At 45.8% G+C, this 72,089-nt stretch overlaps 2 protein-coding genes, 3 non-coding genes and 1 pseudogene across 5 annotated transcripts; 1 reads left to right on the top strand and 5 right to left on the bottom strand.

Annotated features, from left to right (window-relative positions):
• Positions 1-10,461: 10,461 nt before the first annotated feature.
• Positions 10,462-12,502, bottom strand: LOC124656206 (annotated as a pseudogene).
• Positions 12,503-32,358: 19,856 nt separating this feature from the next.
• TRNAK-UUU lies at positions 32,359-32,430 on the bottom strand. The gene has a single exon. It is a non-coding gene; the product is annotated as a tRNA-Lys (tRNA).
• A 4,868-nt stretch (positions 32,431-37,298) lies between these two features.
• Positions 37,299-37,405, bottom strand: LOC124658523. The gene has a single exon (XR_006989252.1). It is a non-coding gene; the product is annotated as a small nucleolar RNA Z279/snoR105/snoR108 (small nucleolar RNA).
• A 268-nt stretch (positions 37,406-37,673) lies between these two features.
• Positions 37,674-37,746, top strand: TRNAA-UGC. The gene has a single exon. It is a non-coding gene; the product is annotated as a tRNA-Ala (tRNA).
• Positions 37,747-47,213: 9,467 nt separating this feature from the next.
• LOC124651294 (syntaxin-related protein KNOLLE-like) lies at positions 47,214-48,518 on the bottom strand. Its single transcript, XM_047190396.1, has one exon. The coding sequence runs from the start codon at positions 48,442-48,444 to the stop codon at positions 47,542-47,544; it is 903 nt and encodes a 300-aa protein (XP_047046352.1). The 5' UTR covers positions 48,445-48,518; the 3' UTR covers positions 47,214-47,541.
• A 158-nt stretch (positions 48,519-48,676) lies between these two features.
• LOC124656204 (probable thiamine biosynthetic bifunctional enzyme, chloroplastic) lies at positions 48,677-53,517 on the bottom strand. The gene is made up of 9 exons (XM_047194990.1): positions 53,239-53,517; positions 53,050-53,124; positions 52,416-52,491; positions 52,252-52,327; positions 51,995-52,129; positions 50,398-50,462; positions 50,190-50,317; positions 49,465-49,721; positions 48,677-49,378 (listed from the first exon to the last, which is right to left on the bottom strand). The coding sequence occupies exons 1-9, from the start codon at positions 53,515-53,517 to the stop codon at positions 48,850-48,852; spliced, it is 1,620 nt and encodes a 539-aa protein (XP_047050946.1). The 3' UTR covers positions 48,677-48,849.
• Positions 53,518-72,089: the final 18,572 nt, after the last annotated feature.

Below are 72,089 nucleotides of genomic sequence, written 5' to 3'. Positions count from 1 at the left end.
GGCATGGGTTACTACTATCGTTCCCCCACGTAAAGTATGGTTATGGGTGTATCTAACTTAGTGCAACTAATCCCATGTTTGATGATGAATTGTTGAGAAATGAATGATGTAGTTGCACCAGCATCAAAAAGTACTTTGCCAGGATGAGTGAGTATCCGGAGCGTACCTATCACCGCCCGGTCGAGTTGACCACCTCCTCCAGACCGGTACAATTCAGCTTGCCGAAGGGCTTCTTATTCTTCCAGCTTCCCTCCGTGTTTCCTCGATTTCCTCCTCCTCCGCATTGACCTCCTCCACGTGTTTCTCTTTGGGCAGTCCTTCAAGCATGTGCCCCTCCCCGGCGACAACCAAAGCAAATAATCTTTGGCTTCTTACAGATCCTTGGCAACATGCCCCGTGAATCCACAGACTTCCGCAAACTATTTGATTTGCGACCTGAATGCTCGATTCTTCCTACTGCCGTAGTAGTTGCTGTTGTTGTTGTTGTTGTTGTATCTGGGCTTGAAACTCAAGCTGGTATTAGGCTTGTTACTAACAAACCTCTTAGGCTCATACTTGGCCTTCTTCCTCTTCTCTTCTTGCAGTTGTTTGAAGTCATCTTCAAGAGTGATGGCCGCATCCACCAACTCTTGGAATTCCGTTGCTCTCATCATCCGCAGCTGTACCTTGAACTGGGGACTTAACCCCCTCAGAAATCTCTTTTTCTTCTTGTCCTCGGTATTGACTTCCTCAACCGCGTACCGGGACAGCTTTGAAAACTCCCTGACATAGGTCAGGATTGCCTTGTCCTTCTGCTCGAGACTCTCGAACTCTCGACGCTTCAGTTCCACAATACTTTCAGGGACATTGGATTCCCCGAACTTCCTTGCGAACTCCTCCCGTGTAAATACCTTTCCCGCCGGATACACGGCTACAATGTTGTCCCACCATGATGCGGCAGGTCCACATAACAGTATGGGTAGCATATCTAACCTTCTCTTGGTCATTGCATCCAACGTTGTTGAGCTTGCGCTCGCATCCATCAGCCAATCTTCCGCGTCCATAGGCTCTGGCGCGTATGCGAAAGATATCGGCTTGGTGTTTTGGAAGTCTCGCTAATGTGACTCCCCGGTTCTCGTGTCTCTCCACCCTATTCTCGCCGCATCGGATCCCGAAGGAATTTGTTCTCGCAGCTCCAGTGTTACACGCCGCCTCTCTTCCGCCGCCTGCATGTACCGGATAAAGTTCTCGCCGAGTCATGGGTGGTGGTGGTGGTGGAAATCGATCTCCGGCTGCACCCTCAGCCTCTTCCTTTTCTTTTGCTTCGCGCTCCATGCGCTCGTGCTTCGCCTCGTTTCCTAACGTTCCCGACATAATCCCCCTAGTTCTCGCAACACAAGATGATACTCATAATTACTCCATGCGCAAGTTTTCTCGAGCTCAACATTGTGCACGTAACTAGTCACGCAATGGAAATCAAGAAGCAAATCCAAATCATACAAAACATATACCATATATTTACATACATAAGTGGTCTTATTACATAACTCAAGTCGATGTGAGTATGCAAACTCACTTATTAAAGTATATGTACAAATTTATACAAATATTACAAACTATAATACACGTGGTACTTGTGTATTATAGCCACGCCTCCCTTGGTGGACTTCTAATCGTTCTTCACTCCCGGTACATTCCAGGCTTCCATCCGGCCGAACGTGTCGTCCTCCCGATAGACCCCGGAACATAAGGTCTCCCCGTTGGCTTGTAATCCGAGTCGGATGATGATCCTAAGGAGAAATCGGTGTTCACAAACCGATCGTTGAGTGCATCATAATCCACCCATCGGGTGTACTCTCCCGTAGCCCCACCATAAGGGTTACCAAAACCCATACCCGACTCAACCCGTGTCTGGATATCCTCCATCCACTCCTTCATTACTAGGATAGCTCTGGTTCCGGGTTGTTGCGTCATCATTCATCTCTCCATCATAATACTCGCAGTACTATGGGTTCCCGTATCATCTCCCCAACGCCAACCCCCGGAATTCTCGATTGGAGTCTCTGAACGCTGATTGTTTCCGGATTCCTCGCCGCCTTCGTATCCCCCATAGGAACTACCCGTATAGTTCCCGGTGTAACAGGTGTAGGTTCACGTGCAAGTGGATCAAAACCGATGTAGTCACCAGCCTGAATAAACCGGTGTGTGTACCACATTCTCCATAGGTTCTTTGCCCCTACTCTCCTCCTTGGGTTCAATGAACTCCTCAAGCATCGTATCAATAGCTCCTATCGATGATGATTCAACCGAAAGAGTAATGATATGAAGTTACGACTGTTATCCATGTATTTGGCTGCTTCGGCTGGTTTACTTTTGGCATATTTGAAATGGTTCAAGCATGGGATCATTGTCCTCCTCCATATGAGGAATGTGGGTGAATTCGGAACCCATAAGCGCTTTCGTCTTATGCTCCCGAATGTCGGTTATGGCTCTCATAACAGCTATATGGTAGGCTGTATTGGTTGTCCTCGCTTCCCCAGCTGGCATGACTACGCTCATTCCCAAAGATTCGGGAAGTCGCAGTCCTACTCTGCACTTGGCCAACACCGGACCATCATAAAACATGTACTTCTTTACTGGAATCTGGGGATCGCACCCAAATTCTAGTAACATGGCTCGTAGGATATCTGCCAGTCCTCCTTGGTACTCGTTCAGTGTGGAATCCATAACTTTCACGTTTCTTCCCGGTCGTGAACTTGCCATGTTGGCTGTAGAAATAGAAAGATTATGAGATTAGTAATAATGCATCATAATAGAGATAATAAAGAATTATCGCACTAAAAGATATGGTTGTTGTATTCTCAATTGAATATACACCATATTTTTAGAGAACTCTTTACTAATCCTATTTGACTCCTAACGTTTTAGTCCCATTTACTAGGTTCCAACCTAAGGTCAAAGCTTTTGCTCTGATACCAACTGTGGTGACCCTGCATACCACTGCATGTTGTAGTATGCCGGTCGTTGATATAACATTCGCGAAGTACCATTCCGCAAATATTACATCCCTCGTAGTAGTACAACAGTAACATAGCAGGGTCCATAACTCATTCACATATTATTACAACTAACATACACAAGTCGTCTCTGAGCTCCTCTTGGGTCCCGAGAGGATAACTCCCGGGTTCGAGGCGAACCCAACTTAGCTTACAATACCATAGTCTCATTAAACTAAACATTTATTTAATCGAGCAGCTACATGGTAAGAGTTTGTGCTGCTCGGCTACTACTACTCCTCGATATCTCTAGGCTTGTTCTCCTCCCGAAGCCTCCCCGGATCCGTAGACGATGATGTAGTCTACGCCTTCAACACCTCCCGAGAGGTCAGGTTCTTCATAGCCGATGATCTCGGCTCCTTCATTGTTGTCGTAGTCCTCCTCCGGACGATTCGCACAATCTAAGCATGGGATTTAAGAGTGGTATGAGTACGAGCGTACTCAACAAGTTCATTATAGATAAGAGGTGTTTAATGCACTAGCTACGATATTAGACCAGTAAAGTCTAATACCAATGCAAGTTTTGATAAACATTTCTTCAAGAGATTGCTTTTATTTCAAAGAGCTATGTCCGTCAGCCTTCACCGGTTTACTAGAACTTCATGGAGCTCCTTTCCGGCCGCGTTCGCAGTTCCTCAATCCCGGAACAGGGAGTGACAGGTCACAGCTCTTTACACTCTGCAGAGGTGTGTTGCTTTACCCATAAGAGATCTTAACCTTGGTGCCAACCGGGCAGCTTTCCCGTCCACACTTCCTTCGTGTGAGGCCCGGTATAAGGTCTAGCCAATCATGTTCCTCTGCTACCTCGAACACCCACCCTTTGTTGCATGCGCCGACCCCGGGTCCACGTCGGTCCCATTATTCCCGTAATTTCAGTGGTGGACCCCGACCACGACAACAAGCTGCCGGGCTCTTACCATACACTCCTACGCCGGTGGCTGCAACCCATCATAGACCGCATTACCGTGGGGAATTAGAATGGGATCCCCACCCTCCGGTTGTTCCGCAAGACACAACTCGCTACGGCAAGCAATGCTTTACCGTGGGGAATTAGAATGGGATCCCCACCCTCCGGTTGTTCCGCCGTACACAACCGCTACGGTAAGCGCATCCGTTGATGAACGAGAGGTGGAAACACTTTTGACTACTCCGTCCCACTCCGGATCTTATGGTTAACACGGGTATTACGGCACAAGAATCACTCGGCGACATTTGTTGTTTAATCCTAGATGGATATAAACCCGTGCAATGGAACCTCCACCATATCAACACAATCCATGGTTCCATTGCCCACCACTTAGTCATATTCATAGTTATGAAAGTAGTGGTTTTGATTTTTGTGCAATAGTGATAACCATAATACTTTGCAAGTAATTTGATAGAAATACTCAAATGACATGAGCAAGTGATGAACTTGCCCGAACACCGCAAAGTTTTGCAGCTTGAAGGTGTGGACTCGACCCTTGTCCTCTCGGTTCTGAAAAATAGCATCATTGTCCGATAAGGGCAATGGTTAAAGAAGCAATAATGCATGATTCCAGTTTTAGGGTTTGTTTCCCCCTTCCGATGTCGTTGTTATTTTATGAGAGGTTAGATACTAAGAACATCTTAGGGATACTTGATTTAGGGTAAATCCAACCTTGAAATGTTGTCAAGGTGTTTTGAAGTCCAAAGGCATTAATGGACTTATTTTTATTATTGAAAATTATATGTGTGATTTAAATGATTATTTAAATCCTCAAATTAAGACTCATTCTTAATTGTCTTCAAAAATTATCTTTGATATTTTATTTAGATAGAGAATTTTATGTTGATCTATTTGCATATTTTTAATTATTTTTTTAGAGCTATTAATAATTTTCTATGATTATTCAAAGTTTCTGCATTTTTTTGTAATTTAGGAAATGACCTAAATGCCCTTGGGCCCCACCCGTCAGGGTGGCCCAACGGGTTAGGTCGCACCCGAGCCACCCTTTGGGCTCTGGCCGGCCCATTCTTCCTCTCCCCTCTCCTCGCTCGACTGAACCCTAACCCTATCCTGCTCTGGCGACCCGCGTCGCCTCCGCCGTCGCCGCTCGATTCCGGCGAGATTCGCCGGACTTGGCCCCCGCCATGGAGCGCAATCAACGCGCCACACGACGGCGGTCAATGCTATCCGCGTCGATCTGACGCGGCGACCCGCTGCTCACGATCTCGTCCTCGTCTGGTGCTAGGGTTACGGGATCCGCTCGATCCCGCCGTTCCTGGCGCTCCTGGTGCTTGGACTCCGCCCTGGCTTCGCCGCCGTGGTGCGGTGATGCCGTGGTGCCGCCATGGCCTCGGCCGGGCTTGGCGCCGCCGCGCTCTGGCGTGTGCCGCCATGGCCACCATGGCCGTGCCTATCTGCTCGACCACGGTAAGTGCGCCTCCCTCTCTCTCTCTCTCTCTCTCTACCGTCCTTCTTCTCCATCCTCTAGCTCTGGCCACGGCTACTCCACCTCGTGGAGATGCCTGCCGTGCTGCTGCGCTGCTGCTGCGCCTAGCTAGCCGTGCTTGCCGTTGTGATGCTTGCCGTTGCTATGCGCTCGCTCGCGGTGCCCTTTGCTCGTTGCTATGAATTGCTAGCTACTCGTCTGCTCTTTTACTCGCTTTCTGTGCACCTTTGTTGTATGCTATTCTTGTTAATTTCTCAAGTGTATTCATATGGATTGCCCTGACTTGATTGCAGTATGCAATTCCTTGCAAGTTTGCAAGAGCCAGTGCCTTTTGGTGCAATTCAGTGTGTTACAATTCATAGACCTGCTCCCTTGAGCATGCCTGTGGGCTAAACAACACCATCCCTTGATGGTGTGCTTCTGCATATAATTATATGTTATATTTATGATTATCTGCTTTACTATAGTTCCTGTTCTGTGGCTGATTCACTTGTCTGACATGTATTGATGCTGTAATTGATGTCTAGCATGCTGTGGCATGCTCTTGCAAGCTTCTGGTGGTCATATGATCACCAGTTACTTGTAGAAACTATTATTTGTTGTCAGTGCCTCACTGTGATCTATTCTGTGTTGTGTGTGTGTCACACAGGCTTGGCCTGTGTATGCTGGTGCTTGCCCAAGCATCATTGGATGCTTGCAATGATCCATTGAATCATCTGCTAGATCCAGTGCATAGGTAACTTGATTGTTTCATTTATCTGTGCAGTTCTTGTTGTTTAAATAGATAAATGATGTGAACTGTGATACAGTGATGATCATAATGATTTAATTTGCTTGGCTAGAGGGATGCCAACACTTGTTGGGTACCCTAGCCCACTCTGAACCCATCTGGGTGATGATGCAAGTACTGGCTTGGTGGTTTAATTGTTTTGGTTGGTTGAGGTGGCCTCAGCAGCCATTCTTGGCTGCTCAGGAAGCTCCCACCATAGTTGGCTTGATGTGAATGGACAAATGCTTTCTGGGTGATCCATTTATTGGATTGCCAGTAGCTCTTGATGTTGAAATCAAAAATAGACAATGATTTTGTCTAAGTCTGATGGCTTGAATAGCTGTAGGTGCTAAGTGTGTATTTAGGCTAGCTTGTGCTCTCATCTCCGGCCGGATTCCTTCGCTTATGCATTGAGTGTCATAGCTGTTGTTCCCTTTAGATGATTCACCAATGGCCTATCTCGCTCTTGCTTGCACCATATGGTTTAATAACCAGCATGATGACACAACCTTGGGTATCATACCCCGTTGATCTTGTGTGCTAGATGCATATGCTTATATATGAACAAAACTCTCTGGTTTGTTCATGATGCTTGGTATACCTCACTCCAGCCTCCTAGGATTTGATGTTGATGTAGAGGGTTTGCTTCGTGTGGTTCTTGTGGATGATTTTCTTGCCCTGCTCCTCCTGGTGAGCTTGATGCCCCTTGGTTATGTGCTGTGGTGGTGGAATTGTGTTGAACAGCAGTGACTGTTCAAGCTGTTCTTGTGTTCTTGGTTTCCTGATGAACTTACCCAGTACAATCCTGTCGATGGATTGACTAGGTTTTACTATGGAGGTTTTATATGGTCTCCTCGCTCCTTCTCTCGGTCGACAAGCAAGCCCCGGCAACCTGTTGGTGACTCACCGACCGTGTGTGTGTGTGGTGTGCTGCATGCACACCGCCGTGTGAGCAGCCTAGCCGTGTGTGTGTGCAAATTCATGGTACCCGGCTTGTGTCTTGGTTGTGAGATGATCAGCTCGGCAGAGCTGATCCATATCTACTCAATTTCATTATTCTTCTAACCTCGCCAAGTGGTTTTACCACTTGGCATAACTTCTCTTTTGTTGTGTTTATGTGCAGGGACAATCTGTGGCTCCATTGATCATGAAGATCATCAAGTTAATGAAGTTTAGCTTGTAGTGTTTAGGATAGATCCTTGATTTGTAATTTTTCCTTTTCTTTTCTTTTTCTATTTTCATCCAATTCTTGTAATATGTTGTAATGTTCATATTTTATTCTGGATATTGTAAAAACAATGTATCTTGTGTGAATATCAATAAAGCTCCAATTTTTCTCTATTGAGCTTTATATATTAATTGTTCTATTTATATCTTGATTATTAAAGATTGTTTATTAAGTTATCTCAAGTTTGAATTATGAGATAATAACTTGATGTTTGAATTTGAAATTCAAATTCAAATTTGGTTTGAGCTTGATCAACCATCTTAACTTAGAATTCAATCATGCAACTTAAATTGGTGATTCAAACTCTCCCCTCTCAACTCAAAACCCTAATCTAGTTAAGTGAGATGCAAGTTTGTCGCACCCTCGAAACCCTAACCCTGTAAGGTGTCGAGAGAGAAATTTGCTCCCCTTCGATGCAGTTTTTGTTTAAAAGCGCGAAATTTCCCCAGAATTTGCTATGCAATGCACATCCTTTTCTAAAATCTACCCCTCGATCGTCTCTAAACCTGGGACATTACATTCACGGAGTGTTAATGCTTTGCTCCGGTACTCTATTAAAAGGAGTACCTTAATATCCAGTAGATTCCCTTGAGGCCCGGCTGCCACCGGCTGGTAGGACAAAAGATGTTGTGCAAGTTTCTCATTGCGAGCACGTACGACTAAATATGGAACACATGCCTATTGATTGATTAGTACTTGGATACCGTTTTATTATTATCTCGCAAATGCCCTCGCTTTGATTGTTACATGAGTTTCTCTCATCCATGCAACGCCCGTTAATCCGTCCATGTGCCTACGATATTTTAATCCCGTTGTTTACTATAATCACTACTCGCTGTCTTTGTTACTCGCTACTCGTTATTTCACTATCGCTATCTGCTATAAAACTGTTACTACTCGATAAACTCTTGCGAGCAAGTCCGTTTCCAGTGCAGCTGAATTGACAACTCCGCTGTTAAGGCTTACAAGTATTCTTTGTCTCCCCTTGTGTCGAATCAATAAATTGGGTTTTACTTCCCGCGAAGACTGTTGCGATCCCCTATACTTGTTGGTCATCAATAATCATCCAAGAAGAACGAACAAACATTTTTTCTTCAACACTACTTCTGTAAGAGCTTTTGTTGTCAGTTATTCTGGTTTAGATAAATTCCATTAACCGTACGAAAGTATTTTTAATTTCTGTGTTCTTCCTATGATAGGATTATCTCCTTGAGAAATGGAAAAACGAAGAAACAAGGATCATATGGAAGCAGAGATCAATCGAGTCATTCATATTGTCAAACAAAGCTAGAGCCTTACACTTGTCTCATGGCGTATTGTTTCTTTTGTCTCTACTTTCTTTTATTTTGTCTTTTCATGAAGTACTTTCGAATTAAGCATAACTCAATACTATTATTTGTTTTTTGTTTTTACAGTTGTACTTCCCCTCTTTATTTGATGAACACTGGTTTGTTTTCATGGTTGACATCAAGTACCGCAATTTCATATTCCTTGATGCTTTCTATAGTCAAGAGAGTAGTTATCAGAAGAAGGTTTCAAAGTTGCTGGTAATATGACTTATCTATTGTTGTGTTTTATGTCTTCCCCTTTTGTGAAATAATTTTTGTTGCGTTTTATAACTAAAAATTATTGTCTGTACTCAGATTAAAAACTTCAAAAACACATGGAACGAGGCGGGTCTTAGGAATATGAATTTTCAAACTTATGGGATAGCATATCCTAATGTTCCAAAACAGAAGACTGGGAATGTGTATTACACTTGTGACTATTGTCTTTCTCTTCAATTTATATTTTAAATAGATTCTAGTTTTAACAATGATTTTCTTACATTATTTTTATTTCTCTCTGTAGTAATGATTGTGGAATATTTAGCATGAAGTACCTGGAACGTTTTTGTGCTAGAAATCCTGCTCAGTGCATGTTCTCTCATTTGGATATCCCTGCATTTCGTGTTAAATACGCACATGACATTCTCATGAGTGATCACAATGTTGAGTATGAAGCAAAATTCTTAGCTTCTGGTTTTAAAAGGTACTACAGTATTAAGATCATTCAATTTTTGTAAGATGCAAACATTGTTTTGTAGCTAACATTTTTTTTTGTATTTTTGGTTTTAACAGCTCCGAAGATGATCAAAGGCTTGGATGAAAGCATTAATTTGAAATCAAGTTTGCAATGAAAATTCATCATGAAGATGACGCCAAATGAAAGACATAAACAAGGATTATAGCTAGTTGTCTTTTATTTTTTCCTTTTTATGTTTTGTAATGGCAAGTGACAGATATTGTTTGCGTATCATTTTCCCAAAGACCAAAGATTGTTGTGTGACAACAGATTATTGGATTATGTTTTGCATCTTCTTTTATTTGTTATTTGCTCTATAGTATTTTCTTCTTCTTCATACCTGTCCAAGTATAAGTTTTAAATAGGCTTCCAAGTACAGATATTTTTTCCACACCAGTGATTCCCCTTCTTTGGTCAATTTTATGCCATTTCCTTTGTCGACAGTGTATTTTGTCAACAGTATAACCACTCTACGGTTTTGTAAGGTACAGTAAATTTTTCCGGGCTTCAATTCTCTTTCCGTTTTCCTCCTTTCCTTTTAGTCAACCACAATTTTTGCTTCCTGACACGTGTTTGGATGACTTATAACTTAAAATGTTGTTTTTGTAGGCTTCAGATATCTAATAAGCTAAGTAAACAGGAAGAGTCCTTGTGTCTTATCTAAATATCAGGTACGCCCACTTATAGTTTCTGAAGAAGTTCATTTTCGTGCTTATAATTTTTTGTATAATATCTATGTTATGAAATACTTTGCAAAGTATACTCAACTCAGAATTCATAGAGCATGATAATAAAATAATCTCAGTACTGTAGATAGAAATGTTTGTATCTCACTTTAAATTACATAGTACTTTGTATAAATTACATAATGATCAAACTTATTAGTACAAGGAAGCAGTCATAGTTCATGGCACTGCTGAACAATCTTCATGACTTGGATTAAAAAAATAATCATAGGCATGGGCTTTTGTTCTTTCCCGTCTTCTTCGCTTGGCTTTTTCCCGTCTTCTTCGCTTGGCTTTTTCTCTGGTTCGGCTTCATAGCATCAGCTTTACCTGTAGGAAAATGTGAAGATCAAAGAATTAATGGAAAATGCTATTATTTTTGTAAGCACAACCTTTTATGTACACAAAGATTAATGGAATATTAAAACAATCACACATACCAACAGTATTCTTCTTCTTGTTTCTCTCTTTGTTCTCAAAACAACTCTTTGGTAGGTGTTTGGAAGTGCAGGTTGCTATGTTGTTTGCATGAGAGCCACAGTGGCTGCAAGTTATTTGGTTTGTGGACAGTAGCTCTTCAACAAATGTTTTTTGCCTTTTTGAACTTTCCGGGCGGCCTTTTGATGGTACAACATCGGGATCTTGTAGGAAGTCAGGGAAACCATCTTTATGCGGTTCAAAATGGGTTTTAGCAGGCTGTTTGCCTTGCTGTTTTTTCTGAGTTTCTTCAATGTCATCTTCTCTAGTCATCTCATCAAGTCTGTCTTCCATCTTCTTTATTTCCTCCAGCACAAATGAGTATTTTCGATCACTGATAGATCCTTCAGAAGCAATGTTGTTCAATTTTCGAGATAGAACACAATATCTTAGATGTTTGTTGCTTGTTGTTTCATCATTTGGCATGTCCTGGTTTTCCCTTCTTATTTTTCTATCTTTTGGCTTCCACCGGTTGATGTAGTATTTTTCAGGTAGCTCCGAAATGTTAAGATGCACAAGGACCCTTAGTATGTGTGCACATACTATTCCATCCTTCTCGAATTTGCAGCATATGCAGGCAAAATCTTGTTGTGGAAGGTTTACTGAAACAAGGTATCTCCTCGACCTGAATTCTTGTAGCTGAAGCATCGGTGTCTTGTAGACCTCATATCTCACAAACTTTTCAACCTCTTGAATATGCAATTTCGTCGTGAACTTGATTTGCTTTTGAAACCTATAGAAAATCTTACGGTTGTACATTCGGCCAGCTTGAAGTTCAAGCTCAGTGCCCACCCAATAGTCAGGATCTGTTGTTCTTGTTACTGAATCTTGTTCTCTTTCCAATTCTTCAATATTTTCTGATATTTTCTGGTACTCTCCCAAGAAACTGATGACACTATATGTAGATCCCACATTGTCCTTGAAGATTGCATTAGTGCCTTCGCTTCTAGCAGTGGAATGAATGAATGGTAAAAAGTTATGCTTGTAGTACACAGGCACAAATTTATCTCTATTTTTCCACATAATTCCCAAGTACTTGAGGTGACCTACATTGTATCTGTCTATCATTTCTGGCCATAACTGCTCGAATTCAGCAATTGTTAGCGAGTTTCGTAGAATATCAGAGAAATCTGCATGTAGGTTTGGTATTCTTCCAAAACTTCCTCCGCACTTTTCTTCTGATTTTCTCTTGATATGGAAAAAGCAGTTTCTGTGACAACTGTTTGGGAAAACTAAAGGTATTGCTTTTCCCATTCCAGCATCTTGATCGGTGATTATTGTCATGGGATGTTTCCCTCCCATACAAGCAAGGAATTCTCTGAATAGCCACTCAAAGGTATCAGCTTGCTCATTATTTATTATTGCACAAGCAAACAAGCAATTGTGTCCATGTCCTGTCACGCCCACAAAAGGAGCGAATGGAAGATTATACTTGTTAGTCTTGTATGTTGTGTCGAAGCTCTAACAATCACCATATAAATCATACATCCGTCGAGAAAATCCATCTGACCAAAATATGCATTTCACCTTATTTCCCTCTCCCAGGTCAAAGTTGTAGTAGAACCTAGGGTCCTCTTCTTGTCTCTTCCTGAAATAAGCAAGGACCTTCATCATATCATTTCGTTATCTTCTAGTCTCATGGCAGTCATAACATTGCTCACATACTTCTTGTTGTATGGAACATTTTTTGGCTTCCCGCCTCTTAAGTATGTCAGTATTGCCATTATCTTTCTAGTTGGTAGCTTCACAGAAGTGAAAGTGCGAATGAACAGCTTCTCTTGATCTGTCATGTGTCCGTGAGATGGTAGAAACTTGGTCTCTTCTGGAGGAGATAGCTCATGGTTATGATGCAATTCTATGTTAGTCACAAATCACTTGTCATTTTTCTTTGTAACAACCAATTTTGCTTTACATCATGTAATAGGGTTGACATTCCTTCTTCTTTTTCTTGTTCTAGGTGGAGGTCCTGATCCTGCTTTTGCAATTTTTCTCTCTTGCTTCTTCTTCTTTCTGTCCTCCAAGACGTCATCTTCTACTACTTTTCCAAATTTGTTGCATGTGAAATTTTCCTCTTGTCCTTGTAGTTTCCAGCTTTTCTCACTGAAAATCCACATATTGAAGCATATTCATTGTAGAATTTGTATGCTTCATCATCAGTATTAAAAGACATGTTTAAGTGCGGAGCATGATGGCCAATAACTTCTTGACTTGCTTTTACTGCTGCAGTAACACTCTCATTCTCAAGAAAAATGCGGATATCTTCAGGAGTGAGCTGTTCTACTCCGTCAGGCATGTCCATATCAACTGCTTCTTCACCTTCTTGTTTGCTGTAAGTACCATCATTGTCCAAGTCTGAGTTGTTATCTTTGTTTTGTTTGCTGTAAGTACCACCGTTGTCCGAGTCTGAGTTGTTATCTTGGTCTGGAACATGTTGATCTTTGCCTCCTGCTGTCTCATCTTTGTAACTGTTGTCATCAAACTGCCAATTGTAAAATTTGTCTTCGCTGTCATCATGTGCATTGTCATTATGAAAGCCTATTTGATCATCATGTTCTTCCTCAGCTGTATCACCAAACTGTACTGGATGGTCTTCTTCTTCTTCTTCGACATCCAGTAGCATTGACTGTGAACTTGCATACCTTCCCATTATCATAAATGTCTTGTTCTGCATAAAAAGTATTTTTCTGTAAATTTCACTTTTTTGCAGATCTCTGTTTTGGTAATACATCAAGCAAAATCGCTAATTTTTGTTATACCTCTGCTCCCATAGGCTCTACCATTGTATTGACATTGCTTTGTAAATAGTCCTACATTATTGCAAAATTCAGATACAAAGTCATTTTTACATCAGGCCAATCATTAATTCTATTTTTTTAAAACATTTACTTTAACTTTGACGCTGAAATACCTGAGATGTTAATGGAATTTGAGTAGACATCAACAATTCTGTAAATGACATGCCCATGCCCTGTGATAATGATATCTGCAATTTTTTGTGAAGTCATACTTACATCCTCTAAATTACAAAACTGTAATGTATGATATAAACGAGATATTTGTGTTCATTTTAGTATTGATCTTCTCTAAATTACAAAACTGTAATGTATAATTTAGAATAGTTACTTACATCCTCTCCTTGGGCATTGGGGTTTGTCATGTAGTCATATCTAACTTGATCAAGAACCTATAAACAAAGATTATGATGAGCAACACAATGTAGTATACAAGTTGCAAGACTAGTATGTACCTACTATGATGTGAAATGTGTACCTCACTCATGCAGTCACCAGTATGGTGCTTGTTGCTGCTTCCTCCATCATACAGGTACTTAGAAATCTACAGTAATAGCATTAATACAACAATCTGGATTAGTTTCATGATGTTATTAATTATCTTTGGTAAATCTGATACTAGTTTTTGCAACTGCTAGTAATACCTGGGTTCCTATTACATAATCTGGGTCTGCATTTGAATCTGATAAAAGAAACAGCAGGATCTCATCAGTAAAAACAATAAGCAGAGTGTGTCTAAGTAACAATAAGTAGTCTCAAACGGCACCGTCGCCGTTGGTCTAGCCTAGTCTAGTCTAGTGTCAACTGTCAAGAAATTGATTGATCCGAGCAAAGTGTTCTTCAAATTTTCCTGGTTTTGGGACACCATTACTTGACAAGGAACGGATTGTATGGGCCGGAAGCCATGTCCGTGATGTGTTGCAGACTTGTAGCTTAGCATGAACAGGTTGCAGTGTTGTCAAGGTAAGCAATGAAGGATACTCTTGAAAACTTGGCTTCAGGCCAGGTCCATACCCTACAATTCTATAAGTAGCTGTGCTCACACCATCTTTATTTTTCACACTTTTTTACCTATTGTGTGCTTGATGAGTGCAAATTGCTGATGTGAAAGCCATCAGCATTTTACATGTTGTGTGCTTTTTTACCTGTTGTGTGCTTGATGAGTGCAAGTTATGTTACCTCAGCCATCGAAATTACATATACTAGACCACTATTATACAGGAGATGACTTTGGAGGAATATCAGAAAGTACTAGAGGAGAAGCGGAAAGCTTTGCTCGCACTAAAGTCTGAGGAGAGGAAAGTTGAGGTGGACAAGGGGCTGCAGTCCATGAAACAAGTTTTCAGTTAAGAAGGATGATGATGAAGTATTTATCAAGCTTGTAAGTTATACATGTGGCGGTCTTCCTTCTCCATGTGGTTGTATATCGATGCTAATTTTGACCGAACCTCCTGGTACAGGGATTTGACAAGGACTCGAAGAAGAAAGAAAATTCAGAAAGAGAGGAGCGTGCCAAGAAGGTATCTCACGCACTTCTGTTTGTCTTGTTAAACTTTGATCTTATTTTGACTGTTTTGTTCTGAAATTTGACCTGAGTAACTGTTCTATCGTCTAACCATTATGTTCTGTTTTGTTCACTTCATGAATCTGTCAGCATCTTATGTGATTTACAAGGTCTGCTTTGAATTACAAAGTCAACAGGACAAAATCGTTAGGGTAGAGGGAGTTAGCATCCAGATTATACAAGGAAACGAGGGAGCTTACCATGGTAAGTGCCTTGTCCAGATTCCATTTATCCCAGAGAAGAGGAGTGGAGGGGAAGAACTATGCCTTCCTTCTTTCTCAGATCTGCATCCTCCCGAATACTCCCTTCTTCCTCGTCGCTTTGTTTTCAGGATCGAGCAAAGTTTCCACAATCTGGGGAGAGAGCAGATTTTTGCGTGGGGGCTGAGTGAGTTGTTAGGGTCAATTTCGTAATTTCTGTTCACTATCCTGGTCCCTTGTTTACGTAATGGGAGCGATTGACGTGCTGTGCAAGTTGATCTCTGTTGGTCTGTTGGGCTTAATGTAGTCAAAAGCCCAACAAGACTAGGAAGTCAAATTACAAAGCTTATACAAATAAGAGCTGCTGGATTTGGTGGGCTTCAAAAAAACGACAAGACACAACAGACAACGATCCAGCAAGGAAAAAGCAGATGACGTGAGGTGACTGGGCGCTAAGATAAATCCCAGTCGACTGGGTATTAGAGACACCCGAAAAGTTAACCGCAATGAAAACCGGATCAGTCCAAAGATCTATCGGCTTGCTATGTCAATTGTGGTGATGATCCTCGTTGCATGGAAACTTAACTCGCAATATATATATAAGTTGCTTGCACCATGGAAAGCCACAGGAAATGGTATGCATGCATTATTTGCTTAATATAATAGCCAAAGAAAGGAACCTTTTTCTTGAAGTTGGACTCCCTAGAATTTTTGCTTTGAAATTGCACGCAGAATTAGCTTTAGTTTTCTTGGTACATAATAAAGTTTCCTTTTGGTTCTTAATCCTACATATCAACCAAGCTCTCTCTAGGTCCAAAATTCCTACGGAATTTCTTTGGATCAAAGAGTTCATTAACACATTTGATAGTAAAGGAAATAATAACATTAACCCAAAAAACCCCTATTTGCCCGACCTCCCGATCTGTAAACAAGACGAACCTCCCGACCTCCCAAGTCACCTCCCCCCATGCGTCTCCGGGGGGATCCCTCCTTCCCCAACCCTAAGAGCCCCACTTCTCCTCCCTCTCCTGGCCGTCGTTGCCACTGGCACTGGCGGTGATGGCGGCGCCTATCCGTCCGGTGCGGCGGTGGGTAGGGGAGGTGGTTTTCTCGGCCGTTGTTCAGGGGAGTTGGTGGGCGGCGGTGGAGGGCCATGGGAGGCGCGGCTGGGCATGACCGGGCCTGAGCGCCTCTACCGGATCGACGACAGTGAAGGGGTTGTGCGCTGCTGCCTTGGGAAGCGATGAGAGGGGTAATTCCGTGAGGTGGGATCTAAATTATTATAGCTTGTATCATCTTGATGCGAATGATTTGACTATACTACAAATTCTTATCGAAAGAATATTGAATATAGTACTCCCTCCAATTTAAATTAATTAACTTCACTTTATCAAAATACGAATGTACCTACATGTTTTTGTTGACTAGATACATCCGTACCTCGATAAAGTGGAGTCAATTAATTTGAATCGGAGGGAATAGTAAAAGAAATAATAAGAGAATATTTCATGAAGTTCAATTCAACAAGGTTTTCCTCTAAAATTGCACGCACATTACTGCATAAAAAATTCTTTGGTTCTCAGGCCTACAAATGAAACAAGCTCTCTTTCAAAATGATATGACTTACAAATAGAAGGTTCCATTTATATGATTTTTTTGAATCAAAGATACCACTGATAGTTTTTAAAAATGGAAAATAAACATTAACCAAAAAATAAAATTATATCAAGTTTATAGACATGGTTTCGTCATTAAGTTACGGACTCGATTGGGTAGTTGTTCTCCTCGAAACAGGCTTTCACCCCGCTATATTAATATAGCACACGACCGATACAACATAGGATCTATGGCTGGGGCAAACAGCACAAGCACGCCCAAAACAAAACACAAGAGAAAGACAAGAGAAACTAATGCCGAAAAGGTTGGATCGACGAAAATGGAAAGGTCTCGCAACCGCTGCGTCCGCTGAAGAATTTCCACCACATTCCTAGCACTTGGAAGCCACGCGTACCAAGCAACACCTTCAAGAAATGATGCGACGACGACATCGCTGCTGCCCGGAGTGGTCCTAGGGTTTCCCCCGATACGCGCAAGGACATGGAAACAAGGCTTCACCCATCGCCCTTCAAGAAGGAAGGGTGGTGCCCGCGGGCGTCACCGCGTCGGTGTCGATGAAACCGACAGGGATTTCTTCCGACCCTCGTAACCCCGCTTTGGACGCTCCATCGTGCTCCACCACACTCACCGCCCACCACCTCACGCCACCACGGCCTTGCAGGCACCACCGTCGTCTCATTGTGACCAACGAACCGGGGTCATCACGAACAAGACGGGCCATCCGGGAGCGAGAGGAAGCACGTCAGCAGTCACGTCGGAGGGAACCGCCACCTACGGACACCGACCGGACGCGTTGACCAGATCACACCGGGCCCACCTGGCCCGGCCGATCCCGAGCGGGCTCGTGAAGTTCCGGTCTCCGCGCTGCAGCGTACGCGCCGCCGGCATCGCCACCCCCCACTATGGTCGCCCTTCCGTCCGCCACGAGGAACACCGCAGGGCAGGGAGCCGGCCCGCCCGGACCCAGATGGAGCCCGAAGGGCCCAGATCTGGGCCAGGCAGGCGCCGCCCCGAGCCACCGCGCCATCCCGTGGCCAAGGAGCCACGCCACCGCCTCGTCGCCACCCGCCGTCGCGCCGCCTGGGAGGAGGCGCCACCGCCGGAACACCGCCGACCTGGGAGCACCTCCGCCAGCCCCGCCTGGAGAGGAAACGCGTCGGGTAGAGAAGGGCCACCGCCGCCGGCACCGCCCGGGCTTTGCCCGGCGGCGGCAACGGGGGAGGGCGGAGGAAGGGGTGGAGGAAGGTTAGGGTTGGGCATCCTGGAGTCGCCCGCGGGGGAGCGACCCGAGGACGAAGCGGTCGAGTCGTTCGATTGGGTAGTTGTTCTGATCAAGCCATAATTTTATCTTCCAGTAAGATTATTACATGTAGATCCCCTAACTTAGTCGCGCATTAAAACAATTAAAAGAAAACCAAACATCCCCTTGTTTATAATGCCACTCTTAAATGTGTACATCAAGAAGGGATGCTCGTATCCATGGAATTTCTTTTCTTCAAAACACATACAAAAATCAAAGATAACAAAAACAGAGTATTAGGGAGGGGGGAGAGAGAACATTGTTCATGCACAAAAATGAAGTTATTGGAGCAACAATATTTGACTGATCCGCATATGATAGGGCTGATTCATGGGACAGAGATTTGGTGCACATGAGCACCAGTGATCTTACTTCGAAAAATAAATTAAAAATCATATTTCTAAGCTTCATAAAAATCTGAAAATAAATCATGATGTAGCCGGTATTGTATCCCACAATCGTGTAAATGGAAGCACACTTGAAGAGCGCAGTACAACGGGGAGTTGTATGCTGCGTTCGGGAAGGATGAATCGCTCCCGAAAAGGAGTCTATTGATTCTCTTCCAATTGGTTGGATCGTAGGGGCGATGATTTACTTCACGGGCGAGGTCTCTGGTAATTTTCAACTGAAAATAGTGTGTATTTTAGGCTGCACAAAAATAATAAATGCACAGATCTGAGTATATTGATTCAAATCTACAAAAAGAAAACAGATTTTGTCATTTTTGTATGGGTCAAAAAACAAAACATTTGAAATTGAGATTTTGTAGGTTAGTTGGGGTACATCATTAGGTACTTTTAGAATTTTGCCACATAATTTTTTAAAACATATAAATATAATTTTAGAATTTTTTAATCTGGCAAGAGCACTGGTGCCCAGGATCCAATATGACTTTTCGTGATTCATGCACATATGATCTCGGTACGTGTTTGGCATCCCTGCTTGGCAGGATTCATGAAGATCGAACCTAGCGGATCGGGAAATAAGGATTGCATTCCTCATGTGGTTATGATGACCACTTGTAAACTCACACATAATCTACCTACCCCATGTGTATAAATAATAGACTGATAGTTTTACAAAAGCTCTAACTAATACACCCACCATACGCAAGGTCGCAACAATTGAATATTAGGAAGTGTTGGCTTTTTTACAGTTTTATTTTCTTGAGATATTAGAGGAAACCAAACCACAAGTCATAACACTAGTGCTGATATACGGTGTTTCATGTATTCAAACTTCTCTTCAAGTAGACATGAGAGGTCTGTTTGTGGAAGAGTTGCGAGGTGACTATATTAGGATTCAACACAATCGTGGCCATATTCTAGTTGTCAAAGAAAACTACGAAAATATGGCACATACTATTTAAACCTGTGAGCTGTGAAGTACCCACCAAAAATTGGATCCTTCACATCATCAATGTTGGTCTCTGTTTCAGTCTTTCACTACCTTTTGCTGAGGATGGAAGAGAGTGGTGTCACTGAGACTGCATTGGCAATCTTTGACATAGAAAGACTAGGTGAGTCCAATTTAACTAGTAAAGCGTTAATGTAATATATTGGCAGAATCAGCTCCATCTTATCCTTACGTCCCAAACTTGAGGTGGTCATTGCCCGATAATTGAGAATATATTTTTTTAATTTAATAATTGAGAATAGATCATAGATGAATAGACTGCATTTATTAAAGGTAGGTTTGTTTTGGAAAGCGTTGTTTCTGCTCATGAAGTAATTCATGAAGTCCACTCGAAAAACTTATCTGGTCTTCCCAAGTTTCAAAAAAAAAAAACTTATCTGGTCTAATTTTGAAATTAGACTATGAAAAGGCATACGATAGAATTGACTGGACTTTTCTCGATCATGTGCTAGAATCTAGAGGTTTTGGCCCAATTTTCCGAGGCTGGGTGAAAGCTATCCTTCACCAAGTTTCTTTTTGCGTGAGGATTAATGATGTTAATAATAACTACTTTGTTGCGGGTAAAGATTTGAAACAGTGAGATCCTCTATCCCCAATCTTATTTAATTTTATGTCGGATGTTTTTACAAAAATCCTTTACAAAGTTATTGCTAATAACCCTATCCAAGGTCTGCTACCTCAAGTGGTTCCGGTTGTATCATCAGCCTTCAATACGCGGATGATACCATCTTATTTGTTAAATAAGACTTTGAGATGGCCAAAAATTTAAAATGGCTACTTCCTTGTTTTGAGCAAATGTCTGGAATGCGTATCAATTATCATAATTGTGATTTTCTCTCGATTAACGTTGATGAAGAAGAAGCCAATATTTTTGCACAATTTTTTTGATGTGAGTTGCGTGATTTTCCTTTTACTTACTTTGGAGTTCCCCTCCATTTTTCTAAACTTAGAAAAGAAGATTTGCAATTTATCAATGATAAAATTATCAAGAGAATATCTGGCAGGAAAAGGAAGCTTTTGTCAAAAAAAAATGTTGCTTCTATTCCTACGTATCTTCTTTCCTTTTTGAAATTTCCTAAGTGGGCTATCAAGGCAATTAACTCCCAAATGGCCCATTTTTTCTGGAACAACATTGGCAATTCGCTTAAGTATCACTTAGCTAATTGGGACTTTGTTAGTCAGAAAAAAGAGTTTGGTGGCTTGGGTATCCAGAACTTCCGAGATTTTAATCTATGTTTACTCTCTTCCTGGATCAGGAGATAACATCTTGATAATAACAAAATCTGGAAATTAATTGTGGACTATAAATATAACTTGTCTCCCAATATCTTTCAGGCAAGGCCATCACATTGCCCCCCTTTTGGAAAGCAATAATGTGGGCGGCAGCTGCGGCTAAGGTTGGTTTTAGATGGCAAGGGGTAAAGGCAAGAGGATCCTCTTTTTGGGAAAACATCTGGCTAGGCAACTGTTCCCTTACTATCATGTTCTGGGATCTCTATGTTATTGTTAATGAGCAACAATGCACCCTTGCTAATGCTTGGAACGGTCAAACTTGAAATTTACTTTTTGTAGATCTGTTAGCCCCGCTTTATTCTCTAGATGGCTTGAACTGGTTGCATTGGTTCAGACTATCTCTTTCTCCGAGAACGAAGATTTTCCTATTTGGCTTTTTAAACATAAGGCCATAGGCCCAGCTTTATATATATAAAGCCACACGGCAACCACAAGATTCAAATAGCTTACAAACCGGTTCCTGATCTCAACACGCACCAAAGTTCAGCTCCACACATCATAAGTTCACAGGGTACAAGAAGCCAACCCACACACACAACAACACGGAGCTCGGGTAGATATCTGGCTTCATCCGGCTTGTGCTCGCGTCGTCGTCTGGAGCCTCCTAACCCCTTCCATCACCACGTCCAAAGTCGCACGGTCCATCGGTCTGACCAGAACCCTCCACCGCTGCATATACGAGTGCATGTGGAAGAAAATATCAGCGGGGTTATTGATAAGCTTTTCTTCCATAGCTAGTTTGTTCCTAAAATTCCAAAGCGCCCAACTTTGGGCCGCGAAGGTGAACCAAGCTAGCCTACGCAAGGACCCCGAGAGACTCTGGACTAACGCAATGCGCTGCCCAGCCCCAGCTGGGTTCCAGTCACACTGCAGGAGCTCCCTAGCTCCTGCCCATGCCAGTTTGGCAAGATGGCATGAGAAAAAGATATGGTTACAGTCCTCCTCTTCCCCACAGAAGGCGCAAGCCCCAGTCGTCGGGCCGTTCCTCTTAGCAACCTGCACTCCAGACGGGAGCCGGCTCCTGATGAGTTGCCACAGGAAAACTCTAATCCTGGGCGGGACCCTCATCTTCCAGACCTTTCTAAAGTGCGTCACAACCGCCCCTTGCGAAAGGCGCTCGTAGATGGACCTAGTGGAGAAGCTCCTGGAAGGCTCGAGAGCCCATGACACCTCGTCCTCCCCTTCCGAGAAAGGGTGGAGATCGAAGATCCTACAGAGGTTCTCCCATTCCACGACCTCCGCGGTGCCGAAGGTCCTCCGAAACCTGATGTGCCACCCATTGGCATCCCGCACTCCAACAACTTTGGCAAAGTGGTTGTCACAGCACTGAAAGAGGCGGGGAAACAACAATCTCAGGGGACCCTTCCCCGTCCACCAATCGAGCCAGAAGTACGTGCGTCTCCCGTCCGCAACCTTGTGCCTCGCTCTCAGCTTAAAATACCATTTGATTTTCTGTATGGCATTCCAAAATTGGGATCCCTTCGTTGGCACAAGTGGGGAGAAGATATCATTCCCCCCAGGTACTTGGCTCGGATCAGGTCTGCCCAAAGACCCTCCGCGCGTAGGGGATAGCCGCCGACCGTGGGCCTCGCACCACTGGAGTCACCGCCCGCGTCTCCCTCAGTAGGTCCTTGACCACCTCCTGACCCTCGCCGACACCACCCTCAGCCTCAGTCATGCCCAGCACCACCACCTCCTCCGCCGTGTTGCCAGAAACCACCTCCCGCCTCGCCACCTTAGCCGGTGGACCCATCGGCTCCGGGCTATCCACCGACCACGATGAGAGGGGTTCCGTCACCGTGGAGATCGAAGAGCCCTCCAAGCCCACCCGGCCAGTCTCCGCCCCCACCAGCTCCACCTGCGGCACCTCCGGCCCACAAGTCAGTAGGGAAGGGAAGGAGAAGTGGGTCACTGCGCCCTTCAGGTTTGACCCATATTGGTCCAGCGTCAGGCCAGCCATCACCGTCCCCTTCCCAAGCAGGGGTGCGGACTGTGATCCCTGTCCCGCCTCAGCCGCCCCTTTGTGACTCTTGTCGGTGGCAGTCGCTGTCGTCGACTTTCCCTTCTCCGTCTCCACCTCCTTCGCCTTACCGTCGTCTTTGTTTCCTATGCAGATGCATGTTCCACTCATTGTCCGTGGAGAAGCCGTCGGACTCATCATCGTCCTCATCCTGGCGTGCCGACGGCTTGGGCGGTCCCCCTGAACCCCAGCTCCCCCACGCGGTGGAGTCTCAGCATGTACCCCCACCGTGAACCCTTCCCCATTCACGAACACTTGGCTTTTCCATCCTTCGGGTGTTTATTCTGTTAAGTATTTTTATCGTTCCAGTTCATACACCAGCTAAGTTCATATTCCTCACAGAATCCAAATTTTCCTATGGTTACTTTCGAACAATAAGATCTTAACTAGAGATAATTTGAGTAAATGTAGACAGGTGGAGGACATGACCTGTTTATTTTGCAATGAACATGAGTCTATCCACCACTTGTACGTGCATCGACTGTGTAGTTGCTCATTTCATTTGGGATGTTATCTCATCTTGCTTTAATAAGAACATTGACACTGATTTTGAATCAGTTGCTAGGTGGTGGATTAGTGAAAATAGGAACTCTGAATATATTCTCCTCTGCTACCATATGGATTATTTGGACAGTTCGTAATGAGATGTGCTTTCAGGGTATAAAATGGCTAGGTGTCAAATTGATGTTAAGCCGACTCGCATCGACCATCAGAAGCTGGAAACCGCTGTGCAAAGATTGTTATTTGAGCCTGCTGGACGAAAACTTGATGGTGTTAGACCATCGGCGTGGGGAATTGCTGCGGATCACCTGGAACTGAATGCACTGATGGGCCTGAGACTGAGCAAAGCTGCTCCTGGATGTCGGTCGGGCAACCTTTCTGTTCTTTGGCGCCAGGAAGTGGCCTGCGAGAAGCTAGTTGAGAATGTTCGCTTAGTTAAGCTGTAGCCTCTCCTGTAGCCTCTTCTTCCTGGTTCTTTTCTTTTTGACGCTTTCATGCTTTCATCTAAGCTAGGCTTGAAACTTGGACATGTACTGAAGTTGGTTGCATTTTAATGGAACCAGGGGCCTGGCCCCTTTATTTCTAAAAAAGATAAAATCTATATTTGACTAAAATGGCACTGCTTGGCGTGACTCATGAAGATCAAACCTACCAGATCTAAAGGGTCATATACTCATGATGTAAGGATTGGGCTCCTCATGTTGTTGTGATGATTACTTGTAAACTCACACTGAATCTCCCTACCCCGTGTATATATACAATGCTAGTTTCATGAAAGCTCTAACTAGTATGGCATATCCATCTCGCAACAAGTGAATATTATGTGTGCACCGTAGTCTTTCCTTCAGTTTTATTTTCTTGAGATATTCGAGGAAACCAAACCAAATGTTGTAGTACTACTTTGCGTATGCGGTGTTTCATATATTCAAGCTCTTCTTCCAGTAAATGTGAAAGGTTTGAGTCCACATTTGCGAGGGGGTTGTGAGATGAAAATATAACTAGTAACTGATCTCTTCCCAAGAGCAATGACTAAATTCCCATCATAAGGCCGTCCTGTCTTCCTCCAGGTATCACATGCATTCTTCAATTATGTGCAAGTATATGTTTGGGCCATGCGCATGGTAGAGTTTTGCGATCCTGGCAACATGCCTCTCCATCTCCTTGTCAGGTCGTAAGTGTGAAGCTTGTCGGCCCTCCGTTACTCCTCCACCACGTCCTTGTCCGCCATGGCTATAGCGCTAGAAGTTTCTTAGAGTGAAAACGAGATGTAAAGGAGCGGATGAGCTTGTGTGTTCTCATTGGTCGAAATCTTGGGTATTTATAAAATACTAGGAAATATGCCCGCGCGTTGCAGCGGATTGATTTTCACATAAAATTATTTCACGGAAACGCAACTACCATCAAAATATCTCAGAACATATTTTTGTTAATCAATCGTGTGTAATACGAAAATTGCCACCTGCTAGTATAGTTGAAGTTAGCACTGAATAAAAAACAGAAACTGCAGCCTGCTGTTATAGTTGAAGCTTGTACGTTAATTTCTCAGGCCAAGAGAAGTGGAGGGTGGCTTAAAACAAAAGGCAATACTTGGATGGCCGCCGCAGCACCATGCTGGAGCTCCCACTCCGTCTCCACTTCCTTTCTGTGGTCGCAGCAGCCGTCTCCGGCCGGAGATCTGTAATGCTCGCAAGGGCCGGCCCCCTTCTCGGAAGCCGCCCTTGCACATCCTTCTGCCACTAATCAATCAATCAAGAGTCCTAGTGCTTATTAATTCATGAGGATGTTTGCTGATATTCTTGGTGACTTCTGAACGTATATAAATTGGAGTGATTTAGTCTAATAAAACGAGGTGGGACTATTAAATACAGAATATCCTTGGCTTGGCTTTCCTGGTTACTGCAGTCCTACGACGGAAGCAGGGCCTGAGTTTGATTCCCAGCAAGCCAACATCGTCAAATCTTGTCGGCTGACTCCAGAAAGCCCACTTGCGTGGCCCACGGCCGGCCGAAAGCTGAATTACCGACGTACAGAAACATAACGAACCGGTATTCTGACTTAAGCGGTGGCAGTTGTTGTAATTTATACTGGAAAACGTGGGCAATTACAAAACGGACGAAAATAAAGGGGAGAAACCTTACTTCCTTTATTAGTAGGTAAAGATAATGCCATAATGGGACCACTCTACAGAACGTGTCTCAACTTTTTCCCGGCTGAACGTGTCCAGATATGTATTGATTTACTGAGCGTCTCTTTCAACCTACAAGCCCAACAATTTGGTAGCCGGTGCTTACCCCAAGGCACATCAGATTGTGTTGTTTTGCTCCATATGATTCGAGTGAGAGAAATTACAGCACGTCTTGGTTGATGGTTGGCTGCCATTTCATAGTGCCCATGCAACATCAGAGATGCTAATGCCCTCCTTCCTAGTATCTCCTAACCAACTCTTTGGAGTACGCAACTTTTCTGAGGTGATGCGAGGCTGTCAACACGTGTTTGTCGCAAAAATTAGAGAGGAGTACGTCTCGGTCCATGCTCTACCATGTCCCTGAATGTCAACATGTGCCGGTCAGATAGAACTTCAGTATAATCATGACATGAATATTCCTGCATTATAAAACAGTAGGTCAACACACAGCTCTTTGATAGTACTCCAAGAAACCTTAACACGATTTTCTAACTCTGGCGGTAAAACAAAGAGGAAAAATTAACCGCAATGAAAACCAGATCAGTCCAGAGATCTATCGGCTTGCTATGCCAATTGTGGTGATGATCCTCGTTGCATGGAAACTTAACTCGCAATATATATATAGGTTGCTTGCACCATGGAAAGCCACAGGAAATGGTCTGCATGGATTATTTGCTTAATATAGTAGCCAAAGAGATAACTAAAGGGACATAATAAAGTTGGACTCCCTAGAAGTTTTGCTTTGAAATTGCACGCAAAATTAGCTTTAGTTTCCTTGGTACATAATAAAGTTTCCTTTTGGTTCTTAATCCTACATATCAACCAAGCTCTCTCTAGGTCCAAAATTCCTACGGAATTTCTTTGGATCAAAGAGTTCATTAACACATTTTATAATAAATGAAATAATAACATTAACCCAAAAGACCCCTATCAAATTCAAGAGAAATGGTTTACTCATTAGATTTTTTGCATTCAATTGGGTACGTCAATTGCTCCGGTCGAGAAAATGTTCACCTTGTAAATAAAAAAAATACATGTAGATCACATAATTTAGGCGCATATGATTTTTCTACAAAATCCACGCATCTGAGTGTGAATTTTGTACACACAAGCATGAGTGTGGGTGTATTATGTACTGTTGATGAGTTTCTTGAGATCCGTGTGGCTGCTGGTCGGCTCACTGTTTCCTTTTCCAACTCTCATTTTATCTCTCTCAAAAAAAAAACTCTCATTTTATCGGTCACATCCTTCTCTGTTTTTCTCTCCTTTTCCTCCGTGCGCCCCGGCGATATCATGGGCTTTGTCCCTGTAGGCCTGTACAGACCTCGCACAGATGTTGCCCCTATCCAAGATAGAGAGCCGCTGATTTCAAAAAAAAAAAGATAGAGAGCCGCCCCGGGCGAACTCCGGCGAGCTCTCCCCCGGCTCGACCTTCTCTCGCCCCACCATATCCCCCACATCGCTGCCCTCGTTTTCCAACGCCCTTCGCCGTGACCTGTAGTCCCCCGTCTACACCGTCCTCGCTCAGGGTCGCTGCCGCCAGCGACTAGGATGGAGGCGGCGAGATGAAGAAGCTGAAGCTTTTGACCAGGCATTTCCCCTTGTCACCTCAACATCCTCGGCCCCATTTTCTCGCTCTCCTCGCCGCCGGCAAGATCCCAGCGTTTTCCTCTGCCCCCCATCTTCCGGGCTCGCGGCCCACTCCGCGCCGCCTGCCTTTCGCCACCGCTCCGGCTCCTCCGCGTTGCAGCCCCTCCACCTCCCGTGTCTCCGCCGTGCCACCAGCGCGCAGGTACATTACGTCGCTGCTGGAGCTCCTTTTCTTCTCTCTCTCTCTCTCGTGCTCACTTGACTCGCTGATGTACTGACGGCTCTTGGTCTGCGCGCAGGCAATGGCTGCTGGAACAAGTCCACGAGGGACATTTCCCTAGGGCTTGGAAGGGGCCCTATCGGCAGATGGCTTCTTCCCAATGCCTGAGTTAGTTGCCTCGCTGATTCCTCCGCCCGACGCTTCCAAATCCTTTGACCGTGGGTCAGAACGATCGATTGGCGGTGGAGGGACGGAAGGAAACGCCTTGCCCCAAGAAGGCAGCAGCGTCAACCAGGCACTGGCGTCAACGACGAAGGAGGTGCACAAGGACTTGGCGGCGGCATCGACGCCGGCATCTCACATGAAGGGGGAGCAGCTTCGACGGCCACGCTGACGAAGAATTGAGCAGCGGCATCAACGGCCGCGTCGCCCAAGAAACTCACTAAAGAATCAGTTGATTATATGCGTCTCAGTGTATTTGGGTCTTCAGAATAGTGTGACCTCTAACAAAATTTCTATATTGCAATAGGCAGTTGTATTGTTAATTATCTTGCACTCTGAATAATTTTGATCCTCTATTTCAAACAGTGGCTGCTCTAATGAAGGGCCCTTCTGCACTGAATATGTCCAATGTGTTCGTTGCGAGTCGTCCTCAAGAGGTGCGACAGCCAACGAGCAGATCGCTACTGAAAAAAACTCGAGAGACGATCAGGCAAACCGAGGTGCTTGCCTGAATTTATTCAACATGTCATCTGGTTTCGAATTCTTTACTAACTTGGGCTTCTATTGCCGTGCAGCCGGTGTTGGGTTTTGGGAATGTTTGGCTGAATATAATGAGAGTGGTCAGCATTCGGTGTTATCTCCTGAGCAGAGGGCGTTCTTTGCTACTCCGGTAGATCCAATTTTGCCTAATGGACCCCCAGTCTTACACCAAACTGTTGGTGTATCTAAGAATTAGTTAAGTGTTTGCTTCGAGAATGCTTGGCCATTGACACATACTTGTTTCGGTGTTCTACAGATTTTTCTTGATTTGAAAACTGGTCTGAACATGAATCTATACCGTTAAACCTAGCACAGGATACCATATGCATGAAAATGTACACGAAAAACTGATGTTCCGTGGAGAACAGACAAGCTGGAACTCAAAACAGAGTTGTACTGCTGTGGCAAAAAAAAACTGGAACACAAAACAGAGCTGTACTGCCGTGTAGAACTACTTTGAAATAATTTAAACAAAGAAGCACTGCTGCGGCAAAATATATAGAACTTGTACAGAAGCTGGAACCATTTCATGAAACTTATACAGAACTAAAATTACTCTAGACTGACGAAATTTCATAAAAGATGGGTTTGAACCCCAAATTCGAGCTGGGTACTGGCTGCAAGCAGTGATGTACAAAGTTGTCTCTAATCTGGAAAAGGATGGAACAAACAAGCTGGAACACAAAAACAGATTGTATACGCTGAACCATAACTAGCACACGATGGGTACATTATGTAAACATTTTATGATGCAAAGGTAGGTACCAGTGTGTTCCATTTTGGTGGTCGGTTTGATGCTCGTCAGCCATGGCGTGTTTTTTTATGGATGTATATGAGATGCCGTGTTAATTTGAGATAATTCCACTTTTGAGTACATCAGATGTATGAAAATTGTGCTTTCTATTCGAGCTAATCAATTGGCATCCTGATGTGTCGCTAATGATTCTGACTTCCTCCTATCTGGTGCGGTCGAGCTCAACATCTTGGCACGCAGAGCCGTCATATGGTACGTCCTCAACAGATGCCGCTGCGCTGCTCCTCCGTGTGAGCGGAGAGGGCGGTGTTGCCCGCAGCCACCGCGTCCTTGGCTTGAGGAACCTCCGCTTGGTGTCGGAGAGGTTGCTGAGCTCCGCGACTGAATCACCTTGTCATTGTAGGGGAACTAACACGAGCTGCAGCTGCGCTAGGGCGCCTTAACCGCCGAGACGCCTGTGAACAGGTTGGCGAGGAGGGAGACCGCGGCCGCATCGGGCGAGATGAACGGCGCCACCATGGGTCCTTCTTCTCTGCATTGTTCCCTTCACCGCCATGGCTGTGGTCTCGCGCGACGGCCATAGCCTCCCTGACCAGCGCGTGGAGGCCGAACCGCACGCAGCTCACTGTCAGCGATTAGCGTCCGCGTCGTGCACCAGCGCTAGAGAGAGCTCGCTCGTCCGGGCGATGGCGTCAACGGCGAGCTCTGCTCGGCGCGCATGCCGTGCTTAGCGGGAGGGAAATCCAGACGAGGGAGAAGATGGTGGACTAGACGCGTGCCTGTCGGGTGTGCGGAGGAGACGCAGATGCTTTGGATGCCCTGGATTCCCGGAGTCAAAAGCCGTGTCCGGAGGCTTTCTTCCACTGTTAATGGGACCACCAGCTTTGCAGAATTGAAGGAAATAGCGGAAATACATTTCTCTCACCTGTTATCAAATCCGAATCTCCAATCATCCAACGGCTGTGGAAGCACCCACACCCATGCTTGGGTGTACAAATGTATTTCCGCATCTTATATGTGTACTTCGATATTTCAGCACAAAGAAAAAATATAACAAAAATAGTGCGCAAAAAGAAATTACAGAGAGGGGGCGTGACTCATGAAGATCAAACCCCACGAGATCCAAAGGGTCATGATATAAGGATTGGTGAAAACAATAAAAGATTTTTCCCTGAAAAAGAGGTTTGGACCTCTACATCCAAGAGATGCATAGAGTATTTACTTATATTGTATTTAACAAATACTTTATAAGAGCGTATATCAACAAACTCAAAGCCACCATGCAATACCTATTAGCCCAACAATGGGTGAAGAACATGCCTTCATGACCTTATGTCCTAAAGATGCAAACTCCCCATCAGATAGGTACAGGTGGCATCATTGAGTCCCCCTATGATGACATAGGAGCACAATTCCAACTGGCACACCTTAGCGAGCACCTCAAGCGCTCACTCTAGAAATCATCGTTGTTGTCAAACCGCTAAGCCCTCATCATGGCAAATATCCGCATAGCCCTAGCCATGCCTGCCATCGATGCCGCCATGGCGCCAAGCAGTGTCCGACCCTACGAGATTCCATCATGCATCGTTGTTGTCAAACCGCTAAGCCCTCATCATGGCAAATATCCGCATAGCCCTAGCCATGCCTGCCATCGATGCCGCCATGGCGCCAAGCAGTGTCCGACCCTACGAGATTCCATCATGACACGTTCGTCATAGAGAGCCCACTACGCCACGCTACCAAGACTCGCCGCCGTCAACTGAAAATAGTAAAAAATGCAACATCAACGGCAAGGAGGGACGATGGGGTGGCTCTTGGCGGCTATGGTTTTGAACCCTGTCGCTGCCTTGGCAAAGCGAGGAGAGGGGTTGTTCCGTGAGGTGTGATCTAAATTATTAGAGCTTGTATCATCTTGATGCGAATGATTTGAGTATACTACAAATTCCTTTTATTGAAAGAATATTGAATATAGTAGTCAAATAAATAATAAGAGAATATTTCTATGAAGTTCAACTCAACAAGGTTTTCCTCTGAAATTGCACGCACATTACTGCATAAAAAAATCTTTGGTTCTCAGCCCTACAAATGAAACAAGCTCTCTTTCAAAATAATATGACATACAAATAAAAGGTTCAAAAATTTATATGATTTTTTTGAATCAAAGATACCACTGGTAGTTTTTAAAGATGGAAAATAAACATTAACCAAAAATAATATATCAAGTTTATAGACATGGTTTTCTTCATTAATTTACAGACTCGATTGGGTAGTTGTTCTGATCGAGCCATAACTTTGTCTTCCAGTAAGATTATTACATGTAGATCCCCTAACTTAGTCGTGCATTAAAACATTTAAAAGAAAATCAAACATCCCCTTGTTTATAATGCCACTCTTAAATGTGTACTTCAAGAAAGGATGCTCATATCCATAGCATTTTTTTCTTCAAAATACATACCAAAATCAAAGATAACAAAAACAGAGTATTAGGGAGCGGGGGAGAGAGAACATTGTTCATGCACAAAAATGAAGTTATTTGAGCAACAATATTTGACTGATCCGCATATGATAGGGCTGATTCATGCTCATATGATCTCGGACGTGTTTGGCATCCCTGCTTGGCAGGATTCATGAAGATCGAACCTAACTGATCGTGAAATAAGGATTGCGTTCCTCATGTGGTTATGATGACCACTTGTAAAACTCACACAGAATCTACCTACCCCATGTGTATAAATAATAGAGTGCTAGTTTCAGGGAAGCTGTAACTAATACACCCACCATACGCCAAGTCGCAACAAGTGAATATTAGGAAGCGTTGGATGTTTTAGAGTTTTATTTTCTTGAGATGTTAGAGGAAACCAAACCACAAGCAATAACACTTGTGCTGATATACGGTGTTTCATGTATTCAAACTTCTCTTCAAGTAGACATAAGAGGTCTGTTTGTGGAAGAGTTATGATGTGAAAACATTAGGATTCTGCGCAACCGTGGCCATATTCTAGTTGTCAAAGAAAACTACGAGAGTATGGCACAGTCTATCTAGACCTGTGAGCTGTGAAGTACCCACCAAAGATTGGAACCTTCGTATCCTCAATGGGGTCTCTGTTTATCAGTCTTGCACTACCATTTGCTGAGGATGGAGGAGAGTGATGTCACTGAGACTGCATTGGCAATCTTTGACATACACCAAGACAAGAGTTCAAGACTAGCTGAGTCCAATTTAACTAGTAAACCGTTAATGTAATATATTGGCAGAATCAGCTCCATCTTATCCTTACATCCCAAACTTGAGGTGATCAGTATCCGATAATTAAGAATAGATTTTATTTACTTTAATAATTGAGAATAGATGAATGCCATCCATCAGCCGTTTCTGAAGCTACTTGACTGAGGGACAGAGAAAAAAAAAATCTTGTAGTTGAAAAACGAAAGCGCCGACCGTGGGGATCGAACCCACGGCCACGTGGTTAAAAGCCACGCGCTCTACCACTGAGCTAGGTCGGCTTGATGTCTATTATTCGTATATACTTGTCCAAAACATCAATTTCTCAAAACACATTGGAGCTTCCCTTCTCCGTTAAGTTGTGGAAATGATGAAACAGTACCATCAATATGAGGAAATATTGTGGAAATGATGCTCCTAACTGATTGGACTACTTCTTCCATTTTCTCGAGGTAAACGCTATGTATCGCAGTACGATGGAAAGGAAACCATCGGACCGAGCGGAAGCCGCATATTCCCATCCCATCGTACTGCCCGCATTCAAAAAGATTTTCATGGAAAAAAGATCAGACGCAATAAACATGACGCATTACCCACCAGCTCCGCTCCCAAAAATATCATGCCATAATTGAGCCCGAAAATGGCGGCCATATTGTTCGCCTCAGATGGATCTGCTCTAGCCACATTTGCTCACCTGCTCTCTCCCCAGTGCGCCGCCATTCCTCTCCCCGCGACGCCACCACCAGCACCCCCTACCGATGTGCTCCTCGACGTACTCCGCCCTTAGTCCAGGGGATCACCACGCAGACGCGCTTCTCTCGACGTCCGACACGGGGAAATCAAGGAGAGATGTCGGCGGCCTTGTCGCGCTGACGCCAGGGTAGGTGATAGTTGCACTCAACGCGACCCCCGATCGCCGTTGGGTGGAGGTCAGGATAGCACTCAGGGCGTTGGTCGCCCGGGGTGACATATTGCACGGCGGCCACTCATTGTACTCGGCGTGCTCCATGTTGCCACCAATCACCTGGGTCAAGCCCTGCGCAAACACACTTTTGGCACTCTGTCGCGGGTAGTTGCCGTTGGGGCCTCCCTGCCCGCCGATGGATGGTGGTATAGAGCCAGAGGTGGCATAGCCGGGCCGCTCGGGCTAGACTCCGCATGAAGCAGCGGATTGGGGGAGGATGCTTCCTTGAATCAGGGAGCAGGTAATTGCAACTGACCTAAATTCTAATCAGGGTTGTTTTTGATCTTTGTAGCGTAATATAGGTACTGATCAATCTACTCAACTTTTATCAGATAGTTACACGTCCACAAAATTGATATGTTAGGTAGCACTAATATGAAATTTCTTATATTGAGATGCTTTATGTAAACTTCTATGCTTCCAATACGAATGATTTATGCTGAAATAGAACTAATCTCTTGCTACGTATTGACTCGCGCAAGATGGTGGAGTCGTCCGGCGCCGTGGCGGTATCGATGGCAGGCCTGACATGGTCAATGCGATGATCTCTTTTGAAGATGGAGTCGAGGAAGACGGCGGTAGCAACTTCTATGGTGTATGTGTTGGCGTATGCTGAGAGTCTGCTTGACTAGATGTGCTTCTCATCTGCTATTGGACGGCCTGGGAAGGCATTTGGTTTTTGGTTGATGTGAGTTGGTGAATTGTCACCCCTTCATCCCTCTGTAGGTTTAGCGAGATGGCTTCGAGTTTGATCTTTTGTATTGCTCTTGTAAGATGTTGTGAATAATCTAATAAAAAAATGCGTGTGCATCCCTTGAATGCAGAAGCTGGGGCGATATTTCCCCCATTTCGAAAAAAAAAAACGTATTGCAAGTGAAAAAAGTATAGGAAACTTCTATGCTTATAATACTGAAGATTTGTTTTGAGATAACACTATTAATCTATTGCTTCATATTATATTTTATGATTTTTTTATTTTTATTTCGATAGTTTGCTGCATAGAACCATGCTTCCTTGTTTTAGATTTGTTATTGTCATGTTCAGGTCCATTGTAGTTTCAACATTAACCTCGTGCTACTAGTTATGTTTCAGGCTTCAAAGCTTCTGCGTGGTACTAGTAGTGTTGGGGCATCATAAGTTGATGCTTCCAAAGCATGTGTCTGTTTGTTCCTGAAAGTGTGTGTAAACAGAACCATGCTACCTTTTGGCATGTTGCCCAAACTGTCAATAGCATTGCATTTTAAGTATTGCCTCGTGCTTTCTATATTTCTCATATATATGCTGCTCAAGTGCTCATGATACACATCCAGATTATTTTTTCCTCAATGGGTGATATTGGTTGGCTACAACGACATTGGCAATGTGCATGTCGAGGTTGAGATTATGCTAGTCAACATAGAGGTCAAGATTATGTGCAGCACGACTGCTGAGACATGCGACTTCTTCACGTCAACAAAAGTTGGCCAATGGGCCGCGCCTACTACCTAATGCCCTTCACATGCGGGTGTAGGCACTCCAAGATGCAGTGGAGGCATGAGGTTGTTGTTGCAGGTCAGCGACGAGTCGCAGATGTTCACGTCAACTCCCATGTGCCCTTGCCATGGGAGGTGGATGGAAGGAACATTGCCAAATGGCGAAATCCATACGACCAATTTTTATTGTATATCAAAGCAAGTTATGATCTAGATGAAAGCAAAATCTCTTTTAGTTGGAAGCAAATTATATTCTTTCTAGGAAGCATAGTTCCGCTCTTACGAAAAGGATGTTGGTAGAAACAATGTTCGTTACATTGGAAGCAAACTCTATTTTATTTGTAAGAAAAGTATATTCTCCGTCGGAAGCAATGTTAATACAAACAAATATTTGCTGCATCTTTTCTACTATGAAAGTAATAAGACCTCCAGTTGAGTTGGAAGCAATCTAGCTGGCCAACGGAAGCAAAATTATCTTGGTAGGAAGCCAAATTAATACGCACTGACAAGTATACTTTCAACAAAAACAATGCTTCACCAATGAAAAATAATGCTTCTATGGCAAAAAAGAACTTGTTGATGGGATTTGGGGAAAACTCGTACTAATTATCTTTTTTTACTATGAAAATAATAAGACCTCCAGTTGACTTGGAAGCAATCTAGTTGGCCAATGGAAGCAAAATTATCTTGGTAGGAAGCCAAATTAAGATGCACTAGCAAGTATACTTTCTACAAAAACGATGATCCACCAATGAAAAATATGATTCTATAGCAAAAAGAAAGAACTTATTGATGTGATTCGGGAAAAATGTACTAATTAATTTGCTATTTCTATTAGTGGGAAACACGATTGCTTTCCCCCGGGGGATGAGAACGCACCCGTCCTCCGCATCCTGAGCGCGCCGCGTGTCCCTTTTTCGTGGCAGAAAAGAAGCGGGCCCCACCACTACTTTCCCCATCTTCTATCATCTTCTCCATGATTCCCCACCGCCCAACCTCCTGAAAATCCCTCCGTCGCCACGCCCTTCCTCCCACCTCCGCAACGGCGCAACGATGCTGCCCTGCCCCGTGGGATTCCGCCACCACGCGGTTCCTCTCCCTCCGCAACGGCGCCGCCGCGCCCCGTTGGATTCCGCCGCCGCGCCGCGAAGTTGGGGACCGTCAACGAGCGGGTGTGCATCTCGGGGGTCCCCGACGGCGAGAAGGTGCACACGCCGACAACCGCCGCGACTCCGCAGCTGCGACCCCCGCTGCTCCGCCTTCTACGGCGTGCCGCCGGCGTTGCTGCTAGCGGCGCCCGGTGTTGCTCCGACCGGCGCTCGGTGTTGCTGCTAGCGGCGCCGGCGCCGCCGGCCGGCCGCCGCCGCCCGCGGCGACCCATGGTTGGCCACCGCGACTACCGCCGCCTTCCTCCCGCGCGGACGGCCCCAAACCTTTCGCGCGCCACCGACTCCTTGTCGAGCGCCACCACCGCTCAACCCGCCAAGCCGGCGATCTTCTTCTCCATGGCCGATGGGCTACCTTCTTCCCCATGGACGAGGGAGGCCTTCTTCCCCGACCGCCGCCTCACCCTCCAACCACCACCCCTATTTCTTCCACATGGGTCGCAACGTCGGGCAGCCGGAGTCGCAGCCGCGTCGACGGAAGATCCCCGCGTCGGCCAGGGCCACCATGGCGGACTGCGAGATTTGGGTGCCACTACCGGCGGATTCCGGTTTTGCTACCTTTAGGTCTCTAGCGTTGCTACCGACGGAGGCCGGCTTTGCTACCGACGATCTCGCGGTGTTTGCTACCGGCGAAGGGTGGCTTTATGCTACCACCGGAGGCATGCTTTGCTACCATAGGCATAGGGCGTTGCTACTAGCAGCTTGTGGCGTTGCTGTCCTGGACGGACGGAGTTGCTGCAACCTCGGGCGGCGTTGCTACCGGCTGCAGGCGATGTCTCCGTTGATGTCTTAGAGGATTTGCAGCATATGAATAAAAAAAATTTGCTACAATTTATTGCGGTTTTGCTACATCCGCGTAATACGTTTGCTACGTGGTCTCCGGCGAGGTCTCCGGCGAGCCCAGCCTTTTTATTTTCTTTTTCTGAACGAATCGTTTTTTGCTTCAGTCATTTGCTGCCGGGGGTGTTTTTTGCTGCCGGGAGATGTTTTTTTGCTACATGCAAATCTAACCGTCAAAATGGTTGATCCGACGGCTGGGGACCCGGGGGCTGGGGAATCAGATCCCCCGGGGGACGCCCAGCAGTTTCCTTTCTAAAATTAAGGAACGATTCTGGACAGGTCGCAGAGTGTATTATGGGAGCAGTTCAAATGGAAGCATGCAATTAGCTGGAATCACGGAAAGAGGCATCATGCATGGCCTGGTTGAAAATCCAGCGTACAGCAAATTACTAGTCCGATGGGAAGCTGATATCGGCTTCTCCCTTTTCTCGATTAGCTTCGGATACTTCACGTATTATCCCGCCTTCAATGTGGTTTTTTTTCCAGGGAGAATGTGAGCACCCATGCTCAACACTGTTGGAAAAACTATTTTTTTGCAAATTCGCAATTTCGAAACTGGAAGGAAACTATTTTGCAAAAATAGAGCAAACAAAAGTAATTCTGTATCCAAAACGAAAACCAACCAAAAAATAATTTAAAAAAAAGAGATAAGGCAACGAAAAAAGCAAGAAGAAACAAAAAGGAAAAAAGTTTTGAATTTTGAGTTCAGGATCAGATGGTAAATCACGGGGATGCCCCAGTGTCGTAACAGGCTTGTTGGGGCGGGCACCCCTCTCGCATGAATATTGCGAGCCTGTACCACTCCTCATTTCCCTTTGCTGCCTGAAGGATCATGGCTTCAACGGGAGGCACCTCGTCCCCTTTTAAAGACCTTCCTTCAACGCGCTCGCTCTTCATCCGCCGAGGTGGGACTAAACTTTTTGCAACCTCACTGCTGGTGAATGCTATACCTGCCACGGGCCATCAAAATCTATACGCGATGGGCCGGTCGGCCGAACCAGATGCTGGCCCATTCCAGCTGATTATTGCGTCCTAGGCGTAAGTTAAATACTATTAACTTACTAATGACTTTCCTAACAAATGGGGATGTAGCTCAAATGGTAGAGCGCCCGCTTTGCATGCGGGAGGCACGGGGTTCGATCCCCCGCATCTCCATAATTTTTCGATTTTTATTTTCAGTTATGGCATGGTACTCTTGTTTATTCCCTCATCCTCTCCTTCCTATCTTGCATGCGGGAGGCACCAGAGTGTGCCTTCAGATTGCAAGCGTTCTTCTCTTTCTTTCGCCAAGTTATTATTGGGTTATATGTCTTGTTCTCACATCATTTAAAGCACATAGGTTTTCAAATTGATTCTCCAGAATTTTCCATTTTGTCTACAAGATTACCTATCTTTTTCGTTTGGTCATGGTAGTCTTTCTAAGCTTCAACAATGAGCTTTCCGATTGCAACTTTTTTTTGTTTCTTTCTTTTGTCAAGACATTAGGTTTATATACCTATTGCTCAAAATATTTAGGATATGCATAGGTTTCGCATAAAAACAAATCGATTCTTCATAAAAAAATTGTCTCTAAATTACTTTTCTTTTACATTTTTTTTCATGGTAGTCTTTCTTATTTTTCTATATGAGACCAAACGTTTCGGTGGACAGTGGATCTTAGTTATTCTTGCAAGCTTTCCAATTGCAATGCGTCATTGGTATATAATCTTTCTTTCAAGCTCATTTCAACCACAAAGATTTTGTATAAAATAAATAGAACGCTAAATCACCGGTGTATCTCCCATTGCATTCGTCTTCTCCTGGTTAGTCACCCAATATGCAGCACCACTATGGCGGGATATCCCTTGCTACCTATATGGGCGAGATTGGTTTCTCACATGGCTTTTTTCCCGTTTTTCCGATTTGCTCGGCCAGCTGCTGACATCAGTGGAAACCGAGGCTAGACCTGTTGCGCACTTAGTTTGGTTGCCAACATTGTGTTTCAGTGCAGTTTCGTCTCAATGTTTGATAGTCCACACCGGTGATGTATCGCGTACCTAGAGGGGAAAATGGCATTTAGTTATGTGCTCAAACTGGCTTAAGGTTACCACTTCAAACTTGGTGGTGTTACCCTCTAACGGCTATGATCACACATAGAACACATGCAATTTGGCAACCACCATTAGATTAGTAAGCAAGTTTCCCATACATATGTGTCCATAATCAAGGGTTCAAATGAACACGCCTGATCAAAAGCTATCTGAGGCTTCGAAAGCCCCTGAAGAAACTATGGTTTAACCCTAGATCAAAAGCCACCATATCAGAACGCATGTTCATCATTGTCTGACGCTAACTACTACTACTAACAAAAATAGACAGACAAATAAAAGCATATAAATAGGCAGGCCGCCGACCAACCGTGGTCAGGACAAATGTAGGTCCTAGCGGTAGAGTCGTTGTGCTTGTAGATGGTCAGTCATCTTCAGGCCAAATGCTTTGATCTTAATCTTCAGCATATCGCAACGCTCCAGGTCGTACTTGAAGACGACCACCGGCCAGTTCATCCTCGGCAGCACCTGCCCGCCGTGATATGTGACCTACACTCACACGTCGCACCAGCGAGGGGGAGATGGCCACACTGCCGGCAGAGGGATCTTGATACGGTTGTTGACTGCCAAAACCCACCGGCGGGCAGCGGCCTTGTCAACACTGTAGAGCCGGGGGGAGCCTAGAGCTGCGGCTGGCTGAGACCCCTCCGAGCGACGGCCCGCAATGCTCTTCTGGTCACACGCGGCGTTGCGAAGTGCAAGGGCGTGCCACCCGACCTATACCCGGTCGGGAAGGTGATGATATTGCCTCGCTTAGTTTCCTGCGGGGCATACATGTAAACGTTAAATACGAGCCTCGATCGGCTCTCGGGTTATCCCGTGAATCGGCTCAAAGAGCCGATCCACCCATGATCCGTACGGGGTGTACGAATACTTGGTGGTCCTGCTTGATCAAGATGAAGCTAATGAGATCTACGACGATTTAGGGTTTTCACCACATAATCGGATCATCCTACTCCGAGGTTGGGCCGGATGGCCACGCACGGTGCTCGTAAGCCGATCCTAAACAAGGCCAAAAAACCAACATGAAGTTGATCCTAGGAACATCCCGTTTAGGACTTGCGAACGCCACCCTACGTGCCACAGGATCCTCCCCCTTTGTAAGGCCAAACTATTGCGGATATTAAACTAATCCACGTAGAACAAGGAGCAATCGTAACGGATCGGATCTACTAAATAATGATCAAGCGGGGTGCCGCCCCACACCTGAGATAGGCGTGAGGACGGCTAGATATGCAAGGGTTGCACTACGTAAGCATGCTTAAACGAAGAACAATGCTAACCCTAACACATCTAATGATAACTACGTTGCTCGCCATCAAAAGCGCTTCGATACGAGCAACGCATGAACAACGTGGGGCTTGTGCTTGCCTAGATCGCAAGATGCGATCTAGGCAGCATGTCGCTTACCCGATAGAAACCCTCGAGACGAAGGAGTTGGCGATGCGCCGAGATTGGTTTGTTTTTGGGGTTGAACGTGAGTTGTTGTTTATTCCATAAACCCTAGGTACATATTTATAGTCCGGGGGACTTTCTAATGTGGGCATGCACTAAACCGTGCACGAGTAAGATTCTATCTCTAAACTAAGATGCGATCTAATATATTACAGACATCCGGGCAATTAAGCCCAACTTGGTATAAAAGGCCGATCCACGCACTCCTTCTATATATATATATTTCTTCAAACCATCTTGATCGCGGCCCACCTCTGACTTGGTCAAATTCTGGTGATAACACATGCCCCCCTGGTTTTGGAAATATCATTTCCAAAATCATCATGCTCTTCTCTCGTCGGGTCATGTTGTGGCATCACCGTTGCAGTACCTCTTGTCTCTTCATATTTTGCAGTGAGGAGCCATGACGCCGATAATGAAGGCAGCGAGATTTAGTGACATGGCATCAGTGGTATGCAAACAATCGGCTCTCCTTGAACAATCGGCTCTTTAAAAAACCCTCTTTTAATACCGAAGAAGCGTTTCCGGCCCGGCCGTTTTGCCGATAGTCGAAATCACACGATCTTTTTTTAAAAAAAGGAAACCGATGGCGCCGCATCGGTCTCTCTCATAAACACACCGGGTAACGTTGAGCTAGCCATCCTTCCAAACGGTAACCCGCGACCTCCATCTGCAAAGACAGAGTCAGATCCCCAAATCGTCGCTCGAGCGGTTCCAATCCACCACCCCCTACACGAGATCTCGACCGCGCGGCTTCCAATTTCTTCAACGCATCTCATGGCGGAATCAGCCTAACACCGGTACCACGGTTTACGGATCGAAGGTAATCCCCAACCTCCTCTCGCCGTTTGACTTTGACACGGGATTAATGCAAACGCCTCGAATTAATGCCTCGTTCCGCCACTAATTTAGGTTTCGGACATTCTTCTGCCACATCCTTCTCTCGCAAATTCGATGTGCCTCGGTCCTCGTTCTTCCGAGAGCCCTGCCTCGTTAATCTCATGCGAAGCTAACGGAATCCCCTTTGTGAGCCAAAACCTAGATTCGACTTCCTGGGCCGGCCGCTGCGAGCCCGGCCCAATCCCCCGAAGGTTGGGTGGCATGGTACGGTAGGGTATCAAAATCCCATTATGCCACTTGGGAAACCATAGGAATAGCCGATGCCCTGTCATTATCGCTGTCTCCTCTTGAGAAGAATGAGAACATCTTGAAAACCATCGGCTACTTCGGTCCGACGCATTGAACTCGTTTCATGTTTGGTCATGGCCCTATGACTCCGACCCTGCTCGGATGTGGCCATGATCACGGGGCTAGACATTGCATCTCCCAGCCCTTACGCATTCAAGCTGCCAAAGGTCCCTTTCACTCTCTCCTCTAAAAAAGAGTGTACCAGCTGGGGTGCCTATCTCAATCGTTATATGAAAACCAAAGGCCCGGTGACGGAGAGGGAACACACGGCCTTCTTGAACTTCCGGTTGGAGCACTTCATATTACGTGGTCCGTCACTTGCTCCTACCAAGAACTACCTCTCCTCGGCCTATGAACTCGCCAAAGGCACCCAACTTGGTCTAGGCAAGTTATTCCTTGGAGAGATTTATCGATCCCTTCAAGCGATGTCCGTCAAACTGTTCACCCGCAAGACAGCTTAAAGCGGCGGCCCACGGTGGTTCATTCAGCCGTGGGCCCAAGCTGTACTTCCAAAGCCAAATCCCGGACTTCCCATCGCTGACCAACCGCACCTTTCCGGATGAAAATGGCAAGGAAATTCGATGCACCAGCTACGGCCAAGCCCCGTATGGTCTCCGGGTAGCAGATTGATCCCCAAGGAAGCGACGGGGTGGTTTAAGATTTTCTTCCGGGGTTTAGACAACCCCCTGTTCCACCCTTATACTCGAATCGGCAAATTTTGAAAACCCCGTCTCTTTCCGATTGGACGACTTTGCCGATGACGCCGGCATCACGGCACTTGTACTCTCTCATGATTCGTCCTTGCTTTCTCCCTGTTGGCATGAGCACCTCGAACCGGATCATCAAGCCCGGTTATGAGTGTTATCAACCGGTAATAGCGGCTCGGCAGCTTGGTCTCGGACAGGTGCCCCCACACTTCTTCCTACACCACCCGACGACAAGTAGAGCTGAACCGCTCGACATCCTCACCGCCCAAAGGTGCTATACCTTTTTCGACGCTTTGGTCATACCAATTCCCCACGACCTCCATTTCTCCTTCACCACCGACGGTTTTGAAACTTGGTGGTCTATGTGGAAGACCCATGTCTTCAGGAGGGCACTAGGACCGCAGCTGAAGGAGCTTGACGCCGAATATGATCCCCCTGCCGACCAGGTACCGTCACTTAAGTATTTCTTGTAAGCTGCCTTATGGTGATTGTCCGTGAACTGACTCTCTTCTCTTGGCAGCAACAAGATGGCCCAGCTCCTACACAAGCCGACGGCTCCCCTTTCGTCTTTCTTCCTCCGGCACCGGTGGTTCTCTTACGCCGAGCTCGCCTCCCCGAAGAAAGTTATAATGCAGAGTCGGCCGATTTCACCGAAATCGGCTTCTAAGAGTAAAGCATCTTCGGGGCCCGTTGCCCCCGAGCCTCGACTCGGGCGAGGACGGCGGTGAGGAAGGTAGCGGCCGGGAAAACCACTGAAGCGTAAAGCTCCGGCCCGGGAAAGCTTGCGTGTAAGTTGGTTCGGACCCTGCAGGTGTTCGTCCGCTTTTTCAAAGAATTTGTTCATGACGCGCTTGTATCCTTTCCTACGAGGCCTCTATCGAAGGATCCTCCGGCGGAGCCGAAGAAACCAGCCGGGGAGAATCGAACTCGGGTGATTCCGAGAGGTCCACTACCCGGAGTCGGACGGCCGCCGGCGCCGGCTTCCAAGAAGAGGTTGATCACCGGAACCCCTGTTCCTCGGGCCCCGACCGGATCGGGGTTACGTACGAAGCACCGCTGTGTCAAAAGGGCTCGTAAGAACCCACCAACCTCTTCATCAAGCCGGAGGTCTCGAATGTAATGATCTTCATGGTCACGCTTTCATGTCTGTCCCGTTATCATTTGGATCGGCTAATCACTTCCTCTTGTAGGCCGCCGAAACTTCTAGCGGGGATGTTGAGGAGGTACGGAGGCCGTCCGCTACCCTGGATCTAGCTGCCCCGACGCCCGCGGGCATGTACGAGCGGTTGATTCAACCGAGTCCCCAGAAAAGCCGATCGTTACTGCGCCGGCTGCTCCTTCCCCCTTGGGAGAGGTATGTTTTTTTTCCTTTTGGTTCTGTCAGTTCCTTGTCACCTGTTAAACTCACTGTGTTTGCCTTGCCAGGGTTGTGATCTCTCGAGCTTGCTTGCGTTCGACCCAGCATCCATCGATCCCACCCCTTCCAAGGCAAGTGGGGAGCCGGACATCGGCACGGTCCGTGGCCGGCTCCGGCGCCTCAAGGACTTGCTCTCTACCTCTATTGAGGCTACGATTGAGAATTCCGAAGAAGTCAAAGGCATCCTCGCGGGTATCCATTCTCATCTCCCTATGACCCTGCAAGTGAAGCTTTGGCCCGCCGTCACCCTGTCGGTCTTCAAGTCACGGATTCAATCAGCTCGCCAAAGGATTACTCTTCGCCACTCCCAACTTCCGCTGAGAGCCGATATTGCCGAGAAGTGCCGACGGCTCAATGAGAAAAAGGCTGCTCCGGACGCCAAGACGGATACTTCGCCACCCGTGCCGAACTCGAAACCTTGCACAAGGAGTTGGAGGACCTCGAAGAGAGGGTAAGGGTGACCAAACAGCTCATCCAAGATAAGGAGGCCCTTGTCGCCCGCTCTGAAGAAGAAGCAAAAGATCTCACAGCCGATCTGAAGACCGATGCGGCTGAAATCCGTTCCACGAGCAATCAGCCGGTGACGGGCAAAGACGCGGATGATGAAGCTGAGATTGCTGAGGCGGAACGCATCCGTGTTGATGCTATTATCGCCCTCGGCGTGTTTCTCCAGTAGGGCCTTGATATGTTGATCGCTACGTTTGCAACGTTTTGCTTCTCTCCTTCTTGTTTTTTTTTTTTATTAGCCGATTTTCCACCGGCTATCGTTTACCATCTTATTAGCCGATTTTCCACCGGCTATCGTTTACCATCTGTCCGGCGTGGTTACCGTATGCCTCCCTCGAGCCGAATCTGTGCGGTAACTACGGATATCGGCTCGCGCTACGCCCGTGCGCTGTACTCGCGAGTCAGCCCCGTTGGGACTCGTGTAGTCGACGTGGCTGTCTGTCCGTTAGATCGCCGCTGGACCCAAGCAACCATGTGGTGAACATAACCTCCGGTCGGCTCGTCGGATCAAAGCCCTCTCATGAAAGTATCATAGTTCCCCTCGTGTAAATCTGGGGCACCAGGCTCCGTCGGGAGGACGAGTAATGCGTCCGCATCGGCCGAAGTCTCGCTATCGGCCTTCCTTTGATTGTTTGTTTCGCGCATCGGCCGAGCAACGTAGTTACCCGGCAGATCCTCGTAGGTGACCGGCGTGCCGTCCGCCATCTCGGATGTAGATGGCGATGTGGTTGATGTAGACGATGGTCCCACCGGGCGTGCCGAGAATGTGTTGACTGCCAAAACCCACCGGCGGGCAGCGGCCTTGTCAACACCTTGTAGAGCCGGGGGAGCCTAGAGCTGCGGCTGGCTGAGACCCCTCCGAGCGACGGCCCGCAATGCTCTTCGGTCACACGCGGCGTTGCGAAGTGCAAGGGCGTGCCACCTGACCTATACCCGGTCAGGAAGGTGATGATATTGCCTCGCTTAGTTTCCTGCAGGGCATACATGTAAACGTTAAATACGAGCCTCGATCGGCTCTCGGGTTATCCTGTGAATCGGCTCAAAGAGCCGATCCACCCATGATCCGTACGGGGTGTACGAATACTTGGTGGTCCTGCTTGATCAAGATGAAGCTAATGAGATCTACGACGATTTAGGGTTTTCACCACATAATCGGATCATCCTACTCCGAGGTTGGGCCGGATGGCCACGCACGGTGCTCGTAAGCCGATCCTAAACAAGGCCAAAAAACCAACATGAAGTTGATCCTAGGAACATCCCGTTTAGGACTTGCGAACGCCACCCTACGTGCCACGGGATCCTCCCCCTTTGTAAGGCCAAACTATTGCGGATATTAAACTAATCCCCGTAGAACAAGGAGCAATCGTAACGGATCAGATCTACTAAATAATGATCAAGCGGGGTGCCGCCCCACACCTGAGATAGGCGTGAGGACGGCTAGATATGCAAGGGTTGCACTACGTAAGCATGCTTAAACGAAGAACAATGCTAACCCTAACACATCTAATGATAACTACGTTGCTCGCCATCAAAAGCGCTTCGATACGAGCAACGCATGAACAACGTGGGGCTTGTGCTTGCCTAGATCGCAAGATGCGATCTAGGCAGCATGTCGCTTACTGATAGAAACCCTCGAGACGAAGGAGTTGGCGATGCGCCGAGATTGGTTTGTTTTTGGGGTTGAACGTGAGTTGTTGTTTATTCCATAAACCCTAGGTACATATTTATAGTCCAGGGGACTTTCTAATGTGGGCATGCACTAAACCGTGCACGAGTAAGATTCTATCTCTAAACTAAGATGCGATCTAATATATTACAGACATCCGGGCAATTAAGCCCAACTTGGTATAAAAGGCCGATCCACGCACTCCTTCTATATATATATATTTCTTCAAACCATCTTGATCGCGGCCCACCTCTGACTTGGTCAAATTCTGGTGATAACAACAGTCCATCAAGCCGGCATGGAACGACGAGCATGTGCAGGTCGTTCACGTCCAGTTGGACGGAGCCTCTATGTAACATGCGCACAAAGTGTGATCCAAAACTGGGGAAAGTCGAATCAAACTCAAATCAAACCTTATCCATGTGAATCTACATCGGATCTAGTATCTAGAGTGGGGAAAAATAATTAGAATGCGTACAGACGTCAGAGAGACAAGATTTACTGCCGGCAACCTCCCTAATAACCCTAACCACATATCCAATCTAGAAGATCAAGGACTAACAATGGAGAAATCCGATGCCGTAGTCGCCGATGATGATCCAGGACCGTGCGATGAAGCTCCCAAAGACATGGACCAAAGCCGCCCCCGGCAGGGATGGGGACGGCACCGCCGGCGGAAAAATCCCCGCCAACTCGGTAAGTGTTGGCCCAACGATAGTTGGCGCCTTCCTCGCGGTCGCACTCGAGGTCCCGACCTACGATGAGGCCGCCGTTGTCGTAGCCCTTGTCATGTGTGGCCGCGCGCACATCAGCGATGGAGCTCTCATAGCCTTCGCCAAACCATACTCACTTCTCGTACCTAGCCTTTAAATCTGGTTCGACGCCAGAGCCTTTGAAACTCATGAAGTTCAGGAAAACGATGCGAGCATGCCAACCAAATGGGCCGATTTCTTCTCCATGCGGGAAACCACTTCACGACGAACCGAATTCGCCCTATGTGACCAGGTGTGACACTTCTGAATGCACCTTCTTTGGAGGTGTTAATGATATCTTCCACCGGGGCACCTTGCGATGCTTCATGAGGAGGTGGCATTTTATCTCACGACTACATATTACAGATTGAGATATTAGCGACGGCAGAGAGGATAGTGAAGCTTAGGATTTAAATTGTTATATTTTAAAGTTTGGGGACCAAACTCCAAAGCCAAACCACTCGATATGCTCGAGTGTGAAATACTATGTAAGTATCTCAAAACAAGACGACAAGTGTGTATTGTAGCGGCAAAAAAGTACCACGCTGGTCCATACTACTACCTATGTTCGTATTTAATCGACGGGTGAGATGATACACGTACATAAGCTACTTTGTCTGTACAGCGTGCGTCAATTTAATCCGAACTGAGGGTGTATTTGTTATAATCTGGTTTGGCTATTCAGTTTGTGCTTGTTTTGTTGGTAGACTAATATTTGTTCATCTATACCACGGATATTATGAAATGCGGTTTTCCCAATTCCTCGTTCAATAAGATTCAGCTATATATCTGCAACAAATCATTAATCGTCGGATTGCATCCTGATTCATGCTAGTGTTGAAATTGGACATGGTTTGCAACTGAAAACTTTCCTGGTGCAAGTGGATTGTAGTAGCTAAGCAAAACATGATCTGTACTGCTGGATACACATCATGATCCGTGTTGGCTCGCAGCTGAGATTTAGCGACATAATTTGACCGACAATTGAGCACCCTAGGAAATGAGGTCGTCAGAGGTCGCCAACAATTTTTGGCAAGCCATGGCGGCATTGCCCATGCACTCTACAGCTTCACCAACGAGTTAACGCAACAAACAAATTATTGGCACGCAATGGCGCCATCCCGCCTCACAAACGGATTCACAAGCCACAACCCATAAAATTCAAGCACACCTAGAAAGGCAAATCCACCAACTCGGATAGGCCGGCACCGGCGAGCTGCGTAGTGCCGCCGTTTTGCCGCGCCAGCGCGAGAGCCACCATGACGGCCGCCACGGCGAGGACGACGAGCAGAAACACCGCGATCCCCGCACCCAGCCACATCTTCCTCCGCCGCGCCGCGAGTTGCAGCTGCCGGGCGTCCAGCAGCTCCCCCTCGGCCGCGCCCACGTCGTGCGCCGCCGCCGCGACTTGCACCTCGATGTCATCCAGCCGCGGGCCCTGGGACTCCACCAGCGCGGCCATGTCGAGGAACAGCTGCTGCAGCTCCAGGAGGCCGCCCTCCACCTCCGCGGCCTCCGAGGACGACAGCATGGCGGCCCGCATCGCCTCGTCCACGTCGGCGCCCCCCGCTCCGCCGCTGGCCACGAGAAGGTCCAGCTGCTCCTCGGTGGGGGCCTCGCCGGCCACGGCGAGGTAGCGGCGGGCCGCGTCCCCGCGGCGGTCGGACGAGACCTGGCGCCGGAGCGTCTGGACCCCGGCGGTGAGGTCCTGGAGGCGGCCGCGGAGCCCCGCGGTGGCCTGCGCGGCGGGGGCCGGCGCGCGGCGGTCCATGGACGCCAGGCGCGTGCGGAGGCGGCGGGCGGAGCCGAGGAGGCGGACGAGCGCGGCCTGCGTGGCGGCTCGGGACGAGCCGGGGCGGAAGAGGGACTTGGACGCCTCGTGCGCCGACTGCAGCTGGGAGAGCTCGTCGCGCAGCGCGGCCATCTCGTTCTTGGCCGCCTCCGCCTCCGCCAGGAACGCCTGCAGCTTCTCCGCGCCGTGGTCGCCGCTCGCGGCGGAGGCGGATCCGCCGCCTTGCTGAGCCTGCGCCGCCCCAGCGGCGCCGACGAACGAATCTGTCATCAGGTCGTTCATCTCGCCGGAATCTAGAGATCGTGGTGGCTGAATGTGGTGGGCAAATGGCACCTACTCCGACGATCCGAGATCTTTCCCCTTTTAATTATGGCGAGGGAGACTGGCAGATCGAGCTAGTGGGCACGTCTTAACCAGCTCAGCTCAACCATCATGGGGCAATTACTTACTTTGACCAAGGCCAGATGATACTTTTAAAAACACAAATACCTTGCCTCTCCAAAGACAGCAATTCTGCGTATCAAACTGATGCAAATACAGCAACATGTAATCACCATTCTGAATTGTTGGTGGATGACTACAAATCTTTATTTTGTTTCTGGTTGCCAAAGAGAACCAGCAACACTCAAGCGAAACTAAAAGCTTATTCTTTCTAAACAAATAGAAGCAACAAACTAGCTCTAAGATCTAAACCGAGCAAAGCGCATTGGTCAATATAGATCTGAGGTTCCTCGTCTCCGTCATCACACATTCACGATCGAAGAGAGCGGAGACCACGGCGACGCCTCTGAGATTCGGGAGGCCAAGCTCCATCACCGAACCTGCGTTGGTCGCGTTGATGCCGCCAATGGCCACCACAGGCAACTTCGAAGCCAGGCAGACGGTCTTCAGCCCTTCGAATCCCAATGTCGGATTGTTCGCCTTCGTCGTGGTTGGGAAGACACCGCCGCATCCAATGTAGTCCGCCCCGTCGTTCCAGGCCTGCTCGGCTTGAGCAGGAGTCTTGCACGAGACACCGATGATTTTGCCCGGTCCTAGGAGCTCCCGCACCTCCCGTGCTGAAACGTCCGACTGACCAACATGAACACCATCTGCGTTGCATGCCAGGGCAATGTCAACACGGTCGTTGATCAGCAGTGGCACTCCACTGGACTTGCAGATCTCCACGCAAGCCTTGGCAGCCTCCAAGAACTCTCGTGATTCAGCATCTTTTTCTCTGAACATTACAAACACACAAAATATCAGTGAAACATACATATATAGTATTAACAAACAAAACGTGATTATTCTCAAGAAACATACCTCAGTTGGACGATGGTAGCGCCTCCTTCGATGGCAGCTTTCACGGCATCTTTTATTGTATGTCCCCACTTTTTGTTCATCCTAGAATCTGTCACTGCATACAGGAAGAGGCTATCTGGATTGAAGCTTTGCTGTGAGCCAATATTGTATGGAGGACACTTGAGCCTGAAAAGGTGGTCGAAAGGGCCTTGAGGTCCATTTCCAATGACAAGGTCTTCACTGTGATGAAGAGCAGATTCCACAAAGTTCTTTGCCACCTGCAGAGTTCACATATACGACGACAGAAGAAACAGGCATAAGATTGTACTGTTTTCAACAACGCACCCCTCAAGAGATAAACATAATGCCAAACAAGGTTCAGAAATCACTAGAGATTCATTTAGCTACACAATTCGATTATGTGTAGAAAGATTAAGTTCTAACGACAAATAAGGCATCATTGCCCTGCCAATTATGAAGATATTTGCATTATACAGGTAACCAGTTGTTGAACTAAGCCATACAACAAGTCAATGTTTAACAGTCTACAGATGATATGCCTAGTTACTGACCAAGATGCTTGCAGCAACAAAAATGTGCTATAATTAATAATATGTCATATAATGCAAGGCTACTATCACGATTCATGAGTGATATACTACTGGTTGACAACTTTTGGATAGCAGCTTGACTGTGTGAAGGCATTTGTACGCTGTGGTGTGGGTAAGGAGTACTGTAACACTAACCTGAACAGCATGCAGCATTGTTGAACCTTTTGCTAACTCAGCTGCTATAGATGAAGCCAAAGTGCAACCGGTTCCGTGTGTGTTACGGGTCTTTATACGATGCCCACGAAGCTCCACGAATTCCTTACCTGATGAATTACATGAGGCTGCTAAAAGAGCAGGAAGGAGACATGATAATGTATGACGACAAGATAATGATAGAACATACCGTCATAAAATACATCAATGGCTTCTGACAAATCTGGCATGTCCCCGCCTTTGACAAGTACATATCTGCAGATTACACATCGTTTACTCGTGTGACTGAAAGTTCAAAACTATCACCGATCAAATTAACAACAGTATGTAGTGATTACATTTCTTAAATAGGACATGCGTAGCGATTGGGACCCTACAGGGAGCTTGGTCTCCCGATTGTCTGTTGGACCTTGTGATCTGGGCCAGATGGTTTTTGAAGCAATACGATCTTAAATACACAGATTTTTAACAGTGCCCCGTATGACCTATGCGGCCGGCCCATGGATGGTGGTACAGAATCCAACCGGCTCCATGTTCTAACTTGGGAACATGATGTGCCAATTTAATGGTTACTGTGGCCCATGTGAATAACTGGTCTCCCACACCACTCCCCAGTCCACATCCCAGTTCCCCACGACACCCAAACACAGCCATCTCCGCTCGGTGCAGCTGGTCTTTTCGGATGATCAGCCACAATGGGACTAAGACACGTCCTGGACTCTGACGGAGGGCAGCAGTGGGTGATCTTGGACAATGGGCGAAAGGTCGATCCATTAATATCGCGAGAGTGAAAGAGGGCAATGCCGCTTGTAAAGCTCTTTCTTCGAGTGGGCGATCATGACAGGACTTGTGGAAGTTGATTGGAGGTAACGTGTGCACTACCTCTGCTTTGATTTGCATACAAGCTTTACTTGGTTTGTTTAACGCTGTAAAGCTCTTTCTTAGATCATTATTTGATCAAAATCACAATTTGACATGCATAAACAGATCCAATGCTTTCCTGATTAGTAATCTAGTCCTAATCAGTGTTGTCTTATAGACATGTAGGCAAATCTCTAATTCCAGGACATGTTCAATGCCCAGTCAGCCCATGTCAAACATTCAAATAGTCAAGCATCATGTCCCCACGCCATTCCTATCTGCTAACGTCCTGGGCCAGAATTCATACGTGCTGGGTGGATTGATGAGACTGCCCGCTGAGCTAAACATAGAATACATGGAGGTACAGCATATGCAATACCAAAAAACAGATGGCAATTACGGTCATCAAACTGATCACCAAATGAAAGGGAGGCTCAGATAGCGAGGTCCCTGTTGCCCATGCTCCAATTGGAGTTTTTGATTCAATCATGCATTAAGCATTGTTGTGAATATAGAGCTTTCAACTAGTCTGGCACATGGAAAAAACTTGCGACCTTTGGCATTCATCCAAGTCTCCAAGATGTGATTAAGAATATGCAGTACAACACTCCATGTACGGAGGTGCAAAAGGTGGGGACAGAGGTCACCACATGCTGGAACTAACAGATATTATGCACAGTTAGGGATGAGAAATCAACAAGACTAACTGAAAAAATCACGAGTTCAAAACTATATTCACCAGTTTGCTCCAACAGTTATACTTAGAAGGTCATAGCCAGGGATTAAACACTGGATGACTTTTAAATATAACATCTGGATATACAACAGTACAAGCACATGATAGTGCACACGTAACTAAGACGATAAATAATACATGAAGCACTGCAGAACAAAGAAATAAATCTACAAGAATACTTAATACAAACCTGGGACCAAACTTGTAAATGGATGCTGCTGCATCACGCATGTCAGAAACAGTGTGCAAAGACACACCTCCAAGTAATTTTGACGCTTCTTTCACATTTGGGGTGACTATATCAGCCATAGCAAATAGTTCATCCCTGCTCAAAGCAATTGTATCAGTACCTTCGTAAGTGCTATGAGATTAGGGATGTTAAGTGAACACCAATCGGATCAGAACTTATAAATGCACACAATAAAAGAAGAAGTTTTAATCGTGCACCTATAGTTCGTGAGAGTAGATGGATCTGAAAGACTATCTCCACTTGTGGACACCATAACTGGATCCACCACTAAAGCTGCCTTCAGATGCAGAAGTCATAGTAAGTAAGCAAATGGGCTGCCATAGATATGTTTTAATCATACTCTTGGAATGGTTCCCCGTACCTTTGACTGGAAACTTCCTGAGACTCTCACACAGAATTTGGATAATTCCAGCTGAAGGGAGCATTCCTGTTTTCACCTGATAAAATTCAAGAAAAGGTAATGAGCACTCTATAGGTAAAGCATGTCAAATGAAATCAATGTACAGTAAGTGGTATCACATCATTTTAAGTTCCAGTTTCCGAATCATAATACGAGTTGAAATAATAGCATAACTACTTGAAAGAACAATCAGCAAGGCTAAGATTTAACAGAATTGTGTGTGCGTGCGTGTCGGCCAAAAACTCACGACATAGCATGCAAGAGGCAACCACACAAAAATTCCAACCTGCCCTCTGTGGCTACACGGTACTAACCAGTCAATGAATTCTCGACGATGAGTAGCACTAATCAGTAACAACATATGAGAATGCATTTACACAGTCCAATGGCTCGGCTTCTGGCCAAGTAAACAATCTGCAATTGCTAACACACACACACACATGCTCGTTTCACAGCAACAGCAGTTGTATGTGACAGCATCAACTCTGAGCAGTTCACCCATTTCTAACTTCGAATAGCTAGCACCAACCAAAGATACAAAACTGAATTATTTCAAATTGGCATCAGAACTTGAAGAGGAATCGATAGGGCTCACCACATCCACCGACATGTCCGAGAGAACCGAGTTGAGCTGCTCCCGGATGAATTCCTCCGGCACGAGATGGACCCCCTGCGGCACCACAACCACCACCCAATTTATTTCCTCTCCTGGTCAGACTGGAGCGGAGAAGGACAGCGAATGGAAAAGGAGGCGAGTAATGAAGAAATCGGACAGCCAGCGCACCTGGACGCCGGCGGTGTTCTGGGCGGTGACAGCGGTGATGACGGTGGAGCAGTATGCCCCCAGGGCGGCGCAGGCCTTGAGGTCGGCCTGGATGCCGGCGCCGGCGCCGGAGTCGGAGCCCGCCACCGTGAGCACGTGCGGCCACGGCATCTCGCGCGACGCGGCGAGCCTGCACGGGCGGGGTCGTGGGGAAGGGTGCGTCCGCCGTGGGGAGATGAAGGAGGAGATGGAGAAGCGCGGGTGCGGGCGGAGGATTGGTTGCAGTGGTGCGAGCGACATGGCGAAGTGGACTGGAGCTGAAGCTAGAGGTTTATTATTCCTTTGGGAATCGGGATGAGTCAACTCTCTCTACCTACTCGGGGCTGGGAGAGAAGGGGGCATGATTGGTTGCTCGCGCAAAAAAAACAAAATCTGCTTTTGATATAAAACGAAGGCTTAGGCTGGTGCCAATGCACCACACCACTCTCGGCCATGCATCTTTTTCCCGTCACTCTTACCCTGCTCTCACCCCACGGTCTGCCACGTCACGAGCTATAGTGGCAGCTCTCGCTTCTCTCTCCTCCCTAACGCCTCCCTACCGCCCCCACTAGCACCGCTATCGCCCCGCTATCGCCCCCGCTCTCGCCTCCAACGCGGGCTATAGGCGGGCGAGTACTGCTACCACCGCCGGCGCCAGCGCTGCCGCCTCCCGCTCTCGTCTCGCCCCTCTCTCGCCTCTCTCCCGCCCCGCGCCGGGCGCTATCGCCCCCACTCTCGCCCCCATTGGCACCAGCCTTAGGCTAGCCATACTGCATACCCGTAGTATCTTAGCTAGTATCATGCGTATTGATCCCGTGCTAGTTAATTAGGGAGGAGAGATGAATTTAGAGCAAGTTTAATAGTATAGCCAGCTGTTGGCTATAAGCCATGTGTCATGTCATTTGTAGCTAACATAGAGCCAACATGTATAATAGTGAGCTATAATCATGTACTACTTTATCAATGGACGACCCACATTTCACTCTCACAAAGTGCCTAGAAGCACGTGTTAGAGCTGGCTCTTGCATGAGAGCCCACTCCTCTTCTCTCTCCTCATCTCTCTCCTCCAACTAAGCATGAATATATTATTTTAACCCTTATAGCCAGCTCACTAGGACTTATTATACTTGCTCTTAGAGTATCATAGCTGGATACTGTATCATAGCGCATATTACGAGAAAAGTTAATGCAAAACAAATCTTGTACATCAATTTGCATTGAGATTCTAAATAGCAATAAATATAGTATAACTATGATACTACTCCATGATACTACCCATTATAGGGATAGTATCATACACAAGTATCATATCCATGATACTACTATATGATACTTAGCACTATGGCCAGTCTCAGTCTGTTTGTGCACTATGGTTGCATACACAATATTTCGTCGCGTAGTTTCGGTTGGTAACAATGTGCGTTATGTTGGCTGACCGGAAAAAAAGTGATTGGTTGGTTATGTGCTATTAGAGCATCTCCACGGATAGCCCTCAAATAGACGTCGGCAGGAGCGCCGGCACCTCCGTTTTGAAGGACGCTGGCACTGCATCCTCTATTTGGGGGAGTTGTTTCCACATCGGCCCCCCAAAATAGCGGCCCCGTAGATGTTTTGATTTAAATCATAAATGTATGCATAGAAAATTAAATAAGAAACATTTTATTCCACAAACTAATACATAATTGACAAGGTGGTTTACATGAAGATATAGTTTGAAACATGGTTTTCCACAAACTAATACATAGTTTGAACCATGGTTGACACAAATATAAAATATTGTAAAAAAACTAAACCTAACTAGGTTGGTCATCGCAGGATTCATGTGTTCGCTGCCAAGAAAGAACACTCGAGGGCACACCTAGTCATCCAAACTGGAAAATCCAGCTGGTGATGGTGTCCCTGTTGGTTCTTTCGACGAAGAACATCCGAAAACATGCGTGCTGATATTCGCTGCGAAGAAACAACAGTCAGTCGTCCTCCTCCTCGGCGATGTCGACGTGGTAGTGGCGCGGCTACGCGTCTCGTCGAACACCTTGACGCTCATGTCCCTGTCGCCAAAGTAGGAGAACACGAGCACGAAGCCGGCTTGGAGGCGGTGGTGGCGCGCGAACTTCTCCCAGCCGATGTGGAGGTACATCTTGCCGCGCGCATCGTAGATCACGTCTACGATCCACCGGTAGTAGCCGCACGCAGCCTCCCGCAGATGCAGCGTGCCCGGGCGGTCGTTGCCGGCGACGAAGTCAGCGAAGGTGTCGGGCAACCGCTGGATGCTGCGTGGGTCGCCCTTGAGGACGAGGACGAACTCGAACAGCATGGGCCCCTCCTCGTCCATGTCCGACGATGAAGACGACGGCTTCGAAGGCGGCGGCGTACGTGCACCTCTGCCGCGGCCACGACCACGGCCGCGACCTCGGCCTCGACCAGACATGGCGTCCTCTTTTCAGATGGTGGCGGCTAGGGTTGGGGAGAGAGGCGCTAGGGTTTGTGTGTGACAGGGACGATGAGAGACGGCCCTTTTTATAGTCCGTAGGGAGGCGGGGGAGCGGTGGCGCTCATTAACGGCGGCACGAAGAGCAAGGTGCGAGCGACGGGACGGTTCGATGCGCGTATGCGGAAACTGCACCGCCGCTGCGCCCCAATAACTCCCGTCGCGAGGTAGGTGACTGTTGTAGGTATACTTTATGGGTATATCAACGGCATGGCCTAGATCCGGCAAGCCCGGGTGGCCCACAGATGGTGATGTGGCATGTGGCCTATCGGGCGGCCCAGTTGTTGTAGATCATGAAGGATGAAGTCCAGCCCAGGAGCAGGGAGCCGGATCCCAACCGACCTACGAAGGAGGCCGGATCCGTGGAGGCCCATAAGGTATCCAGATCCAGTACGACATACATGGAAGACGGATCCTTGACGTACACGGCAAGATATTGTACCGTAGTTAGGCAACTTGTATTCCGGCTAGGACTCTCCATGTAAACCCTAGATCCGTGCGCCTTTATAAGCCGGATCCTGGGAGCCCTAGAGACAACCATAACTCATTGTAACAATGCGAAAGCGCCTAGATAATTCCAGACAAGTAGCAGTAGGCCCTGTCTTCGAGCAGGTGTTCCGAAGCTGGGTAAATCGCGTACCACCGTCCCGAGGACTCTCCGCCCTATGGCCCCTACTTCTTCCCCCCTCGTGAGGATCCCTCCTCCGAGGTACCGTCGATTAGGCAACGATAGTTGGCGCCCACCGTGGGGCAAGCGGCGTCAGGAGGCCAGAACCGGGAGGGTTCCGCCATGGGAAGCTACGACGAATCCATCGCTGTGGGGCGTGTTCTTTACGTCAGGAACTTTCTGATCGTCCCGCAGGACGAATGCTGGATTCCGGCCAGGACCAACCCCATCAAGCTCTCCATCGTCCCAATTGGCGGCATTCACGTCTTCATCGGCGAAACCGTCGATTCCGACGGAAACGCCCTGGTAAGTAATGCCGACGCGATCGCCCCTGAGCAGGACGCAGTCGCGAAGATCCGATTTGAGATGCAGGAACTTCCTAAGGAAGATTCCGCCTTAGATCTGGAAAGTTCAAAGCCAACCCAATCCGCCCCTGAGCAGGAAACAACGGTGGAAGACCAATGCAGATCCGCCTGGGTCTCCCAGGTGTTAGAGAAGCAAAGGTGTCACTTCGTGCACTTCCTCGCACATACCTGATGGCGTGTATTTCACACGTTCGTTGGGCAACCCCAAGAGGAAGGTATGATGAGCACAGCAGCAAGTTTTCCCTCAGAAAGAAACCAAGGTTTATCGAACCAGGAGGAGCCAAGAAGCACGTTGAAGGTTGATGGCGGCGGGATGTAGTGCGGCGCAACACCGGAGATTCCGGCGCCAACGTGGAACCTGCACAACACAACCAAGCTACTTTGCCCCAACGAAACGGTGAGGTTGTCAATCTCACCGGCTTGCTTGTAACAAAGGATTAACCGTATTGTGTGGAAGATGATTGTTTGCGAGAGAAAACGGTAAAAACAAGTATTGCGGTAGATTGTATTTCGGTAAAGAGAATTGGACCGGGGTCCACGAGTTCACTAGAGGTGTCTCTCCCATAAGACGAACGAGCATGTTGGGTGAACAAATTACGGTTGGGCAATTGACAAATAAAGAGAGCATGACCATGCACATACATATCATGATGAGTATAGTGAGATTTAATTGGGCATTACGACAAAGTACATAGACCGCCATCCAAGCTGCATCTATGCCTAAAAAGTCCACCTTCGAGGTTATCATCCGAACCCCCTCCGGTATTAAGTTGCAAAGCAACGAGACAATTGCATTAAGTATGGTGCGTAATGTAATCAACAACTACATCCTTAGACATAGCATCAATGTTTTATCCCTAGTGGCAACGAGCACAACACAACCTTAGAACTTTACATCCATTGTCCCGAGTGTCAATGCGGGCATGAACCCACTATCGAGCATAAGTACTCCCTCTTGGAGTTAAAAGCATCTACTTGGCCGAGCATCTACTAATAACGGAGAGCATGCAAGATCATAAACAACACATAAGCATAACTTTGATAATCAACATAACAAGTATTCTCTATTCATCGGATCCCAACAAACGCAACATATAGAATTACATATAGATGATCTTGATCATGATAGGCAGCTCACAAGATCCGACAATGATAGCACAATGGGGAGAAGACAACCATCTAGCTACTGCTATGGACCCATAGTCCAGGGGTAGACTACTCACTCATCACTCCGGAGGCGACCATGGCGGTGTAGAGTCCTCCGGGAGATGAATCCCCTCTCCGGCGGGGTGCGGGAGGCGATCTCCGAGGATCCCCCGAGATGGGATCGGCGGCGACGGCGTCTCGGTAATGTTTTCCGTATCGTGGCTCTCGGTGCTGGGGGTTTCGTCACGGAGGCTATTTGTAGGCGGAAGGGCAGGTCAAGAGGCGGCACGGGGGCCCACACCACGGGCCGGCGCGGCCAAGGGGGGCCGCGCCGCCCTAGGGTTTGGCGCCCCTGTGGCCCCTCTTCGTCTCTCCTTCGGACTTCGGAAGCTTCGTGAGAAAATAGGCCTCCGGGCTTTTATTTCGTCCAATTCCGAGAATATTTCTTTACTAGGATTTACGAAACCAAAAACAGCAGAAAACGACAAGCGGCACTTCGGCATCTTGTTAATAGGTTAGTTCCGGAAAATGCACGAATATGACATAAAGTGTGCATAAAACATGTAGATAACATCAATAATGTGGCATGGAACACAAGAAATTATCGATACGTTGGAGACGTATCAGCATCCCCAAGCTTAGTTACGCTCGTCCCGAGCGAGGTAAAACGATAACAAAGATAATTTACGGAGTGACATGCCATCATAAACTTGATCATACTATTTGTAAAGCATATGTAGAGAATGCAGCGATCAAAACAATGTGTATGACATGAGTAAACAAGTGAATCATAAAGCAAAGACTTTTCATGAATAGCATTTCAAGACAAGCATCAATAAGTCTTGCATAAGAGTTAACTCATAAAGCAATAATTCAAAGTAAAGGTATTGAAGCAACACAAAAGAAGATTAAGTTTCAGCGGTTGCTTTCAACTTGTAACATGTATATCTCATGGATATTGTCAACATAGAGTAATATAATAAGTGCAATAAGCAAGTATGTAAGAATCAATGCACAGTTCACACAAGTGTTTGCTTCTTGAGGTGGAGAGAAATAGGTGAGCTGACTCAACATTGAAAGTAAAAGAATGGTCCTCATAGAGGAAAAGCATCGATTGCTATATTTGTGCTAGAGCTTTGATTTTGAAAACATGAAACAATTTTGTCAACGGTAGTAATAAAGCATATGCATCATGTAAATTATATCTTATAAGTTGCAAGCCTCATGCATAGTGTACTAATAGTGCTCGCACCTTGTCCTAATTAGCTTGGACTACCGGATTATCACCGCAATACATATGCTTTAACCAAGTATCACAAAGGGGTACCTCTATGCCGCCTGTACAAAGGTCTAAGGAGAAAGCTCGCATTTGGATTTCTCGCTTTTGATTATTCTCAACTTAGACATCCATACCGGGACAACATAGACAACGAGATAATGGACTCCTCTTTTAATGCTTTAAGCATTCAACAACAATTAATTCTTTTCTCATTAGAGATTTGAGGATGTTTGTCCAAAACTGAAACTTCCACCATGGAACATGGCTTTAGTTAGCGGCCCAATGTTCTTCTCTCACAATATGCATGCTCAAACCATTCAACTCAGTGTAGATCGCCCTTACTTCGGACAAGACGAACATGCATAGCAACTCACATGAAATTCAACAATGAGTTGATGGCGTTCCCCGAGTAAACATGGTTATCGCACAACAAGCAACTTAATAAGAGATAAAGTGCATAATTACATATTCAATACCACAATAGTTTTTAAGCTATTTGTCCCATGAGCTATATATTGCAAAGGTGAATGATGGAATTTTAAAGGTAGCACTCAAGCAATTTACTTTGGAATGGCTGGAAAATACCATGTAGTAGGTAGGTATGGTGGACACAAATGGCATAGTGGTTGGCTCAAGTATTTTGGATGCATGAGAAGTATTCCCTCTCGATACAAGGTTTAGGCTAGCAAGGTTATTTGAGGCAAACACAAGGATGAACCAGTACAGCAAAACTCACATAAAAGACATATTGAAAGCATTATAATACTCTATACCAGTCTTCCTTGTTGTTCAAACTCAAAACTAGAAATTATCTAGACCTTAGAGAAACCAAATATGCAAACCAAATTTTAGCATGCTCTATGTATTTCTTCATTAATGGGTGCAAAGCATATGATGCAAGAGCTTAAACATGAGCACAACAATTGCCAAGTATCACATTACCCAAAACATTTATAGCAATTACTACATGTATCATTTTCCAATTCCAACCATATAACAATTTAACGAAGGAGAAACTTCGCCATGAATACTATGAGTAGAAACCAAGGACATATTTGTCCATATGCTACAGCGGAGTGTGTATCTCTCCCATAAAGTGAATGCTAGGATCCATTTTATTCAAACAAAACAAAAACAAAAACAAAACGACGCTCCAAGAAAAAGCACATAAGATGTGGCCGAATAAAAATGTAGTTTCGGGGGAGGAACCTGATAATTTGTTGATGAAGAAGGGGATGCCTTGGGCATCCCCAAGCTTAAACGCTTGAGTCTTCTTGATATATGCAGGGGTGAACCACCGGGTGCATCCCCAAGCTTAGAGCTTTCACTCTCCTTGATCATGTTGCATCATACTCCTCTCTTGATCCTTGAAAACTTCCTCCACACCAAACTCGAAACAACTCATTAGAGGGTTAGTGCACAATATAAATTGACATATTCAGAGGTGACACAATCATTCTTAACACTTCTGGACATTGCATAATGCTACTGGACATTAGTGGATCAAAGAAATTCATCCAACATAGCGAAAGAGGCAATGCGAAATAAAAGGCAGAATCTGTCAAAACAGAACAGTTCGTATTGACGAATTTTAAAATGGCACCAGACTTGCTCAAATGAAAATGCTCAAATTGAATGAAAGTTGCGTACATATCTGAGGATCATGCACGTAAATTGGCATAATTTTCTGAGCTTCCTGCAGGGCAGTGGGCTCAGATTCGTGACAACAAAGAAATCTGGAACTGCGCAGTAATCCAAATCTAGTACTTACTTTTCTATCAACGGCTTAACTTGGCACAACAAAACTCAAAACTAAGATAAGGAGAGGTTGCTACAGTAGTAAACAACTTCCAAGACACAAAATAAAAACAAAGTACTGTAGGTAAAAACATGGGTTGTCTCCCATAAGCGCTTTTCTTTAACGCCTTTCGGCTAGGCGCGAAAGTGTGTATCAAGTAACATCGAGAGATGAAGCATCAACATCATAATTTGTTCTAATGATAGAATCATAAGGTACCTTCATTCTCTTTCTAGGGAAGTGTTCCATACCTTTCTTGAGAGGAAATTGATATTTTATATTTCCTTCCCTCATATCAATAATAGCACCAACGGTTCGAAGAAAAGGTCTTCCCAATATAATTGGACAAGATGCATTGCATTCAATATCCAAGACAACAAAATCAACGGGAACAAGATTATTGTTAACGGTAATGCGAACATTATCAACTTTACCCAAAGGTTTCTTTGTAGAATGATCAGCAAGATTAACATCCAAATAACAATTTTTCGGCGGTGGCAAGTCAAGCATATTATAAATTTTCTTCGGCATAACGGAAATACTTGCACCAAGATCACATAAAGCATTACAATCAAAATCTTTAACCTTCATCTTAATGATGGGCTCCCAACCATCTTCTAGCTTTTTAGGAATAGAGGCTTCGCGCTCTAGTTTCTCTTCTCTAGCTTTTATGAGAGCATTTGTAATATGATGCGTGAAAGCCAAATTTATAGCACTAGCATTAGGACTTTTAGCAAGTTTTTGCAAGAACTTTATAACTTCAGAGATGTGGCAATCATCAAAATTCAAACCATTATAATCTAAAGCAATGGGATCATCATCCCCAATGTTGGAAAAAATTTCAGCGGCTTTATCGCGAGCGGTTTCGACGGTTTTAGCGGTTTCGGGCAGTTTTCGCGCTTTGCATTAGAAGTGGAAACATTGCTAACACCAATTCTTTTATTAGTATGAGTAGGAGGTGCAGCAACATGTGTAGCATTAGCATTACTAGTGGTGGTAATAGTCCAAACTTTAGCTATATTCTTCTCTTTAGCTAGTTTTTCATTTTCTTCTCTATCCCACCTAGCACGCGAGTTCAGCCATTAATCTTATATTCTCATTAATTCTAACTTGAATGGCATTTGCTGTAGTAGTAATTTTATCATCTAAATCCTCAGGTTTAGCAGCCATTTTATTAATTAAAGAAGATTGTGATGCGGACATGTATGAGATTCGGGTTTCGGCACTAGCAAGTTTAGTTTGCAACCCGAGATTTCCCTATTCAGATTTTCAAGTTGATTTCCTATATTCTTCAACAAGGTAGATTGATCATTCATAATTTTAGTAAACAATTTATTTTGCTCATATTGTGATTGCATAAAACTCTTGGTGGATCTTTCAATTTCTAACATCTTTTCTTCATTAGGTGAAGCATATCTACCATAAGAGTTACCATTAGCGAGTATGGCCTAGAATCATTGTGATTGTTATTTTTAATGAAATTCACATCAACATATTCTTTTTGAGCAACTAATGACGCTAACGGAACATTATTAGAATTAACATTAGGCCTACCATTCACAAGCATAGACATAATAGCATCAATCTTATCACTCGGGGAAGAGGTTTCTTCGACGGAATTTACCTTCTTACCTTGTGGAGCTCTTTCCGTGTGCCATTCAGAGTAATTTATCATCATATCATCAAGAAGTTTTGTAGCCGCCCCCAATGTGATGGACATAAAGGTACCTCCAGCAGACTGAATCCAATAAATTCCGCGAAGAAAAATTTAGTCCTGCATAGAAGGTTTGGATGATCATCCAAGTAGTCGATCCATGGGTTGGGCAATTTTTAACCGAGAGATTTCATTCTTTCCCAAGCTTGAGCAACATGTTCAGTATCTAATTGTTTAAAATTCATTATGCTACTCCTCAAAGATATAATTTTAGCAGGGGGATAATATCTACCAATAAAAGCATCCTTGCATTTAGTCCATGAATCAATACTATTCTTAGGCGAGAGATAGCAACCAATCTTTAGCTCTTCCTCTTAATGAGAAAGGGAACAATTTTAGTTTAATAATATCACCATCTACATCTTTATATTTTTGCATTTCACATAGTTCAACAAAATTATTGAGATGGGCAGCGGCATCATCGGAACTAACACCGGAAAATTGATGGTTCATAACAAGATTCGATAAAGCGAGGTTTAATTTCAAAGAATTCTGCTGTAGTAGCGAGTGGAGCAATAGGTGTGCATAAGAAATCATTATTATTTGTGGTTGTGAAGTCACACAACTTAGTATTTTCAGCGTTGGCCATTTTAGCAATAGTAAATAAAGCAAACTAGATAAAGTAAATGCAAGTAAACTAATTTTTTTGTGTTTTCGATATAGCAAACAAGATAGCAAATAAAGTAAAACTAGCAACTAATTTTTTTGTATTTTGATTTAGTGCAGCAAACAAAGTAGTAAATAAAATAAAGCAAGACAAAAACAAAGTAAAGAGATTGAGAAGTGGAGACTCCCCTTGCAGCGTGTCTTGATCTCCCCGGCAACGGCGCCGAGAAAATATGCTTGATGGCGTGTATTTCACACGTTCGTTGGGCAACCCCAAGAGGAAGGTATGATGAGCACAGCGGCAAGTTTTCCCTCAGAAAGAAACCAAGGTTTATCGAACCCGGAGGAGCCAAGAAGCACGTTGAAGGTTGATGGCGGCGGGATGTAGTGCGGCGCAACACCGGAGATTCCGGCGCCAACGTGGAACCTGCACAACACAACCAAGCTACTTTGCCCCAACGAAACGGTGAGGTTGTCAATCTCACCGGCTTGCTGTAACAAAGGATTAACCGTATTGTGTGGAAGATGATTGTTTGCGAGAGAAAACGGTAGAAACAAGTATTGCGGTAGATTGTATTTCGGTAAAGAGAATTGGACCGGGGTCCACGGTTCACTAGAGGTGTCTCTCCCATAAGACGAACGGCATGTTGGGTGAACAAATTACGGTTGGGCAATTGACAAATAAAGAGAGCATGACCATGCACATACATATCATGATGAGTATAGTGAGATTTAATTGGGCATTACGACAAAGTACATAGACCGCCATCCAAGCTGCATCTATGCCTAAAAAGTCCACCTTCGAGGTTATCATCCGAACCCCCTCCGGTATTAAGTTGCAAAGCAACGAGACAATTGCATTAAGTATGGTGCGTAATGTAATCAACAACTACATCCTTAGACATAGCATCAATGTTTTATCCCTAGTGGCAACGACACAACACAACCTTAGAACTTTACATCCTTTGTCCCAGTGTCAATGCGGGCATGAACCCACTATCGAGCATAAGTACTCCCTCTTGGAGTTAAAAGCATCTACTTGGCCGGAGCATCTACTAATAACGGAGAGCATGCAAGATCATAAACAACACATAAGCATAACTTTGATAATCAACATAACAAGTATTCTCTATTCATCGGATCCCAACAAACGCAACATATAGAATTACATATAGATGATCTTGATCATGATAGGCAGCTCACAAGATCCAGACAATGATAGCACAATGGGGAGAAGACAACCATCTAGCTACTGCTATGGACCCATAGTCCGGGGGTAGACTACTCACTCATCACTCCGGAGGCGACCATGGCGGTGTAGAGTCCTCCGGGAGATGAATCCCCTCTCCGGCGGGGTGCCGGAGGCGATCTCCGAGGATCCCCCGAGATGGGATCGGCGGCGACGGCGTCTCGGTAATGTTTTCCGTATCGTGGCTCTCGGTGCTGGGGGTTTCGTCACGGAGGCTATTTGTAGGCGGAAGGGCAGGTCAAGAGGCGGCACGGGGGGCCCACACCACGGGCCGGCGCGGCCAAGGGGGGCCGCGCCGCCCTAGGGTTTGGCGCCCCGTGGCCCCTCTTCGTCTCTCCTTCGGACTTCGGAAGCTTCGTGAGAAAATAGGCCTCCGGGCTTTTATTTCGTCCAATTCCGAGAATATTTCTTTACTAGGATTTCTGAAACCAAAAACAGCGAGAAAACGACAGCGGCACTTCGGCATCTTGTTAATAGGTTAGTTCCAGAAAATGCACGAATATGACATAAAGTGTGCATAAAACATGTAGATAACATCAATAATGTGGCATGGAACACAAGAAATTATCGATACGTTGGAGACGTATCAATACCGCTGGAACCGCTCTTCCTCAGGAAGAAGTCGGACCCATGCAGGATGAGGCTGCCGCAGCCGGCGACGCCCCGGAACAGCAAGAGGCTGTCGAAGAAAGCGAAGCCCCCGAACAGCAAGAGGATGTCGGAGATGTAGAAGAATCAATCATGGGCAATCTAAGCCCAACCTCCGACGATTGAACACGGAGGAATTCAACAAAGCTCTGAAGGAGTTAGAGGGTGAAGAGGAAGCCGAAGCGGAATCCGCTCCACCTAAGCAGGTCCTAGTGACCATAACTGGTCTAGGGGAGGACGCCAACGAAGAAGCAATTCCCTCCGACCCCATGGAGGCAGGGCCTTCCGAATCCGGGAACAAGAATTACCTGATGTCAACACCCGGATTTTTAAGTCCAAATGCCTATTATATCATACATCGCAATCCCATGAAGATTGTTTTTGCGAGACATAATAGTAAGTAGCATAGAGTCATCATTTATTACAACACATACTTGTCTTACAACAATGGATCACATGATCCAATATTACACAAATAGATTGTTCAACAACACAAATAAGTAGCGGAAGCGAAGTAGTAGTGGACTATCTATTCCACAGGCAACGCTTGACGTTAGAAGATGCTCTTAGTTGTCGTAGACGTCCTGTTGTCCGTCATCCTGATACTGTGGCTCCTCTTCATAGTCTGGCATTGGAATAGCCAGGGACACAGCCATGAGTACTTTAAGTACTCGCAAACTAATACTAATGTAAATGCTTAACACTTTAATAAGGGGTGCTAAGCTCTATGTTTATTTGCGTAAAGCCAAGTTTAGTTCATAAACATTTAGTAAAGACTCATCATGTTGCTAGACGAACTCAAGTGGGAACATTAGTGTCATTCCCACAACTCAGTTGTGATTCACCATTCAACTCAACTTTCATTTTCAAGATAAAGTTCTGACAATGGAACAGTATGGCCTTTCCAATCGTCCGTAACCGTGGGCACGGCTATTCGAATAGGTTTAACACTCTGCAGAGGTTGTACTCTTGTGCCACAACTTTTGATTACATCCGTCGAGGATAACCCCGAATCATCGTAACTCAGTACGCGGATCATCAACCTTAACCTTTCACTTATATACCCATAATCAGGTATTGTGGGGGTACTTGTATAATTGGAAAGGTATCGCATTCAAACCCAATCATCAGTTTTCATCAAAATTCACCAAGTCATTTATGTCACCTTCATCTTCAAAACTTTTCAAAGTCATTTCACATGTTCCCATCTAGAGTAGTCAATTTTATTTAGTTAGCACTAGCCACTAATCATGAGGGGTGCTATCTAGTTTTGATTTGCTCTAAGCTAAACTTGAGTGCTCTTATTCTACTCTAGACCAAGTGAATCATGAATCAAAAATAAGCTTTGAAAGACAATAAGCAAAATAATTGCAAGGTAAAAACATGGGAGTATGTTGATTCAATATAAAGTAAAGAGTGATGGTGCCTTGCTCTTGTACAGCTTTGCACATGGTGCTTTGCAAGAGTGTTAGCTTGCCTTGAGCAGGGTAGTGGTCAAAGTTTTCCTCCTCCTCCTGGGAGTAGCCTTCCTCCTCTTGGTATTTCTCGTTACTAGCGTCTATATACGAATACGAGGTACACAATCACCAAACAAAACTTACATGCTAGACTAAAACACACCAAAGGTGCACACAAAATAATTCTAGCATCACATCATTCATGGCATGGTGAATTACTTGGTTTATTCTTATTTAAGAGAATAATAATTTCCTCTCATTATACTTATTCATTTGGTTTGCTATTTAAAATCTTTAGAGAAGATAATTTCCTCTCATTAACTCCTATTAAGATTCAATCTCCTCAAATAATAATCAGGTATGAAATATAAGTTGACCAAGTCAACATTTCATATCTATTATATGGGAGTATAATTTAAATGAGGTGCTACACCTCATGCATTTTTAAGAATAACATAGTAATGATTTAAAATCACTAAATAATGGAATAAGAGGTTCATTAGCCTAAGGTCATTTCCTCTTATTGAATTACTTAGGATCAAGATTTAAATGAGAGAGGAGCTCTCATACTTCTTAAAGAATTTGAATTCTAAGATTTAAATGCACTAGAAATGGCTCCATAGCCATTATTTTGATCTAGTCCATGATCATACAAACAACTTGGCTATATTTTTGCATAATCAATTAGAGGACAACATTTGTGATTTATGAGAGTTGGAATCAACTCAAAATCAATTATGGTTAAATTTTAATTAAAGTTTCAATTTGTAAAAGTCCCTGACTTGTCATTTTTAGCATTTGAATTCTTCTACGAATTTGGAGGTGGGACCAGTGGCATTGCGTAGATAATTTCATGAGCTTTCCAGAGATATAAAGTTTGCTAGATTTGGTGCAGTAGTTTGAAAGTTATTCAAATTTGCATTTTACACCACTATTGAAATTGAGCTGAACTAATTAAACAAGATTTGAATACTTGGGCCGCGCGGGAAAAGCCTACGGGCCCAAACGAGTTTTAAACAGCGCAGCGCAGCCCAGCAACGCATCAGTGCGAGTGGGCCGCCTGACTAGGTGGGGGCCACCCGTCAGTGGCTCTTAAACGCGCGAAGCGGTATGGCTAACGTGGGGCGTAGGATCAGATGGGAGATCGACGGCTCACAACCGTCATCTTCTCCGGCGAGAAGCCGAGGGTCTGGCGGTGAGCCTAGGGGGTCGGAGAGCGTACCAGGCCTCCGGCGGTCGATGGCAAGGTACGAGGCGACGTTGGCGAGGGTGAGGAAGCTCCTGGTACAGGTAGCAGCGCTTGGGGAGGCTCGAGTCGATGGCGAGGATCTCCGGGCTCCAGCGGCGGTGATCTTGCAATTCCGGCGACCTCGGCTACAATTGGACTAGCTACCAGTGTGAGAAGAACCAATGAAGAGAGGGGAGTGAGGTGGTGTGAAGGGTTTATGCTCGGGGCTCCTCTATTTATAGATTGGAGGTGGTGCCGCGGGTGCTGAGAAGAGTCGATCATGGCGCGGCGTCTCCGGCGCTCGAAAGGGCAAGGCGCGTACAACACTTGATGGGCGGCGGCATGGCGATGCTTGGCGTGCTGCTGGCGCTGCGAAAAGACGATGGGATCACTCAGAAGTATGTATCGAGTGCTGCGGTACCCGCGGCGCTTTTCCGACGAGGACGATGGCGACAAGGAGGCTGCAGGCTCTCGAGCATGTCTATGCGGTAGAGGAGAGGGAGGCGGTGCTCGTCGCAGTGGTAGGGTTGCAGGGGGAGGACGGAGGCGACTGGACGAACGATGCTCTGGCGCGTCCAGTGCACGCTCACCGCGTGCCTGGCATGCCCTGGCATGGTGCTGGGCGCGCGTCGCCTGGCCAATGCCGTGCTTGCGCGAGCCAGGGCCGTGCTGCGTGGTGATCATGGAGTGCGGGGGAGGTATCGGACATGCTCGATCAAGAGAGGGAGGGCCGGAGAGATTGGTGGCTGGTGTGTGTGGCATGGGCACGACATTGCTTTGTTTAGCGTTTCTCCACGCTTTAATCGGCCGGACAAGGACATGGTTCGATGCAGGAGACACAGAGAAGCAATAATGATCAAGGTTAGAAAGAGGTTTAGGCTAAGAACTGCTGGACAAAGAGAGGTATGCTCAAACCAGAATCATCGCTCGCAACGTGTTCGACGAAATGGCCGCATGAAACTTTTATTCAAATTTTGAAATTCTTTTTGGTGAAACTCATTTATATAATTAATGTGATAGAATGGTGGTGGTGGTGTTCATTTTGGTGTTGGTTTGCAAGTTTTCAAAAATGTGGTCATCTTCACTTTACTCTCATATAGCATCTTGTCCTATTTACCATGGTCAACCTAGGCAAAGTCAACACTTGTGGTCAACATCAAAGTTACTCAACTTGATAAGATCTTGGATGAGGTGGAAAGAAGTAGAGGTTTTTAGTTTAAGAATATTCCAAACCAGAGGGGTAAAGTGAGTAACATTTTATAAAACTCAATTTCTACCATTATCATATGTAAGTGGTTTTTGCATTTTTCTTTGATTTGATTCTGGCTTCTTTGATGCATTTGTGTTTGTTTTTGATATACAAGTGTTTTAGAAGCAATAGATCAAGCAATGGTGACCTTGGTTGATGATTTGCATAATTGACCTAATGTGTATGTGAGGGGTATTTGCCATTTTTGCATTTCTTTCAATCTTCTTTATTTCCCTCAAGATGAGATGCTAAGATCATGGGTTAGGGTTTAAGCATGGTAGAGGAACACCTTAACACTCATCATGGCAAACACACACAATAATGCACCATATGCATAAAACTATATGTAACACTCTATGCAAAAAAAAGTTTTTGTTTGTTGTAAAATTTGAGTATTTGAAATTCCCTTCTCTTTGTTTACTATTGTTGAAACTTGGGATGTTACAAACCCTTCCCCCTTACAAAAGATCTCGTCCCGAGATCTTAAAGAAAACTAGGTACTAAAGAGATCTGGGTACTCAGTCTTCATGAAATCTCCTCTCTCCCAAGTGGCTTCTTCTTCGGTGTGGTTACTCCATTGGATCTTCAGAAACTTGATACTCCTGGTGCGGGTGGTTCTGAAAGCTTATTCCAAGATGCGAATAGGTACTTCGCGGTATGTCAAATCTAAGTTGATATCCACCGCTCGATGATCGATGTTCTTGAAAACCTCGGTCTTCTCTGGTACTTCCAAGCACTTCCGGAGTAACGAGATGTGAAACACATTGTGTACCGCTGACATTTCTTCCGGTAATTCCCTTTGATAAGACACTTCTCCTCAGCGACTCAGGACTTTGAAGGGTCCAACATAACGGGGTGCAAGCTTTCCTCTAAGCTGGAATCTCTGCATTCCTTTAAGGGGGACACTTTGAGATATACGAAATCTCCTATCTCAAAGGTCATCTCTCGGCGTCTATTGTCGGCGTAGCTCTTCTGTCTTGATTGGGCTGTCTTGAGGTATTCGCGGATCTTGTGAACCTTCTCTTCAGCTTCTCGGAGAATATCGGGTCCAAAGACTTGACTCTCTCCGACTTCCGACCAGTTCAGAGGGGTACGGCACTTCCTTCCGTACAGTGCTTCAAAGGGGGCCATTTGCAAGCCGGCTTGATAGGCTGTTGTTGTACGAGAATTCTGCGTAAGGCAGGCAGTCTTCCCACTTAGATCCATACTCAAGCACACATGCTCTCAACATATCTTCTAGTATCTGATTAACTCGTTCAGTCTGTCCTTCCGTCTGCGGGTGATAGGCTGTGCTGAAATTCAACCGGGTTCCGAGTCCTTCATGTACTTTCTGCTAGAATCTGGAGGTGAATTGGGATCCTCTATCTGACACTATTGACTTTGGTGTTCCGTGCAGGCTGACTATCCGTGAGATATATAACTCTGCAAGTCTTGGTCCTTGATAGGTGGTCTTGAAGGGGATGAAGTGGGCTACCTTGGTCAATCTGTCAACCACTACCCAAATAGAATCATTTCCTTTACTAGATTTGGGCAGTCCGGTGATGAAGTCCATTCCGACGGAATCCCACTTCCATTCGGGAATCTGCAGGGGTTGCAGCAATCCTACGGGTCGTTGATGTTCTGCTTTGACTCGTTGACAGATATCACACTTGGTGATGTAGCTTCCGATTTCTCTCTTCATTCCATGCCACCAAAATTGTTCTTTCAAATCTTGGTACATCTTGGTTCCTCCGGGATGAATGGAGTAAAGGGTGTCATGGGCTTCTTTCAGGATAACTTGCTTCAACTCTGAATCTGACGGCACACAAAGGCGTCTGTTGTACCATAGCACTCCTTCTTCATCTTCAGTGAATCCCGGTGCCTTTCCTGCAGCTATTTGGCTCTTGATCCCGTCAATGCTAGCATTTCCCTTCTGGGCTTCCTTGATCTGACTAATCAGGGTAGGTTGGAGTTCAATGCTTGCTAGAAATCCTTCGCTAACGAGTTCAAGTCTAAACTATTCAAACTCTTGAAACAGGCTGGGTTGCTCGATTGCGATCATGGAGTTCAACTGACACGGCAGTCTACTCAGGGCATCCGCTACCACATTGGCCTTGTCGGGGTGATAGTGAATTTCCATATCATAATCCTTGATTAGCTCTATCCATCTGTGATGCCTCATATTCAGCTCCTTCTGGGTGAAGATATACTTCAAGCTCTTGTGATCTGAATAGATCTCGCATTGATTACCCATGAGGTAATGACGCCACACTTCCAGTGCTAAAACCACGGCTGCTAGCTCTAAGTCATGGGTTGGGTAATTCTGCTCATGTTGCTTCAGTTGCCTTGACAGGTATGAGATCACTTTGCCTTCTTGCATCAACACACATCCAAGACCAATCTTGGAGGCGTCACAGTACACATCAAAGGGCTTGGTGATGTCCGGCATGATCAATATTGGGGCTGAGGTCAATCTGCTCTTGAGCTGTTGGAAACTCTCTTCACATTTATCAGTCCATTCGAACTTCTTGTCCTTCTTCAGTAATTCAGTCATCGGTCTTGCTATGCTCGAGAATCCTTCAACGAACCGGCGGTAATATCCCGCCAATCCGAGAAATGCATGAACTTCAGTCTGGGTGGTTGGGGCTTTCCATTCTTCAACGGTCTTGATCTTTGAGGGGTCAACGGCAATTCCTCCTGCATACAAGATATGTCCCAGGAATCCTACTTCCTTCAACCAAAACTCACATTTGCTGAACTTGGCGTACAACTGATGCTCCCGAAGGGTATCTAGGACCACTTCCAAATGTTGCTCATGTTCTTCTTCGGATTTGGAGTAGATAAGGATGTCGTCGATGAAGACAACGACAAACTTATCCAGGAAGTTCATAAAGAACTTATTCATGAGATTCATGAAATAAGCGGGGGCATTGGTCAATCCAAATGACATGACATTGTAC

Source organism: Lolium rigidum, chromosome 5, assembly GCF_022539505.1.
Source record: "Lolium rigidum isolate FL_2022 chromosome 5, APGP_CSIRO_Lrig_0.1, whole genome shotgun sequence".
In the NCBI taxonomy this organism is placed as follows: Eukaryota; Viridiplantae; Streptophyta; class Magnoliopsida; order Poales; family Poaceae; genus Lolium; species Lolium rigidum.
Note: the sequence above shows the minus strand (reverse complement) of the source record. Positions and strands in the feature narration are given on the sequence as shown.

Bases quoted from the DNA above. Each gene is read 5' to 3' on its own strand.
- LOC124656204 (XM_047194990.1), bottom strand. From the start codon at position 53,517: ATGTCGCTCGCACCACTGCAACCAATCCTCCGCCCGCACCCGCGCTTC. The intron at 52,130-52,251 runs GTGCACGATTAA...TGCTTTGAGCAG, and splicing joins TCTACTCTCACGAACTATAG to GGATGAACTATTTGCTATGG. The intron at 49,722-50,189 runs GTTAGTGTTACA...TGAACTCTGCAG, and splicing joins CAATGCTGCATGCTGTTCAG to GTGGCAAAGAACTTTGTGGA.
- LOC124651294 (XM_047190396.1), bottom strand. From the start codon at position 48,444: ATGAACGACCTGATGACAGATTCGTTCGTCGGCGCCGCTGGGGCGGCG.